This window comes from Bufo bufo, chromosome 1 (genome assembly GCF_905171765.1).
Source record: "Bufo bufo chromosome 1, aBufBuf1.1, whole genome shotgun sequence".
Classification (NCBI taxonomy): Eukaryota; Metazoa; Chordata; class Amphibia; order Anura; family Bufonidae; genus Bufo; species Bufo bufo.
In genome coordinates, this window is record NC_053389.1 from 110,002,795 (window position 1) to 110,074,883 (window position 72,089).

Here is a 72,089-nt window from a genome sequence, read left to right on the forward strand (position 1 = left end):
TGGTCTGGAACCAAAAAACACATATGCGGTTTCCATGCGTTTTTTTGGGGGACGATTCGTTTTTTGCAGTATATTGTGCCCCATGGTCTAATTAGTCTAGTCTATAAAGGAAATAGTCCAGAAAGGTTGCTAAATGGTCAATTCATAACAAAATATATCAATATGCGGATATCCTGTAACGACAATCAATTCTAAGTGCTATACTGTGGATATTAATTTCTTAAATAACATTACATAAGTGATGGATGCGCAGTACAGGAGGAGCAGGCAAAGGATAGTCAGGGAACAGGATCAGGTAAGTACACAGATATCCAATAACTGCCAGGAACCTAAATAACAGGCAACCTGTGGCCAGCAGGCTGCCTGTATTTATAGTGGGGAGTGAGGGTCATGTGACATGGCCAGCGTCACATGACCGACAGACCAACCAGTCGAGCACCGAGTGATCAGCTCAGCGCTCAAGGCAGACCTAGGAGCAGGGAGCCTCCCAGCTAGAAAAGCCGCCCTGGGAATGAGGTCAAACACAGATCCTCGCTCCCGAAGCTATGCAGCAGGTCTGCGGCTGATGGGAGACAGAGTGCGCCTTCAGCACCCCGTTACAGTACCCCCCCTTTTACGAGGGGCCACCGGACCCAAGACTTCAGGCGATGGCCTTTCAGGGTGTTCTAAATGAAATCTTCGAACAAGTCTAGGAGCATGAACCTCCCTGGCAGGTACCCAAGATCTCTCTTCAGGTCCATACCCCTTCCAGTGAATCAGGTACTGCAAGGAATTACGCACCTTCCTGACATCCACTATTTTAGACACCACATACTCGACAGCATCATTAACAAGAACCGGCAGAGGCGAGGCTTTCGATGGTACTACCGGTTCAAAATATTTTTTAAGTAGAGATTTATGGAACACATTATGAATGTGGAATGACTCGGGCAGCTCCAACCTAAATGATACCGGGTTAATCACCTCCGTGATCTTATATGGTCCAATAAAACGAGGAGCAAACTTTTTAGAATCTACCTTAAGAGAGAGATTCTTGGAGGACAACCATACCTTATCCCCAACCTGAAAATTCACCCCCCTTGAACGTCTCCTATCGGCCTTGAGTTTCTGAGAACTTTAAGCCTTTTCTAAGTTCGATTGAACCCGGGCCCAAACTGTGCACAGTTCAGAGAGCCTAACCGCCTCAGGGTTAGAGGAGGAGACGGATGACCCAGAATGAAAACGGGGATGGAAACCATGGTTACAAAAGAAAGGTGAAACCCCAGCAGAAGAATTGACACGGTTATTCAAAGCAAATTCAGCCAATGGAAGAAATTTCACCCATAATTGCTGGTCATCAATAACATACAACCTCAAGAATTGTTCCACAGACTGATTAAGGCGTTCAGTCTGCCCATTACTCTCAGGGTGGTAGGCAGAGGAAAAAGACAATGAAATTTGAAATTTTTGTCAGAAGGCCCTCCAGAATTTGGACACAAACTGCACACCCCTGTCAGAAACAATATTTTCCGGGATACCATGCAATCGAACAATTTCTTTCACAAAAATAGACGCCAGGGTTTTGGCATTCGGGAGTTTAGACAGGGGAATGAAATGGACCATCTTGCTAAACCTATCGACCACTACCCAAACTACAATCTTACCCTCCGCCGGCGGTGGGTCAGTTATAAAGTCCATCGAGATATGGGACCAGGGTCTACTGGGAATGGGTAGGGGTCGTAGGTTACCAGCAGGGCGAGTCCTAGGTGTCTTGGACCTGGCACAAACCTCACAGGCTGACACGTAGGACTTGACATTCCTAGTTAGAGTGGGCCACCAATAAGATCTAGAAACCAGATCCTTAGTGCCCTCAACACCCGGATGTCCACAAAAGGCAGAATCGTGACACTCACCCAACAGCTGGAGACGAAATTGTACGGGAACAAACAACTTATCTGTTGGGGTGGATACCGGTGCCAGATGTTGTTCAGACCTAATGCGAGCCGAGATATCCTGGGTTAGAGCTGCTATGAAGATTTTTGCTGGTAGGATGGATTCAGGTGGTACCTCAGTAGGTTGAAAAGCATGGAAGCTCCGAGATAATGCGTCCGCCTTAACATTTTTACTTCCTGGCCTGAACGTAATGGAAAAATCAAAACGAGTAAAAAACAGAGCCCATCTGGCTTGACAGGGATTCAACCTCTTAGCAGACTCGAGAAACATAAGGTTTTTATGGTCAGTGACAACAGTTACACAATGCCTTGCCCCCTCCAGAAAATGCCTCCACTCCTCAAATGCCCATTTAATGGCCAGCAGCTCCCTATTCCCTATGTCAGAATTTCCTGGAGAAGAAGGCACATGGTCTCAGGTTAGTGAGGACCTTGTGAAAGGACTGCTCCTGCGCCGTCCTCGGACGCATCCACCTCCACAATAAAAGGTCTCTCCTGATCAGGCTGGATCAGAATGGGAGCGCTACTGAATGCCTTTTTTAATTTTTCAAATGAAGAAATGGCCTCAGTAGACCAATTCTCCAAATCCGCCCCTTTCTTAGTAAGGTCGGTCAACGGTTTAGCAATTACGGAAAAATTCATAATAAATTTATGATAGTAATTGGCGAAACCTAAGAACCGTTGTAAGGCCTTTAAGGATGAAGGTCTTACCCATTCCTTAATTGCTAGTACCTTACCAGGATCCATCTTGAAGGCGTGAGGAGTCAGAACATACCCTAGAAACAGAATCTCCTGTACACCAAAGACACATTTCTCTTGCTTAGCGGATAGCTGATTCTCCCTTAACACCTCTAATACTTGTTTAACATGAGACACATGGAATTCGAAGTCAGGAGAGAATATCAAAATGTCGTCAAGATAGACGATAACAAATTTACCTAAGAACTCCCTAAGAATGTCATTCATGAAGTTTTGGAACACAGCTGGGGCATTGCGGAGTCCAAAAGGCATCACCTGCTATTCAAAGTGTCCTGCCGGAGTATTGAACGCTGTCTTCCATTCGTCTCCCTCCTTGATTCGGATTAGATTGTATGCCCCTTTCAGGTCAATCTTGGAAAACCAGGTTGCCCCAGAACCTGGTTAAATAAATCCGGAATCAATGGGAGGGAGTATCTATTCTGGACAGTGATTTTATTTAATCTCCGGTAATCGATACATGGCCTAAGACCACCATCTTTTTTCTTAACGAAAAAAAACCCCGCCCCCATAGGAGAGACAGAAGGTCTAATATGCCCTTTACCAAGGCTCTCCTTAATATATTCTTCCATGGCCTTGCGTTCGGGCTTAGAAAGATTATAAATTCGCCCCTTAGGAAACTTGGCCCCCTCTACTAGCTCTATAGTACAATCATAAGGTCTATGGGGGGGTAGGACTTCCGGGGTTGGTGATGAGAATACATCAGAATATTCCCTAACAACAGTGGGTAAAGTATCAGACTTTACTGAGACCCCAGCCTGTACCACGGACAAGCACGAGTCACACTTAGGCCCCCATCTCACCAACTCCCCCTTGGACCAATCTATAGTGGGGTTATGTAGTCGGAGCCAAGGCAACCCTAGTACCACCTCAGCCGGTAGGTTCTCCAGGACTAAAAGGGAACATCTCTCTGAGTGGCACCAGTGCAGTTTCTAGGTAAAATTTCTCTCAGGGCGAGTGTCAAAAAACTGCTCTATAAAATCATATCAGAAGAGTACTTGCAACCGTCTCACCATATATATATATATATATATATTTTATTTTTTATGCAAATTGCGGGTCCACAACACACCCGCCCGACACCCCTATAGAAATGCCTATTCTTGTCCGCAGCTGCGGACAAGAATAGGACATGTTCTGTCTTTTGCGGAGCTGCGGACCCGAAGATCGGGGCCGCGCTCCGCAATTGCGGATGCAGACAGCACATTGTGTGCTGTCCACATCGATTTCGTCCCCATAGAGAATGAATGGGTCCGCACCCGTTCCGCAAACTTGCGGAACGGATGCGGACCCATTTTGCGGACGTGTGAATGGAGCCTAACCCCTACACAGTGTAGAGGTATACTGTATATTGTGTGGCACAGTGTATCGGTATACTGTATATTGTATGGCACAGTGTAGGCTATGTGTGTATAACAAACATATTTCACATGAAAACTTACAATTACTTGGCTTGGCCCTTGGGGATCTCAGACACCACTTCCACACTTTGGCTGGGGGGCTCGGCGGAGCTGATGTTGTGTTTTATCCTAATGAGAAAGATTTCATAATAAGGATTTGGAGAAGGGGCAGAGGAATAGCAGAGCAGGGGGAGTAATAAAGCCCACCATAATGCCCCCCCAGTAGAAATAATTCTTCTTTTAATGTGACAGTGCAAAAAATACCCCCTTGTAATGCCCCCAGTTGAGCTAATGTCCCCATAGTGCCCCCATAATGTCCCAGTATAAAATACCCCTATATAGTGCCCCCAGTAAATTCCTCCATACTGCTCCTCTCCCCCCTTCCTGCTAGTGCTCCCCATAATGTACCAGTATAAAATGCCCCATATATAGTGCCCCAGTAGATGCCCTCAGTGTCCGGCCTCTGATAGGCTGCCAGTAAGTGTCCCCATAGTTGCCCCCCCCCCCATCTTGTGCCATTATCAAGTGCCTCTCTCCCCCCCCACATGTCCCAGTATCATAGTGCCATCTCCCCCCCAATGTGCCAGTATCAAGTGCCTCTCTACTTCCCACCCCCCATGTGCCAGTATCATAGTGCCAACTCCACCATGTGGCAGTATCAAGTGCTTCCCCCCATGTCCCAGTATTATAGTGCCATCTCCCCCCCCAAAAAAAATTCCAGTATCAAGTGCCTCTCTCCCACCCATGTGCCAGTATCATAGTGCCATCTCCCCCCCAAAAGTGCCAGTATCAAGTGCCTTTCTCCTCCCCCCCTACATGTCCCAGTATCATAGTGCCATCTCCCCCCCCAATGTGCCAGTATCAAGTCCCTCTCTCCTTCCCACCCCCATGTGCCAATATCATAGTGCCAAACCCCCCCCATGTGCCAGTATCAAATGCTTCTCTCTTCTCCCCCATGCCCCAGTATCATAGTGCCATCTCCCCCCCAAAAAAGTGCCAGTATCAAGTGCCTCTCTCCCCCCCATGTGCCAGTATCCTAGTGCCATCCCCCCCCCCAAAAGTGCCAGTATCAAGTGCTTCTCTCCTCCCCCCATGTGCCAGTATCAAGTGCCTCTCTCCTTCCCCATGTGCCAGTATCATAGTGCCATCTCCCCCCCAATGTGCCAGTATCAAGTGCCTCTCTCCTTCCCAACCCTCATGTGCCAGTATCATAGTGCCAAACCCCCATGTGCCAGTATCAAGTGCCTCTCTCTTCCCCCCATGTCCCAGTATCATAGTGCCATCTCCCCCCCCCCCAAAAAAAGTGCCAATATCAAGTACCTCTCTCCCCCCTATGTGCCAGTATCAAGTACCAACCCCCCCACGTGCCAGTATCAAGTGCCTCTCTCCTCCCCCCCATGTCCCAGTATTATAGTGCCATCTCCCCCCCATGTCCCAGTATCAAGTGCCTCTCTCCTTCCCCCCATGTGCCAGTATCATAGTGCCAACCCCCCCCCATGTGCCAGTATCAGGTGCCAACCCCCCTCCCCCCCGTGCCAGTATCAGGTGCCTCTCTCCCTCCCCCCATGTGCCAGTATCATAGTGCCAACCCCCCTCCTGTGCCAGTTTCAGGTGCCAACCCCCCTCCCCCCATGTGCCAGTATCAAGTGCCTCCCGCTCCCCCCATGGCAGTAACAGTCAGGTCTTAAAAAAAAAAAAACACTTATACTTACCTCCATGTCAGCGATGCGATGCAGCCTCTTCCTGTGTGTACATATATGGAGTCAGTGCTTGTGTATTCTAATTTAGCCTGTATTTCAGAAAAGTTTCTGCTGGGATTCAAACCCATGACCTTCTGTATCAGAGGCAAAGCACCTAACCACACGGCCATAAGAACTGCCTTGCTACTGACTGAAAAAAATATGTGACTTCTACTGTTATAGCTGGCTAAGTGTACATCTATACACATGACAGCTGCCCTAACACACCCAGCACATCTATATCTCTATATGACAGCTGTCCCAGCACACTCAGCTCTGCTATATCTCTATATATGATAGCTGCCCCAGCACACCCAGCTCTGCTACATCTAATACACATGACAGCTGCACCAGCACACTCAGCTCTACTATATCTCTATATATGACAGCTGCCCCAGCAAACCCAGCTCTGCTACATCTATACACATGACAGCTGCCCAAACACACCCAGCACTGCTATATCTCTATATGCCAGCTGTTCCAGCACACTCAGCTCTGCTATATCTCTATATATGATAGCTGCCCCAGCACCCCCAGCTCTGCTGCATCTATATATCTCTAAGTATTGCTATACAGTAGATAGATATATAGAGATATAGCAGAGCTGAGTGTGCTGGGGCAGCTGTCATGTGTATAGATGTAGCAGAGCTGGGTGTGTTTGGGCAGCTGTCATGTGTATAGATGTAGCAGAGCTGGGTTTTCTGGGGCAGCTGTCATATAGAGATATAGTAGAGCTGAGTGTGCTGTGCAGCTGTCATGTGTATTATATGTAGCAGAGCTGGGTGTGCTGGGGCAGCTATCATATATAGAGATATAGCAGAGCTTCATATATAGAGATATAGCAGAGCTGAGTGTGCTGGGACAGCTGTCATATAGAGATATAGCACTGCTGGGTGTGTTGGGGCAGCTATAATATATAGAGATATAGCAGAGCTCAGTGTGCTGGCACAGCTGTCATATAGAGATATAGCAGTGCTGGGTGTGTTGGGGCAGCTGTCATGTGTATAGATGTACACTTAGCCAGCTATAACAGTAGAAGTCTCATATTTTTTTAGTCAGTAGCAAGGCAGCTCTTATGGCTATGTGGGTAAATGCTTTGCCTCTGATACTGGCACAGCTGTCATATAGAGATATAGCAGTGCTGGGTGTGTTGGGGCAGCTGTCATGTGTATAGATGTACACTTAGCCAGCTATAACAGTAGAAGTCTCTTATTTTTTCAGTCAGTAGCAAGGCAGCTCTTATGGCTGAGTGGGTATATGCTTTGCCTCTGATACTGAAGGTCGTGGGTTCAAATCCCAGACACATCTTACCCTCTCCTGAGGTCGGTAATACTATAAGTAAGTATAAGTAAGACTATACCTGGGATTCGTAAATGCTGGCAGCAGCGCTCATCTCTTGCTGTGCCTTGCCGGTGCCCCCCTTCTGACAGCGCCCCAGGTGGCTGCCTGGCCCGCCCGCCCCAAGAAACGGCCCTGAGTGGCACACACCCACGGTTAGAGAAATCTCTGAGGTACATGAGCTCACCGTACCACCAATAAGAGGAGTAGCATCAATAGCCATGACATGGATAGGAGTTGGTAAAGCATTGGAATACCCAATCTTACAGCGTACTCAGAGTCAATAAAGCTGGCCGCTGAGCCAGAATCAATAAAGGCCTTACCCGGCCATTTATCTACCCCCAGAGAAATCGTAATGGGTACCAAAAGCTTACATTTAGAAAAATCAGGGTGTACCTGGTCTTTAGGTTGCCTTGCCTTAGGAGACTTGACAGAGAGGACCTTCTTAGGACACTGGTTGATCCAATGGTCAGGATCTCCACAGTAAAAGCATTCTCTGCGTCTGCCAACCTGCATGGGTTCCTCGGTGGAGACCTCAGCATTGTCTCTGGGATAGGCCTCTGGCTGGACCACCATCTGGGAAGAGAACTGTTGTTCCTGTCGTCTCTCTCTAACCCGTCGGTCAAGTCGGACAACAAGGGTCATCATCTCCTCTAAGGTCTCTGGAAGTTGATAACTGACCAGAAGATCCTTTAAATTATCAGACAGACCTGACCTGAACTGACTCTTCAGGGCTGGTTTGTTCCATCCTGAGGGGACACACCACCTTCTGAATTGGGTGCAATAATCCTCGGCAGGTAGATTGCCCTGAACCAGTGCCTTTAGAGCCGTCTCGGCTACTAGAGCCCTCTCTGGTTCATCATAGAGGGTACCCAGGGCCTAAAAGAACCCCTCCACAGAAGTTAAACAACTGGCGCTAGCAGGTAAAGAGAACGCCCAGTCCTGGGGATCACCCTGTAGTCGGGAAATGATAATGCCCACGCGTTGACTTTCGGGGCCAGAGGACACGGGGCGCAAACGGAAGTAAAGTCTGCAACTCTCCTTAAAAGAGAGAAACTTCTTCCGGTCTCCAGAAAAGGGTTCTGGGAGCTTAATCTGGGGCTCAAAATGCGGACTGGAGGCCTGAGGAGTGGAAGAACCTTGCCCTTACTCAAAAGAACTGTGTTTTTCCCCTAGCTCCTGCACCATCTGCGTCAGATTAGAGACATGGTCAGTCAGGGTCACCAGAGGATTCATTATACAGTGGTTATTGGGCCTGTTAATCTGTAACGGTCACGTACACACACACACAGGGGGGAGGATAGTGACCACAGCGCTCCACCCTCACCCCTGGCCCTGCCTACTTGCCTCACGAGTCCTGATGACAGGGGACAACTGGACGGCAGTCCCTAACTTAGGATACGTGCGGGAAGGACAGACAAGACAAATAACGGATAGTGAACGGACCGGGTCAAAACCAAGAGGACAACGCAGCACAGAGGGATAAGCAAAGAAAGGTCAGGAGAAGCCGGGGTCATAAATACCAGGAGAGTGGAGAAGTACCAAAGGAGTCCGCAAAGAATAGTCAGGTGGAAGCCGAGGTCAATATACTAGGAAGGATGCGCAGTACAGCAGGAGCAGGCAAAGGATCGTCAGGGAACAGGATCAGGTAAGTACACAGGTATCCAATAACTGCCAGGAACCTAAATAACAGGCAACCTGTGGCCAGCAGGCTGCCTGTATTTATAGTGGGGAGTGAGGATCATGTGACGTGGCCAGCGTCACATGACTGACAGACCAACCAGTCGAGCACCGAGTGATCAGCTCGGCGCTCAAGGCAGACCTAGGAGCAGGGAGCCTGCCAGCTAGCAAAGCCGCCCTGGGAACGAGGTCAAACACAGATCCTCGCTCCCGAAGCTAAGCAGCAGGTCTGCGGCTGATGGGAGACCGAGTGCGCCTTCGGCACCCCGTTACAGTCACACTGCTGGTAGCAAGACACTGCACTGGTAAAATCTGTATCATAAATTGACATGCTGGGAATTATTAATTTTCACTGCAGGTTAACTCCATCACAGTTACATATCAATGAGGAGAATGATTGTAGAAAGTTTGCTCAGTCAAATCTGCAGATTTTAAATTGCATTACCAGGTTGTGGTTTTCTGCCACAGATTTCACCTACTTCAAGGCAACGGGATGCACCATCCAAACTGATCTTTTTGCCTCAGGTGGCGCTAGGAGAGCAGGGGGTGGCAATTTAGCCTCCAGCCATGCACTCCTGCATACTGCACAGCCTTGCATACATGGTATGTTGTGGGGGATAATTGTACATAGCGTATTTGCTGCCATAAAACCGTGAGATACAATATTTCCTAGACATACAGTACAGACCAAAAGTTTGGACACACCTTCTCATTCAAAGAGTTTTCTTTATTTTCATGACTATGAAAATTGTAGATTCACACTGAAGGCATCAAAACTATGAATTAACACATGTGGAATAATATACATAACAAACAACTGTGAAACAACTGAAAATATGTCATATTCTAGGTTCTTCAAAGTAGCCACCTTTTGCTTTGATTATTGCTTTGCACACTCTTGGCATTCTCTTGATGAGCTTCAAGAGGTAGTCCCCTGAAATGGTTTTCACTTCACAGGTGTGCCCTGTCAGGTTTAATAAGTGGGATTTCTTGCCTTATAAATGGGGTTGGGACCATCAGTTGCGTTGAGGAGAAGTCAGGTGGATACACAGCTGATAGTCCTACTGAATAGACTGTTAGAATTTGTATTATGGCAAGAAAAAAGCAGCTAAGTAAAGAGAAACGAGTGGCCATCATTACTTTAAGAAATGAAGGTCAGTCAGTCAGCCGAAAAATTGGGAAAACTTTGAAAGTAAGGGGTATTTGACCATGAAGGAGAGTGATGGGGTGCTGCGCCAGATGACCTGGCCTCCACAGTCACTGGATCTGAACCCAATCGAGATGGTTTGGGGTGAGCTGGACCGCAGAGTGAAGGCAAAAGGGCCAACAAGGGCTAAGCATCTCTGGGAACTCCTTCAAGACTGTTGGAAGACCATTTCAGGGGACTATCTCTTGAAGCTCATCAAGAGAATGCCAAGAGTGTGTAAAGCAGTAATCAAAGCAAACGGTGGCTACTTTGAAGAACCTAGAATATGACATATTATCAGTTGTTTCACACTTGTTTGTTATGTATATAATTCCACATGTGTTAATTCATAGTTTTGATGCCTTCATAGTCATGAAAATAAAGAAAACTCTTTGAATGAGAAGGTGTGTCCAAACTTTTGGTCTGTACTGTATATGTGCAGCGAGTCCTTTAAGTGTCGTAGCATAGGATGAGAGTAGTAGTGGCCCTGATGATGATGAGTCACGGTGTACTCCCTCAGGCCGTTTCTTCCTACAGTTGGTGCAGTGAAGGAAGGACAGCCTGTGTTCCTTTGGGGTAGTCCCTATAGCTGTGAGCCCCCTGCCTGATGATAGTTCAGGGGTGCCCATGGTGTTAATGTCCATATGGGTGCTAGGCAGGGCACATGTTGGAAATGCAATGGCCTGTTAGTGATGTTAAGAGAGTCAGAGACCAGGCCAGATTAGGCAAGAGTCTATCTTTATTGTGTGCAGTATTAAAGTTCTACTACATCCAGCAGTAGTTTCTATATACTGCAAAGTCCTCCAAGATGTCCTAACATGAGCTAAGCAGATAAATCTGTCAATGACCCTTGGATTACTTTGGCTAAAATATCTACTATAGGGATCTCTGGCTGATAGCTGTGCTTTAGCAACTGTGGCTGTAGTGTCCACTATTCTGGGGTGCATAGGGTGCCTTAACTTGTTAACTATCTGCAGCAGCAGAATCTGGATTTCCTTAAGCTGGGTTACTTTGATGTCTCTCTATCACTGTAGCAATGCATCCAATCATTCTCCTTTAGCTCTTACTTGCCTGCATCTCCTGGAGCTCCTGCCGGTGACTGAGGCTCCAGGCTTGGAGCTGGAGTATATGGAAAAGGAACACATGGAAACTGCTCCTTCGTGCTCCCTCTCTACACTACTCTCACTCTCCACCGACTGACTGAGGAGAGCATGAAGAGGCAGCAGCAACTTGTGCAATTTGCCAGACCGACAGGGGAATTATGTGTGAGGTCACGGTGTGAGCAATAGGTGGGCCGAGGTAAATACAGTTCTGGTTACTCACGATTACGTTGTCCATGGGCAGGCCTGCATAAGTGAAGAGGAGAACGGCACAAGGATTCTCTTGTGCACACTCTGGTGTAAGGGACACAGGCCAGATGGTGGTTTGAGGTACCCTTGATGGTCTGTATTAATGTGCCTATGGCAAGGTCCCTTGTAGTCGTGACGCCAATACCTTTTGTGGTGGTACAACCATTTACTGTAGTGTTAATAGAGGAACTGACGACTGAGACAAGGATGGTGTAATTCAACTTCTAACTTTATAACTGAACGTTGCTCCTGGTAACATTACATCCCATCCAAGTAATAAACAGTCCATTGGTACATCCAAGTATGAAATACAGTCTCATGCATACAGGGGTAGGGAAATGTAAGTCCTCAGAAGAAACAGGCTCTTAGTCCTATATATATATATATATATATATATATATATATACACTGCTCAAAAAAATAAAGGGAACACAAAAATTACACATCCTAGATCTGAATTAATTAAATATTCTTCTGAAATACTTTGTTCTTTACATAGTTGAATGTGCTGACAACAAAATCACACACAAATTAAAAAATGGAAATCAAATTTTTCAACCCATGGAGGTCTGGATTTGGAGTCACACTCAAAATTAAAGTGGAAAAACACACTACAGGCTGATCCAACTTTGATGTAATGTCCTTAAAACAAGTCAAAATGAGGCTCAGTAGTGTGTGTGGCCTCCACGTGCCTGTATGACCTCCCTAAAACGCCTGTGCATGCTCCTGATGAGGTGGCGGACGGTCTCCTGAGGGATCTCCTCCCAGACCTGGACTAAAGCATGTGCCAACTCCTGGACAGTCTGTGGTGCAACGTGACGTTGGTGGATAGAGCGAGACATGATGTCCCAGATGTGCTCAATTAGATTCAGGTCTGGGGAACGGGCGGGCCAGTCCATAGCATCAATGCCTTCGTCTTGCGGGAACTGCTGACACACTTCAGCCACATGAGATCTAGCATTGTCTTGCATTAGGAGGAACCCAGGGCCAACCGCACCAGCATATGGTCTCACAAGGGGTCTGAGGATCTCATCTCGGTACCTAATGGCAGTCAGGCTACCTTTGGCGAGCACATGGAGGGCTGTGCGGCCTCCAAAGAAATGCCACCCCACACCATTACTGACCCAATGCCAAACCGGTCATGCTGGAGGATGGTGCAGGCAGCAGAACGTTCTCCACGGCGTCTCCAGACTCTGTCACGTCTGTCACATGTGCTCAGTGTGAACCTGCTTTCATCTGTGAAGAGCACAGGGCGCCAGTGGCGAATTTGCCAATCTTGGTGTTCTCTGGCAAATGCCAAACATCCTGCACGGTGTTGGGCTGTAAGCATAACCCCCACCTGTGGACGTCGGGCACTCATATCACCCTCATGGAGTCTGTTTCTGACCGTTTGAGCAGACACATGCACATTTTTGGCCTGCTGGAGGTCATTTTGCAGGGCTCTGGCAGTACTCCTCCTGTTCCTCTTTGCACAAAGGCGGAGGTAGCGGTCCTGCTGCTGGGTTGTTGCCCTCCTACGGCCTCCTCCACGTCTCCTGATGTACTGGCCTGTCTCCTGGTAGCGCCTCCATGCTCTGGACACTACGCTGACAGACACAGAAAACCTTCTTGCCAGAGCTCGCATTGATGTGCCATCCTGGATAAGCTGCACTACCTGAGCCACTTGTGTGGGTTGTAGACTCAGTCTCATGCTACCACTAGAGTGAAAGCACCGCCAGCATTCAAAAGTGACCAAAACATCAGCCAGGAAGCATAGGAACTGAGAAGTTGTCTGTGGTCACCACCTGCAGAACCACTCCTTTTTTGGGGGTGTCTTGCTAATTGCCTATAATTTCCACCTGTTGTCTATCCCATTTGCACAACAGCATGTGAAAATTGATTGTCACTCAGTATTGCTTCCTAAGTTGACAGTTTGATTTCACAGAAGTGTGATTGACTTGGAGTTACATTGTGTTGTTTAAGTGTTCCCTTTTTTTTTTTGAGCAGTGTATATATATATATATATATATATATATATATATATATATGACTATTATATATGTAAGAAAGCTACAGCTTCAGACTAGGCTTTGAAGTAATAAAAGTCTCTGGCTGGAAAAAACTCTTGCCTGATTCTAACCTGACTTGAAGGTGGTCTTCTGAATCCTTGAACTTCTATTTTCCAGTGTTTTCTGACAGATGGCTTATCTGTCCTCAGAGTTTAAACTGGAGATGTGGATTCTGGAAGCTTTATCCTACACCTGCTTGCAAATGTGCCTGGGAAGCCCTTAAGTATGGCCATGTGCTATCCTTTGACTTTAAGACAATATAAAAATCCCCTTGAATACTTGCTTTAGTAGCTGGACACTGGTCACCTCAGAAGAGTGAGCTGTAGAAGTGGACTTCTCACCTCTGGGTGGAATCTTGTGGCTTTAACCCTGGGATGTGGAGCCAACAGGGAGAGAGCAGAGAGGCAGGAGGCCTCCCTCCAGCAAGCAGCTACTTCATGGCTGCTCTCTGACTAGAAACTAACTCTACTCTGCCTAATTTGGGCCTGAGCTAAGCTATATATACACTGTAACACTGCCCCATCTTGTGGAGAAACTAGTGTAGTGCACCCTAACTAGGCCTCTGTAAAGGATCTTACATGAAGAATCACGTTGTGACATGGGAGAATATGACATGAGATGAAATACAGCATGCAAGCATAATATATGATAATAAAACACAATAAAACAAGTTTGCGCTGCCCACAATCACGTAGTGGGACACTGCACTTGTAAGTATTTAAACGTGTGTCGTCTCTGTGAATGTATATCTGTCTGTGTGTCTGTCTGTGTCACTGCACAGTACCACTTCTCTAGTCCTGTATACTGGATGTAATTCTCAGTATTTGCTCTTATTCTGTATATATGGACACTGCACAGTACCACTTCTCTAGTCCTGTATACTGGGTGTAATTCTCAGTATTTGCTCTTATCCTGTATATATGGACACTGCACAGTACCACTTCTCTAGTCCTGTATACTGGGTGTAATCCTCAGTGTGCAGGAGCCAGTGGACGGGTGTGGTCGTGTGTGCAGGAGTCAGTGGACGGGTGTGGTCGTGTTTGGAGGAGCTCCTGCTGATTGTCCAGCCGCTTCCAGGGATTTTTCCATCTATCCCAGCCCAGGCCCTGCCTCTCTCCCCAGGGAGGTGGTGGGGTCCTGGGCAATGAAGCGACTGAAGACCCAGGATCCTACTTCCCGGGGTAGGCCGGCGGGAGGTAGGGGAGGTGAGCTACCGGCCTCAGTTCCATCTCCCGCCTCGGGGGTCAGAAGATCCAGCAGGAGTCGTGGTGCAGCGGCCCCTGCAGCCCCCGGAGGTGAAGCCGTGTCCATCGCCGGCAGTTCCAGGAGGGCGGACAGTAGCCCTCCAAGAGGTACGCGGAGTGCTCCTGGGGATGGGACGGTTCCGGTTCAGGCTGACTGGGGCAACATGAAGCCCCGGGAACTAATCGCTGTTTACAGCTCCCGGATCACAGCCTATCTCCGGGAGTACGAGGAAGCGAATAGGACCCTCAAGAAGGTGAGGGAGAACCTGAAGCTTGAGAGGGGGAAGGTGGACAAAGCGGAAAGAAAAAACAGGCCAGAAATATCAAGAAAAATAAAAATCTTAAAAGAAGTCATTAAAGAGCTGCAGGAAAGAATGGGGGCCATTCTGGATAACAGTGGTCCCTTCAAGGAAAAACTCATGAACGATGAAAGGTTCAATGAAATGGCTGGAAACCAAAAGCAGCAGGAAGATGACTCCTCTAGTGAGGAGGAAGAGTCGGACATGGGGGGGCAGCCTGCGGAAACTGGCATCACCGCAGAGCAGGTATGCCTGCCCCCCACTAGCTCTGACGAAGAAGGCGGGTACAGTGAGAACAGCGGAGTTGGGGGGCAGCTTATGGCCGAAATACGCCACCTGGAGTCCCCCAAAATTAGTGAGGACATTTGTTTCGGTGACGAATTGCCTGAAGATGAGCCGATGGGAAAAAAGAGAAAGGCAAAGACATTAAAGCCAGAGGTGAGGTATGTCTATGTGACCCACCCTGCGTGCCCTGGGCCAGCTGCAAAGCCAGCTCAGGGCACGAACCCCACCATCCTCCCTGGCCCGGTCTCTGCTGTGGGATCGGTGCATAGGAGTGGGGAGACAGATGTGGCAAAGATGGCGCAGGACGCCGTCCCTGTTTGCGGTAACAGGGGCGGTGAGGAAAAGCTGGAGGGGCCAGACAGGAAGGCTCCCGGGGCGGGCGGCGAGGGGGACATGGTTGGTGGTCGGATGGCTCCGCCCGCCTCTGCTGGGGCACTGGACAAGTGCCGGGTGGAGGTGCGGCGGGGCGGTGTGGCTGCCACTGCCCCCCTTGCAGAGGTCGTTGCCGGGATCCCTGTCTGGGGTCTGCCTCCTCTGCCCCGGTCTGCTTCGCCGCTCCCGTGCGCCCTGCAGCCCCCCCTGCCGGTTTTGGCATGGCGGTGGGGGACGGGGGGGTGGGGGCGGCTGTGGGTGGAGGGGGTGGTTCCGCGGGTACAGCGGTGTCCCGATCCGGAGTTGCAGGGGGAGGGTGCGAGGTGGCTGCCTCCGCCCCTCCCAGTTTGGATGCCCAAGTCCCTGCCGGGGTTCCGTCTCCTCTGCCCCGGTCTGCTCCGCTTCAGTCCCTTCCGCTGGTATTGTCGTGGCGGCGGGGAGTGGAGGCGCAGTGGGAGTGGTCAGGGGTGGAGGGGGTGGGGCTTCGGATGTCCAGAAAAGAGCTCAGAGCAGTGTGTGTGTAGGCAGAGAGGGAGGGGGCGGTCCTGATGAGAGTGTGGTGCGCACCGCCCCTCCCTCCTGCACTGTCCGTCAAGTGGATAAGGCCGGCGTGGCTGGGACCAGTGGTTCTACAGCCCGCCGGCCCGAAAAATCAGGAAAGACTGAAAAATCAGAAAAGACTGTTAAAAATGTGTCCAGCAAGGAGATGCTGGACAAAACAAATAATGTGACCTCGGTCCCCTCTGGCCCAGCAGTGTGTGTGGGGGGAGGGGAGAGTGTGGTAGTGGCCACTGAAGAAGTGGTCACTTGTGTAAATACAGTTTTTGTTAGTGGTGTTGGTGTTGCCCTGGGCCCTGATGGAGGGGTGAATGTTGGAGGTCGGCCGCCCACTGTACAAGTGGCCGGTGCGCCTCATGTAGCCCCTTCAGAGGGGTCTGGAGTGGCACCTGCTGTAGATAGGTCTGGGGGGGATGGGGGTGGGCCCGGTCCGGCTGCCCCTCCTGCGTTGGTTGCGCCTGGCAGAAGTTATGCTGGTGTGGTTGCCGGCGCAGGGGGGGAGGGGCGGTCCCCATTGTCCTCCCCATTACCAATGTCTGGTGACGGTAACTTGCAGCGGCAACTTCTAGAGGCTCTTAGGAGAGGGGAGAATTCCATTACAGTAGGGGGGCAGCAGGTGGATCTATCCTTCTGGATAGACAGGCATGGCCTGCGTGCCTTCCGAGAGCAAGGCGGGGGCGAGACCACCTGGTCCTCACCCACAACCGGCCCCGGGTCAACCAGGCGGAATGTTGTCTGTCTGAAGTGGAGAGGCAATGAAGCGTGCCCTACCAGAAAGAGGGTGGCAGAGCTTCTCTTTCGGATGGGCATCAGGGCATGTGACATCTTTGCCCTGATACATCCGTATGGCACCCGGGAGTTTGATGTCAGTTTTGCCCGGCCAGAGGGTCTTGAACTTTTCTGGTCTGGGTATGAACTGGCAAAAGACCAGCCGGACTGGCAGGGGTTTTTTGTGCAAGCGATAACCCGCCAGAATGAGGTCAAGAAGGTGACCGTTCTCACCCGTAACGAGTCACTTTCTTGTGTTGACATCTTGACCTGGTTGAGCAGGTACGGGGACGTCCAGGGTCTTCCTAGCAAGAACCTGGATGAGTTTGGCATCTGGTCGGGTGCCTGGACGTTTCAGATTAAGTTGAAACATTCAGGGGGGTCGGTTTCCCACATACCATCATCTGCTTTCCTTGGTCGGGATAGGATCATGGTGTTCTACAGGGGGCAGCCTAAGCTGTGTTACAAGTGCGGCAGCCCTTCGCACTTCAGCGCCAGCTGCCAAGTGCAGAGGTGCGCGTTGTGCGGGGGTGAAGGCCATCTAGCTGCATCTTGTGGGCAGATTAGATGCAACCTGTGTGGTGAGCTAGGGCACCCGTTCAGTCGTTGCCCTCGCTCTGTCGCCAACGTGGCTCGTGCACGCGCGGAGGCGAGCCGGGAGGCCCCCACCGCCGAGGCGAGTGCTGGCGAAGGCGACAGGGCAGTGGGGTCGATGAAGAGAAAAGACGGCCCGTCCCAGCAGAGACGGAGGGAGAGGCGTCAGATGGAGAGGGGGCAGGTGGAACCCCGTCCTGGGGTGATGCCTGTGCCCTCCCAAGAGAATGCCTCTCCTAGAGCTGAGACCCTGGGGGATATCGAGGGGAATGAGGAACTCAGGAGACTAGACCGTTCCGAGGTGACTCTGTCCTCTTGCTACGAGAGTGCAACAGAGGGGAGTGAGACAGAGTCTAAAAGAATAAGAAGGAAACGTCTGACCAAAAAAAGATCTAGCCCGACTAGAGTGCCTGTGGAAGGCAAAGCCAGCTCCCCCCTGGACCTCTCTAATCCTGACTCTCTTCCCCTGGATCTTTCCAACCGGTACCTCACCTTGGATGAGATCTCCGCCTCCTCTTCTTCCGGGGAGGAGGTTCAAGGTGGGGAGCCGGAGGGGCAAGAGAAGGAGCCTCTGGAAGGGCCCGCGCCTCCCTCCGGTGAGGATGCAAGGTCCTCAGGAGGTGGGGCGGGTCCAGACACTGGGAATGGGAATGACAAGGGTGGTGCGAAGGGGGAGGCGGTGGTGACTAATGAGATGGACACCACTGTCTCTCTCAAAAGAGATCGTGCCACCTTAGGGGGTAGCCCCAAGAGGGGTAAGAAGAAGAACAAGAAGGGGAAGGGAAGGAAGAAGGCCGTCTAACTTAATCACTCTGTATGGCGGCACTCACTCCGTTGACGCTGGCGACCATTAATGTCGCCAGTATTAAATCGGATGCGGCTAGGTTTGCAGCCTTTGATTTTCTCAGCCGGGTTGAAGCTGACATTTTATTTTTGCAAGAGACCAGGCTGCCAGATTTGGCGGCTGTGTATAAAGCAAAAAAGGAGTGGAGGTGTGGTCCATCATATTGGTCTCTTGCGGCTGAGCCGTATAGCGGAGTGGCGGTTCTTTTTACCGCACCAGTAGAAAGCCGACGAGTGATTGAGTTAGAAATGGGGAGGTGTTTGATTTTAGATGTCCTCATGAAGGGTCAAGAGCTTCGCCTGATAAACATCTATGGTCCCCAAACCAGGTGGGATCGGAAGCGTCTCTTTATGAGGATCAAACCTTTCCTTTTTACGAGTCGGCAGGTGGTCTTTGGCGGGGACTTTAATACAGTCACAAGGTCCCAAGACCGGGGAGGCGCCAGAAACCGGCTGGCTTATGATAGTGTATCCCTGAATAGCATAGCTAGCGAGGCTCGCCTGGTGGATGTCCACATTAGGCACACCCCAGGCCACGGTGGTTTCACTTATTATAGAGGTAGTCAGATTAGGTCTAGAATAGACAGGTTTTATTTAAAGGAGGAGACTACTTTTTCACCTTTAGAGGTGGTAGAGGTGGAATTCTCCGATCACTGTCTAATTATGTTCTCTTTGAATGTTGCAGAATCCCCCCAAATGGGAAGAGGCTATTGGAAGCTAAATTCGGCCCTCCTGGAGGAAGCAGAGGTGAGACAATCCTTTAAGGACTTCCTTCAGAGTCAGGTAGAGTTGCTGGATCTTTGTGACACTAAGTCTGAGTGGTGGGAGATATTCAAAGATCGGGTGGCAAAATTCTTCCGCCAGCTCTCGAGCCTCAGGTCCCTGGACAGGTACCGCTTGTATCAGGGTCTGAGGAGGAAACTCGAACAACTGGTCTCGACTGGAGGTAGCCGAGAGGATATCTCCAGGGTGAAATCTTTGCTTAAGAGGTGCCAGTATGATAGGCACACATCTTTGGTTTTTGAGAGGGATTTCGGGAAGTACCGCTCGCCCGACCCTTACAGAAACTGTAAGATGTCAGTGAAAAGTAAGTTGGTGACGGGACTGGTCGATGGTACGGGATCTCTGGATAGGTCCAGATCAGGGATCTTGGAAATCGTCAAGTCCTTCTACTCGTGCCTCTTGAGGAAGAAGGATCTGAATCGGGACAGGATTTCGGCTTTCCTGGCTGAAACCATCCCTGAGTCAAGAGTAGACCTCTCTCTTGGCGTTTTGATAGAAGAAATCAGAGAAGAGGAAGTCAGCCTGGCGATCGAAGGGCTTGCCCTAAAGAAGTCGCCAGGCCCGGATGGCTTAACATCCGAGTTTTATAAGACCTTTAAGGACTCCTTGGTTCCCCTCTTGACTAAGGTATTCAATGAGTGCCTTTCCTCAGGTACTCTGCCGAAGTCAATGAGGAGGTCAGCTCTGATCCTTATATCAAAGGGTAAAGATCCGAGCCGTATTGAGAATTGGCGTCCCATAGCGCTTCTCAATACGGACAGAAAGATCCTGGCCAAGATACTGTTTAAACGGTTGGTGCAGTTTGCGCCCCGGCTCCTTTCGGAGACCCAACATTGCTCAGTTCCAGGCCGAAGCACGTTTAGTGCTGTGCTCGGTGTCCGAGAGGCAGTGGAGCAGAGTAGGGCGGGTAACTGGAAGGGGTACATGCTGGCTTTAGATCAGGCAAAGGCTTTTGATCGGGTTAACCACGAGTACCTCTGGGCAGTCCTTCTGAAATATGGCCTGCCGGGAGGGTTTGTCGATTGGTTAAAGATCTTGTATGCAGGGGCAGAGAGTTTCCCGCTGGTGAACGGTTGGTCTGGCAGCCCTTTTGAGGTCGGGTCTGGAGTCCGCCAGGGTTGTCCATTGAGCCCGCTCTTATACGTGTTTGCGATTGATCCTTTTATTAGGAGGATTGATCGGGGACCGTTAGCGGGAGTCAGGATGAGTCTGGAGGAGCCAGAAGCCACTCTGAGGGTGGTGGCGTATGCCGATGACGTCACTGTTTTCGTGTCCTCGGGAGGGGAGGCGGAATACGTGATGTCGGAGGTAGAACGCTACTCGGAAGTCTCCGGGTCCATGATTAACCGGGATAAGTGTGAGAGTCTCTGGCTGGGAGGGGGTGATCCATCTTTCGGTCTCCCGGACACCCTCCCAGAGCCCCAGTCGTCAGCCAAAGTCCTAGGCGTTCAATTCGGCCATGGGGATTATCCCACCCAAAATTGGGACAGCAGGCTCACGATCGCCGCTCAGAAGGTTGACCAGTGGAAGGGTTGGTCTTTGACCCTCAGGGAAAGGGTGAACCTGATCAAGACTTACCTTCTCCCTTTGCTTATCTATTTGGCCAGTGTATGTGTCTTGCCAGAACCTCTCTGGACTCGGGTTTACAGTCTGTTCTTTCAACTGTTATGGGGGAATAGGCTGAACCTAGTCAAGAGAGAGGTGACATACCGTACGAGGAGATTAGGGGGGTTGGGTATGGTCAACCCAGTGGTGTTCCTTGTGAACACCTTTGTTAAGATCAACCTGGCAAACCTCTGGAAAGAGAGGGCTCCTCCGTGGGTAGTCTCTTGCAGGGGTTGGTTTCGGCCTTTCTTCCAGGAGTGGGAGACAGGAGGGCAAGTGAAGGATTTGCGTACACCTCACGGATATCTTCCGGCTTATGTCACCCCGATTCTGAAGGTGATCCGCCAGTGGGGTTTGGGAGTGAGGGAAATCAAGACCCAGTCAAGGAGATCCCTTGACGAGAGGGTCTTGTTGACCCACTTCTGGAAGCCCCTGGCCCTTAAGGATTGCCCAAGCCGGGATCTAGACAAGGGGTTACAGTTGTTAAATTCGGCAAGGATCCCCTTGAAGTTTTGGGACTTGGCTTGGCGCTGCTTTCACGGGAAGCTGTATGTAAGGGACAACTTGAAGTACAGGAACTCTGATGAAAGGGGTTGTCCCCGGGAGGAGTGTGGCGACATACTGGAAAGTATGGAGCACTTCCTGCTTCAGTGTCCCTTTAATACAGAGGTATACAAACGGGTGGGTGCATCCATTGGCTGGCCTAGGCTAGCCAACCTCTCCTATGCGGAATGGGCTTATGGAGCATTCAAAGGTTTGGGAAGAAGGGACCCATGCACAGCTTTTATAGTTAGCATAGTGATCAGGTACTTCACATGGAACGCACGGTGTTTAGTTTCAACCCAGCAGAAAGTCCTCCCTGTGGAAGAGGTGTGTAGGAACATTCTAGGTGACCTGGCGAAGGTTCGCTCTCTTGAGTGCGAGAAGGTGGGTACGGATGGGGTCTCTTACCTCTGGAGAGGCTTCACCTTTGATGTGCCTTAGCCTCAGTAGCACTTTTCCTGGTGTTGGGCTGAGGCTTTCACATTAGGTTTTTGTTTTGTATTTAAGATGAGTTTTTGAAGAAAGGTTTGCAAATGACTGAACTTGGGCCTTCGGGTGGATTTTAATATTGGTTTGTATAGATTGATATGGTTGTTATAAGATGTATATATTGTATGATAGGGTAAGTGGGGTGTAGTTAGGTTGGGTGGGATGGGGTGGGGGGGTTCATATTTTTGTGTGGGGAGACCTGCATCCAGCCCTGGACTATGCGGACATAGGAGGACATGAGGCGAGGGGCTGGGTGTGGGTGGTGGTGGAAGGGCTGGCCTCATGGAGGGACAAGAGGCGGAGGTTGGCCCTGGGTGAAGGTGATGGGATAGATAGATTGGTAGGGTTAGTATAGGTTTGTTTTCTCATATATGTGTGTAAAAAAAAAAAAAAAAAAAATTAAAAAAAAAAATAATAATAATAATAATAATAAAAAATAAAAATAAAAATAAAAATTATTAGAGTTATTTGATATTTCTGTTATGATTATTTTATGTTTATTATTTTTTATTGTAAGAAGTTGTAATTTAGTTTCTGTTCTGATTAATTTGTATAAATTTGTATATAGTCGGGGCTCAGCCGGATCGGATGTTTACGTTAGGCTAAGTTTCATTTTCTCCATTTTCTTTTAGTAGGTATGAATGAGATAGTATGCATGTAGCTGGGCCAGTAGGGTAAGTGTATATACTTTATACCTTGTTTTGAAAATTTTATGGCAACGTTTTTGTATTTTTGTATAAAATTAAAAAAGAGTTCCTCAGTATCTGCTCTTATCCTGTATATATGGACACTGCACAGTACCACTTCTCTAGTCCTGTATACTGGGTGTAATCCTTAGTGTGCAGGAGCCAGTGGACGGGTGTGGTTGTGTGTGGAGGAGCTCCTGCTGATTGCAATCAGACTTCCAGGGATTTTTCCATCTATCCCAGCCCAGGCCCTGCCTCTCCCCAGGGAGCTGGTAGGGTCCTGGGCCATGAAGCGACTGAAGACCCAGGATCCTACTTCCCGGGGTAGGCCGGCGGGAGGTAGGGGAGGTGAGCTACCGGCCTCAGTTCCATCTTCCGCCTCGGGGGTCAGAAGATCCAGCAGGAGTCGTGGTGCAGCGGCCCCTGCAGCCCCCGGAGGTGAAGCAGTGTCCATCGCCGGCAGTTCCAGGAGGGCGGACAGTAGCCCTCCAAGAGGTACGCGGAGTGCTCCTGGGGATGGGCCGGTTCCGGTTGAGGCTGACTGGGGCAACATTAAGCCCCAGGAACTAATCGCCGTTTACAGCTCCCGGATCACGGCCTACCTCCGGGAGTACGAGGAAGCGAATAGGACCCTCAAGAAGGTGAGGGAGAACCTAAAGCTTGAGAGGGGGAAGGTGGACAAAGCAGCCAGAAAAAACAGGCCAGAAATATCAAGAAAAATAAAAGGCTTAAAAGAAGTTATTAAAGAGCTGCAGGAAAGAATGGGGGCCATGAATGATCAAAGGTTTAATGAAATGGCTGGAAACCAAAAACAGCAAGAAGATGACTCCTCTAGTGAGGAGGAAGAGTCAGAGACGGGGGGGCAACCTGTGGAAACTGGCATCACCGCAGAGCAGGTATGCCTGCCCCCCACTAGTTCTGATGAAGAAATAGACTACAGTGAGAGCAGCGGAGTTGGGGGGCAGCTTATGGCCGAAATACGCCACCTGGAGTAATGAATTACCTGAAGATGAGCCGATGGGAAAGAAGAGAAAGGCAAAGACATTAAAGCCAGAGGTGAGGTATGTCTATGTGACCCACCCTGCGTGCCCTTGGCCAGCTGAAAAGCCAGCTCAGGGCACGAACCCCACCATCCTCCCTGGCCCGGTCTCTGCTGTGGGATCGGTGCGTAGGAGTGGGGAGACAGACGTGGCAAAGATGGCACAGGACGCCGTCGCTGTTTGCGGTAACAGGGGCGGTGAGGAGAAGCAGGAGGGGCCAGACAGGAAGGCTCCCGGGGCGGGTGGCGAGGGGGGCATGGTTGGTGGTCGGGTGGCTCCGCCCGCCTCTGCTGGGGCACTGGACAAGTGCCGGGTGGAGGTCCGGCGGGGCGATGTTGCTGCCACTGCCCCCCTTGCAGAGGTCGTTGCCGGGATCCCTGTCCTGGGGTCTGCGTCCTCTGCCCCGGTCTGCTTCGCCGCTCCCATGCGCCCTGCAGTCCCCCCTGTCGGTTTTGGCATGGCGGTGGGGGACGGGGGGCCGGGGGTGGTGGGGATGGCTGTGGGTGGGTGCGACCGTGCGACCGCGGGTACAGCGGTGTCCCGATCCGGAGTTGCAGGGGGAGGGTGTGAGGTGGCTGCCTCCGCCCCAATCCCAAGTTGTATGCACAAATCCTTGCCGGGGTGCCGGTCTCCTCTGCCCCGGTCTGCTCCGCTTCAGTCTCTTCCGCTGGTATTGTTGTGGCGGCGGGGAGTGGAGGCGCAGTGGGAGTGGTCAGGGGTGGAGGGGGTGGGGCTTCGGATATCCACAAAGGAGTTCAGAGCAGTGTGTGTGTAGGCAGAGAGGGAGGGGGCGGTCCTGATGCGAGTGTGGTGCGCACCGCCCCTCCCTCCTGCACTGTCCGTCAAGTGGATAAGGCCGGCGTGGCTGGGACCAGTGGTTCTACAGCCCGCCGGCCCGAAAAATCAGGAAAGACTGTTAAAAATGTGTCCAGCAAGGAAATGCTGGACAAAACGAATAACGTGACCTCTGTCCCCTCTGGCCCAGCAGTGTGTGTGGGGGGAGGGGAGAGTGCGGTAGTGGCCACTGAAGAAGTGGTCACTTGTGTGAATACAGTTTATGTTAGTGGTGTTGCCCAGGGCCCTGATGGAGGGGTGAATGTTGGAGGTCGGCCGGCCACTGTACAAGTGGCCGGTACACCTCATGTAGCCCCTTCAGAGGGGTCAGGAGTGGCACCTGCTGTAGATAGGTGGGGGGGGGGGGGGGGGGGCCCGATCCGGCTGCCCCTCCTGCGTCGGCTACGCCTGGCAGAAGTTATGCTGGTGTGATCGCCGGCGCAGGGGGGGAGGGGCGGTCCCCATTGTCCTCCCCATTACCAATGTCTGGTGACGGTAACTTGCAGCTGCAACTTCTAGAGGCTCTTAGGAGAGGGGAGAATTCCATTACAGTAGGGGGGCAGCGGGTGCATCTATCCTTCTGGATAGACAGGCATGGCCTGCGTGCCTTCCGAGAGCAAGGCGGGGGTGAGACCACCTGGTCCTCACCCACAACCGGCCCCGGGTCAACCAGGCGGAATGTTGTCTGTCTGAAATGGAGAGGCAATGAAGCGTGCCCTACCAGGAAGAGGGTGGCAGAGCTTCTCTTTCGGATGGGCATCAGGGCATGTGACATCTTTGCCCTGATACATCCGTATGGCACCCGGGAGTTTGATGTCAGTTTTGCCCAGCCAGAGGGTCTTGAACTTTTCTGGTCTGGGTATGAACTGGCAAAAGACCAGCCGGACTGGCAGGGGTTTTTTGTGCAAGCGATAACCCGCCAGAATGAGGTCAAGAAGGTGACCGTTCTCACCCGTAACGAGTCACTTTCTTGTGTTGACATCTTGACCTGGCTGAGCAGGTACGGGGACGTCCAGGGTCTTCCTAGCAAGAACCTGGATGAGTTTGGCATCTGGTCGGGTGCCTGGACGTTTCAGATTAAGTTGAAACATTCAGGGGGGGTCGGTTTCCCACATACCATCATCTGCTTTCCTTGGTCGGGATAGGATCATGGTGTTCTACAGGGGGCAGCCTAAGCTGTGTTACAAGTGCGGCAGCCCTTCGCACTTCAGCGCCAGCTGCCAAGTGCAGAGGTGCGCGTTGTGCGGGGGTGAAGGCCATCTAGCTGCATCTTGTGGGCAGATTAGATGCAACCTGTGTGGTGAGCTAGGGCACCCGTTCAGTCGTTGCCCTCGCTCGGTCGCCAACGTGGCACGTGCACGCGCGGAGGCGAGCCGGGAGGCCCCCACCGCCGAGGCGAGTGCTGGCGAAGGCGACAGGGCAGTGGGGTCGATGAAGAGAAAAGACGGCCCGTCCCAGCAGAGACGGAGGGAGAGGCGTCAAATGGAGAGGGGGCAGGTGGAACCCCGTCCTGGGGTGATGCCTGAGCCCTCCCAAGAGAATGCCTCTCCTAGAGCTGAGACCCTGGGGGATATCGAGGTGAATGAGGAACTCAGGAGACTAGACCGTTCCGAGGTGACTCTGTCCTCTTGCTACGAGAGTGCAACAGAGGGGAGTGAGACAGAGTCTAAAAGAATAAGAAGGAAACGTCTGACCAAAAAAAGATCTAGCCCGACTAGAGTGCCTGTGGAAGGCAAAGCCAGCTCCCCCCTGGACCTCTCTAATCCTGACTCTCTTCCCCTGGATCTTTCCAACCGGTACCTCACCTTGGATGAGATCTCCGCCTCCTCTTCTTCCGGGGAGGAGGTTGAAGGTGGGGGGCCGGAGGGTCAAGAGAAGGAGCCTCTGGAAGGGCCCGCGCCTCCCTCCGGTGAGGATGCAAGGTCCTCGGGAGGTGGGGCGGGTCCAGACACTGGGAATGGGAATGACAAGGGTGGTGCGAAGGGGGAGGCGGTGGTGACTAATGAGATGGACACCACTGTCTCTCTCAAAAGAAATCGTGCCACCTTAGGGGAAAGCCCCAAGAGGGGTAAGAAGAAGAAGAAGAAGGGGAAGGGAAGGAAGAAGGCCGTCTAACTTAATCACTCTGTATGGCGGCACTCACTCCGTTGACGCTGGCGACCATTAATGTCGCCAGTATTAAATCGGATGCGGCTAGGTTTGCAGCCTTTGATTTTCTCAGCCAGGTTGAAGCTGACATTTTATTTTTGCAAGAGACCAGGCTGCCAGATTTGGCCGCTGTATATAAAGCAAAAAAGGAGTGGAGGTGCGGTCCATCATATTGGTCTCTTGCGGCTGAGCCGTATAGCGGAGTGGCGGTTCTTTTTACCGCACCAGTAGAAAGCCGACGAGTGATTGAGTTAGAAATGGGGAGGTATTTGATTTTAGATGTCCTCATGAAGGGTCAAGAGCTTCGCCTGATAAACATCTATGGTCCCCAAACCAGGTGGGATCGGAAGCGTCTCTTTATGAGGATCAAACCTTTCCTTTTTACGAGTCGGCAGGTGGTCTTTGGCGGGGACTTTAATACAGTCACAAGGTCCCAAGACCGGGGAGGCGCCAGAGACCGGCTGGCTTATGATAGTGTATCCCTGAATAGCATAGCTAGCGAGGCTCGCCTGGTGGATGTCCACATTAGGCACACCCCAGGCCACGGTGGTTTCACTTATTATAGAGGTAGTCAGATTAGGTCTAGAATAGACAGGTTTTATTTAAAGGAGGAGACTACCTGTTCACCTTTAGAGGTGGTAGAGGTGGAATTCTCTGATCACTGTATGATTATGTTCTCTTTGAATGTTGCAGAATCCCCCCAAATGGGAAGAGGCTATTGGAAGCTAAATTCGGCCCTCCTGGAGGAGGCAGAGGTGAGACAATCCTTTGAGAACTTCCTTCAGAGTCAGGTAGAGTTGCTGGATCTTTGTGACACTAAGCCGGAGTGGTGGGAGATATTCAAAGATCGGGTGGCAAAATTCTTCCGCCAGCTCTCGAGCCTGAGGTCCCTGGACAAGTACCGCTTGTATCAGGGTCTGAGGAGGAAACTCGAACAACTGGTCTCGACTGGAGGTAGCCGAGAGGATATCTCCAGGGTGAAATCTTTGCTTAAGAGGTGCCAGTATGATAGGCACACATCTTTGTTTTTTGAGAGGGATTTCGGGAAGTACCGCTCGCCCCCCCCCCCTAACAGAAACTGTAAGATGTCAGTGAAAAGTAAGTTGGTGATGGGACTAGTCGATGGTACGGGATCTCTGGATAGGTCCAGATCAGGTATCTTGGAAATCGTCAAGTCCTTCTACTCGTGCCTCTTGAGGAAGAAGGATCTGAATCGGGACAGGATTTCGGCTTTCCTGGCTGAAACCATCCCTGAGTCAAGAGTAGACCGCTCTTTTGACGTTTTGATAGAAGAAATCAGAGAAGAGGAAGTCAGCCTGGCGATCGAAGGGCTTGCCCTAAAGAAGTCGCCAGGCCCGGATGGCTTAACATCCGAGTTTTATAAGACCTTTAAGGACTCTTTGGTTCCCCTCTTGACTAAGGTAGTCAATGAGTGCCTTTCCTCGGGTGCTCTGCCAATGAGGAGGTCAGCTCTGATCCTTATATCAAAGGGTAAAGATCCGAGCCATATTGAGAATTGGCGTCCCATAGCGCTTCTCAGCACGGACAGAAAGATCCTGGCCAAGATACTGTTTAATCGGTTGGTGCAGTTTGCGCCCCGGCTCCTTTCGGAGACCCAGGCCGAAGCACGTTTAGTGCTGTGCTCGGTGTCCGAGAGGCAGTGGAGCAGAGTAGGGCGGGTAACTGGAAGGGGTACATGCTGGCCTTAGATCAGGTAAAGGCTTTTGATCGGGTTAACCACGAGTACCTCTGGGCAGTCCTTCTGAAATATGGCCTGCCGGGAGGGTTTGTCGATTGGTTAAAGATCTTGTATGCGGGGGCAGAGAGTTTCCCGCTGGTGAACGGTTGGTCTGGCAGCCCTTTTGAGGTTGGGTCTGGAGTCCGCCAGGGTTGTCCATTGAGCCCGCTTTTGTACGTGTTTGCGATTGATCCTTTTATTAGGAGGATTGATCGAGGACCGTTAGCGGGAGTCAGGATGAGTCTGGAGGAGCCAGAAGCCACTCTGAGGGTGGTGGTGTATGCCGATGACGTCACTGTTTTCGTGTCCTCGGGAGGGGAGGCGGAATACGTGATGTCGGAGGTAGAACGCTACTCGGAAGTCTCCGGGTCCGTGATTAACCGGGATAAGTGTGAGAGTCTCTGGCTGGGAGGGGGTGATCCATCTTTCGGTCTCCCGGACACCCTCCCAGCGCCCCAGTCGTCAGCCAAAGTCCTAGGCGTTTAATTCGGCCATGGGGATTATCCCACCCAAAATTGGGACAGCAGGCTCACGATCGCCGCTCAGAAGGTTGACCAGTGGAAGGGTTGGTCTTTGACCCTCAGGGAAAGGGTGAACCTGATCAAGACTTACCTTCTCCCTTTGCTTATCTATTTGGCCAGTGTATGTGTCTTGCCAGAACCTCTCTGGACTCGGGTTTACAGTCTGTTCTTCCAACTGTTATGGGGGAATAGGCTGAACCTAGTCAAGAGAGAGGTGACATACCGTAGGAGGAGATTAGGGGGGTTGGGTATGGTCAACCCCGTGGTGTTCCTTGTGAACACCTTTGTTAAGATCAACCTGGCAAACCTCTGGAAAGAGAGGGCTCCTCCGTGGGTAGTCTCTTGCAGGGGTTGGTTTCGGCCTTTCTTCCAGGAGTGGGAGACAGGAGGGCAAGTGAAGGATTTGCGTACACCTCACGGATATGTTCCGGCTTATGTCACCCCGATTCTGAAGGTGATCCGCCAGTGGGGTTTGGGAGTGAGGGAAATCAAGACTCAGTCAAGGAGATCCCTTGACGAGAGGGTCTTGTTGACCCACTTCCAGAAGCTCCTGGCCCTTAAGGATTGCCCAAGCCGGGATCTAGACAAGGGGTTACAGTTGTTAAATTCGGCAAGGATCCCCTTGAAGTTTTGGGACTTGGCTTGGCGCTGCTTTCACGGGAAGCTGTATGTAAGGGACAACTTGAAGTACAGGAACTCTGATGAAAGGGGTTGTCCCCGGGAGGAGTGTGGCGACATACTGGAAAGTATGGAGCACTTCCTACTTCATTGTCCCTTTAATACAGAGGTATACAAACGGGTGGGTGCATCCATTGGCTGGCCTAGGCTAGCCAACCTCTCCTATGCGGAATGGGCTTATGGAGCATTCAAAAGTTTGGGAAGAAGGGACCCATGCACAGCTTTTATAGTTAGCATAGTGATCAGGTACTTCACATGGAACGCACAGTGTTTAATTTCAACCCAGCAGAAAGTCCTCCCTGTGGAAGAGGTGTGTAGGAACATTCTAGGTGACCTGGCGAAGGTTCGCTCTCTTGAGTGCGAGAAGGTGGGTACGGATGGGGGTCTCTTACCTCTGGAGAGGCTTCACCTTTGATGTGCCTTAGCCTCAGTAGCACATTTCCTGGTGTTGGGCTGAGGCTTTCACATTAGGTTTTTGTTTTGTATTTAAGATGAGTTTTTGAAGAAAGGTTTGCAAATGACTGAACTTGGGCCTTCGGGTGGATTTTAATAAAATTGGTTTGTATAGATTGATATGGTTGTTATAAGATGTATATATTGTATGATAGGGTAAGTGGGGTGTAGTTAGGTTGGGTGGGATGGGGTGGGGGGGTTCATATTTTTGTGTGGGGAGGCCTGCATCCAGCCCTGGACTATGCGGACATAAGAGGACATGAGGCGAGGGGCTGGGTGTGGGTGGTGGAGGAAGGGCTGGCCTCATGGAGGGACAAGAGGCGGAGGTTGGCCCTGGGTGAAGGTGATGGGATAGATAGATTGGTAGGGTTAGTATAGGTTTGTGTTTTCTCATATATGTGTGTAATATAAAAAAATAAAAAAAAATAAAAAATAATGTATAAAAAAAAATATATATATATATATATATATATATAAAAAAAAAATAATAATTATTATAGTTATTTGATATTTCTATTATGATTATTTTATGTTTTATTATTTTTTATTGTAAGAAGTTGTAATTTATTTTCTGTTCTGAGCAATTTGTATAAATTTGTATATATTCGGGGCTCAGCCGGATCGGATGTTTACGTTAGGCTAGGTTTCATTTTCTCCATTTTTTTTAGTAGGTATGAATGAGATAGTATGCATGTAGTTGGGCCAGTAGGGTAAGTGTATATACTTTATACCTTGTTTGTAATATTTTATGGCAACGTTTTTGTATTTTTGTATAAAATTAAAAAAGAGTTCCTCAGTATCTGCTCTTATCCTGTATATATGGACACTGATTATATGGACACTGCACAGTACTACTTCTCTTGTCCTGTATACTGGATGTAATCCTCAGTATCTGCTCTTATCCTGTATATATGGACACTGCACAGTACCACTTCCATTGTTCTTATACTGTGTGTAATCCTCAGTATTTGCTCTTATTGTATATTTGGACACTGCTCAGCATGGTTGTAAATTGTCAGTACATTTACAGACAGTTCACAACCAGGTTTATTTTTCTGCTCTCTGTGTCCCTATCTCAATTATGAGGATGTTTTTGTATAAATGTGAAAACAGATGAATATTGGATATTAATTGTCTTTACTATGAATTAACTTACAGAAAGTAAAGAGCAGAAGCTTAAAATGGGATCATATGATAAGACCAGCCATATCCAGCCCTGAGCACGTGGTAGTCAGTGGAAATAAAACCAGGCACACAACGATATAGGGGGGAATAGAGAATTTTATTTCATTTATAATTTTATTAATAATGGGACAGATGTTTTGGTGTAAATTCTAAATTAAAGTCAAGGATATGTTAAATCTGTTGACTTTTATTGATTCAGGGGAAGGCGAAAAAACCCCCTGTAGGGGGAAAAACTCCTTCCCGACTCCGCTTAGGGCAGTCAGACTATTTCCCTGGATCAGATATTATTAATCCAGAGGAAGGCGAAAAAACCTCATTGAGCCTCAGCCATCAGCTTCTAATGAGGAAAAATTCCTTCCCGACTCCACGCATGGCAGTCAGATAAGTCCCTGAATCAATTACTAAATAATATGTCCGCAAAGGGTTGGCCAAATTGTACTTTGAATTAGGTGAATGGCTGAACTGAGGGGAGGGCAACTGAGTTGATCCAGAGGAAGGAGAGAAAAAACCCCTTTATGACATCTGCCAATTTGTCCTAATCTAAGGGGAAAAACACTCCTTCCTGACTGCAAATCAGGCAGTGGGAAAATAGTCCCTGGATCAAATGCCCGTACATATACTCACATCGTCCAGTGGGAATAGCTTCAGGATCAGTGTCCGTCTTCAAGATGTTTTCCTTTAGTCCAATTGCAGGGGATTTCCAGGGTCCAGATCTTCTCCAGGAGCTCAGGAGGACATTTTGCTCTGGTGACATTAGAGCTGGTGGAGGGTTTACCGGGTGACAAATGAAAACCCTCTGAAAATGGCCTGATGTTTTAATGGTAAAGGTCCCTTCTTGGCCGCTGCTGCCTCTATTCCGTCCAGGTTGAATGGTGTGGAACGGCGTTGAGGTATAGATGGCTACAAGAAAAAGAAATAGATAAAAAATGAGGATACGATCATCACAATTGGTCATTGACCTGATATGAAGCTTATGCTGGTTGTATTTTCAACATGTAATATGATCACCTTATGTACTCATCCTCCACCGTAATAAGATATACTTTTTCTAGAGAAGTATAAAGCATATTAAATGCCAAATTAGGGTAGTCGTCTACACTCATTACAGGAGTCTGCCTCCAACCAGCTTCATTCAAGAATTATTTGTTACAAATATAATTATTACTTTGGAAAGAGAAATAACAGGAATAGCTCACTCCTATGCGACAGGGACCAGGTGCTCTAGGCCAGATGGCTGTATCACCCGTACAGAGAAAAGTATTGAAAATAAATAGATATATTGGACTGGCACTCTGTATGTGTGGTATAATATGGATAAAATGAATAAAATATAATGTAAAGTGATCACACAATTTAATTCACAAAACTCAAATTACAATAAAATCACCAAAATACATGATTAAAAACTTGAATGTAGTTTAAAACACACTGGAAAACTGCAACAACAATGTTATACAATATTTCATGGGGATAGTACAATAGTGATATTCAGTTCTTTGTATCAAATGAATCCAATAGAAGTTCCTTTATGTAGGGTTTCTCTTATATGAAAGGAAAAAACCAGTTTGAATATCGTTCATCTCAAGAAGTATACATGTGAGATTGCCGCTTGTATGTGCGGTTGTCAGTGATATCCGCAATTTGAAGAGGGCTTTATAGGAAAACGGGTTCCCAAGATAGCTATTTGCAGTCTGTCCAAGCCCGATAAAGTTGGTAAATAAAGTGCTGTGTGTACTAAGGTAGAAAAGCTGGACCTTACCTTAACCCAAATGGCAGTTCAAAGTATGGGCTGGTACAGCATACCTGACTTTCGTTCCGCTGTTGAATGCGTAGTCCCGCGTTATTCAAGGCGACGCCAATGGATCACGTGGTCTATGGCGCGCCTCTAACTTGGTTTGTAGCGAGGTATCGTGAGAGCTAGTGTCCGGACTATTCGTATCTCAGAACGCCGACACGTCACGTGATCTATGACGTACCTCTAGCTCGTGATTGTAGCGAGGTATCGCGGGAACTGTGGTCAGAAGTTTCTGTATAAGAGAATTCTTTTCGCTGGAGCGCTCCAATTTTTCCCAAAAGTGTTCACAGACTTTATGTCATCTGTGAAGAGGCCTCGATCAAAGTGGGAGCTATCAGCTGGTTACGCCAGACGCGTTTCGGGGACCTCTTACCCCTTCCTCAGTGGCAGCTGATCTCCCAATTCTGGGCTGGCTTTATATAGGTCGCCCAGAAAACTCCAAAAAGTGGTCTGGATTCAATGTTCTAGGATTTCGCTCTATTTTCCATATGCGGTTTCACATGCGGTTTCATTGCGTTATTTCGTGTACTTCTGTGTTTTTTGGGTATAGGATATCCGATATTTAGTACTATCTACTCAATGAAGAATAAATGCTGCAGCTATTTGCTTTGATAAATTTCTTTTGTAAAATAGCGACTAAAAATAGTGCATTAGATGTATGCAATAAAATTTATAAATAACAATAAAAAGATATAGATGATTGAAACATATTGATTAGTATATCTAGAGAATGTGATTTTTACAAAATACATAGAATAAATTATAACATTCTTCTGCAACATTCTCCATAGCAGAAGAATGTTATAATTTATTCTATGTATTTTGTAAAAATCACATTCTCTAGATATACTAATCAATATGTTTCAATCATCTATATCTTTTTATTGTTATTTATAAATTTTATTGCATACATCTAATGCACTATTTTTAGTCGCTATTTTACAAAAAATTTATTTACCAACTTTATCGGGCTTGGACAGACTGCAAATAGCTATCTTGGGAACCCGTTTTCCTATAAAGCCCTCTTCAAATTGCGGATATCACTGACAACCGCACATACAAGCGGCAATCTCACATGTATACTTCTTGAGATGAACGATATTCAAACTGTTTTTTTCCTTTCATATAAGAGAAACCCTACATAAAGGAACTTCTATTGGATTTATTTGATACAAAGAACTGAATATCACTATTGTACTATCCCCATGAAATATTGTATAACATTGTTGTTGCAGTTTTCCAGTGTGTTTTAAACTACATTCACGTTTTTAATCATGTATTTTGGTGATTTTATTGTAATTTGAGTTTTGTGAATTAAATTGTGTGATCACTTTACATTATATTTTATTCATTTTATCCATATTATACCACACATACAGAGAGCCAGTCCAATATATCTATTTATTTTCAATAATTATTACTTTACCTACAAAAATACATTCAAGGTGTGAACTAGTGAAAGCACATAAAAGATCTGTATGCTGACATGGATTCCTGGATCTGGAGTTCAGTAGCCCAATCCCTAAGCCTCCATGTTCTGTGACAATTGCTACTGCTTGGTGGCTCTGCCCCCCTTCTTATCACCTGCCAACATGTCCCCCTATCAAGCCCCTGACATTGAGAATCATATACAGTGTATGAAGTGTGTAGACATTCTGTTCATGTACTTACTACAGGGATGTGTGGTGGGGCCGTCCGAAGGGCTTCCACAGAGACCCAGTCAATATGCTGGAAGAAATGATGGCCTCTGATGTTACCGTGGACTCCTAAGCGCTTGGCAGGATCTCTCTGGAGGAGCTGAAAATGAGAAAGGTAATTATAACTTAGTGACTCTAACGATCTTTGAGCACAATGACCAATCACATTCCAGATCTTGCATTTTTAGGGAATAGCTGGGAAATAAAATCTGCAATCTGATTGATTTCTATGGGCAACTTCTCCACTTTTCTCTTGGGCTAGTTTATATAAATCTGCCCCAGTGTTTATTCTGTCTAAATGCTGGTCTCAGGCTGTAGTGTCCGCAATGGGAGATTTTAGAAATCTGTGGCTGCTTGTTACATAAGCTCTGAGGGGTGGACTAAGTTATTCTAAAAAATGTTATCATGGGAGACAGACTATAATGTCTGCCTCAATGCTAACTCTTGTCAGACATTGTGCTATTGCCGATGCCGAGTCTGTGTTGGCTCCGGTCAGGTTGTGGGTCCAGGGGTGACTACTCGGCATCCCCTCTTGTGGAGACCAGTATTTTCACCATGTATACTACAGAAATGATGGTTGTTGTATTGTTATCCTTCTAGCAGCACCTCTGAGGGGCGACCCCCTCCTAAACACTACAGTAGTGAGTATTAGTGAAGGAGATCATGGTGCACTATGGAGTATTATAGGTGGAGATGTCTTCTATCACAGGTTGTCATGTAACATTGTATAAAATACAGTAGTATTATGCAGTAACATACTGACCTTTTTAATGATGACTTTAGCGCCGGAGCGTGTTGTGTCAAATAGTGTAGGATCGTAAGTACACTGACTGGTAATCATTTCATTTAAGATGACCCCAAATGAATACCAGTCCACTCCGACACCATACTCCTCCTCAGCCAGCATCTGCCAGGAAGGAGAGAAGAGTGACTACACAGATTATACTTAGACTACTATTGTAGGGGCTCAGGCTTCGGCGATTGCCAGCATAGTGTAGAATGGAGTCACACAATGTGTTTAACTGGATGAGGCCAAGATGTTCTGCCTCCATCCAGCAGCAGATAAACTGCAACCACAAAGTCATCTGAAGGAACCTCACTCATTCATTCGAATGGGCCTATTGCAATATTAGGTTTCTCCACCAGAATCCACTGCAGTGGAAATGAATGGCCACCCTGAGCTTCCCCTGGCAATAACAGCTGATCCCTGAGATCAGTAGATGGTGTGAAGGTAATAAAGCCCTCACACAATCAATGTGGCCCCATCAAACAGGTAAAGTGCAGGGGTGCCAAAAATCAGACTTCCACCGATCTGATGTTGAAGACCTATCCTAAGGATGTGCGATCAGTATTCTGAACCCCTTCAATACAAATATATCAGTGAAAATGATGAAAACTCCCTTTTCCTCACCTCAGGAGCCACATAGCCTTCTGTCCCAGCATATTCGGTGGCTGTGCGGTCTCCAAGCATGTTCTCAAGTGCGAGACCGAAATCCGTGACCTTAATATGTCCCGTCTCAGCCACCAGGATGTTCTCAGGCTTGAGGTCTCTGTGGACGATGCCCTTAGAATGGAGATATTGGATGGCACACACAAGCTCAGCGGCATAGAATCTGTCAGAAAAGTAAATAAATGAATATATTGCGAGGATAACACATAAGACTCTTTCCTAACAGTCACTAGAATAAGAGACACAAAATGTTTCTTATCACTGTCAAATGTGTCTTATGGCCAGGGCTACAGGGTGGCTTAAAATCACATGAACTTCTATTCCAGGGTTTTAAAGAGCAACCAGTCCTAGTCATGTTCTAGAATGGGTTGCTGATGGTCATTAATAACCATTCCCGGAGAACTCCTTTAATACCTGGGAATGTGATTAAGGCTCCTTCACATCAGACTGGGGAGATCTGTTCTCTTCTTTGTCTTTTACTATCAGAAGAAGGATCACAGCACAAGGAAGAGGAGAAACATTCCCTGACATTTCTGGAGGAACGTTTCCCCTCTCAGTCTTCCATTCTTCTTTTGAAGAGAGCAGACAAACAGGGGAGCAGATCTCATCAGCGTGATGTGCATGAGGCCGGACACTGGATCTAATATTTTATGTCATTTTCTAACCGTTTAGCTGAGGTTTTTATTCAGCCTTACCTTGCACTGGGGATGTCAAGCCGCCCCTTCATCCGTAGGAACTGATCAAAGTCCCCGCAGCTCATGTATTCCAGCCCAAGTAGAACAAGCATCTGTGACATAGAAGACGCCATTACTGAACCATCAGATCACATTTACACATTTACTGGACAGAATATAGCCGTGGCTTCTGTAATCCTTCAAGGGATATTCCGCTTTCAGCATGAAAAGGTTATTCTTTATATATAGTGAAAGAGTCTATAATTTTACAATCTTGCTATATCAAGATCTCAGTTATTAGGATCTCTGCTTGCAGTTATTGAATAGGAACCTTCATTGCTTTCCTGCAGCTGCTATAAATCTGCCCTAGACACAATAAACAATGAAGGATCTTGTTACATAACTTCAATACAGTGTTTATGGATAAGCGGTGCAACCAGCAGAGGTGTGTGGATGAGCTGTGTGTGTAGCAGAACTGAGTGTGTATCAGCTGTGCATGCAGCAGTGCTGTGTATGTATAATTGGTTTGCTGCATAGTCAGGGCCGGTGCAAGGATTTTTACCCCCTTAGCCAAGATAAAAATTGCCGTCTTCCCCCTTATCAGATGATCTGCCCAATATCATGACATCACATATGTTCCACCCCTTTCTCAGCATTTAAATTAAAAGAACTGCTATGTTTCCCTTAGGGTTAATCAAGCTTCTTGTAGCTGTCTCCCTGACAGCCGCTAGAGGTGCTTCCGCGATTCTCACTGTGAAATCTACAGTGGGAAGACGCGGAACATAGTTTTGAATGTGTGCACATGCGCATTCGCAGCTGAGAGGAGGATCGGGGAGAAGAGTTCCCAGTGCCGGAGCTGGAGAAAGGTAAGTGTCACTCTCATTCCCCCCCTCCCTTGTCACTCTCATTCTCCCCCCCCTCCCTTGTCACTCTCATCCCCCCCTCCCTTGTCACTCTCATTCCCCCTCCCTCCCTCCCTCCCTTGTCACTCTCCCCCCCCTCCCTTGTCACTCTCCCCCTCCCTCCCTTGTCACTCTCATTTCCCCCTCCCTCCCTCCCTTGTCACTCTCCCCCTCCCTCCCTTGTCACTCTCTTCTCCCCCTCTCCCTCCCTTGTCACTCTTATCCCCCCTCCCTTGTTACTCTTATCCCCCCTCCCTTGTCACTCTCTTTCTCACCCCCCCCCCCCCGCCCCTTGTCACTCTCTTTCTCACCCCCCCGCCCCTTGTCACGCTCTCCTCCTTCTTGTCACTCTCATCCCCCCTCTCTTGTCACTCTCATTTCCCCTGCCCCCCTCCCTTGTCACTCTCATTTCCCCCTCCCTCCCTCCCTCCCTTGTCACCCCCCCCCCCTCCCTTGTCACTCTCCCCCTCCCTCCCTTGTCACTCTCATTTCCCCCTCCCTCCCTCCCTTGTCACTCTCCCCCTCCCTCCCTTGTCACTCTCTTCTCCCCCCCTCCCTCCCTTGTCACTCTTATCCCCCCTCCCTTGTTACTCTTATCCCCCCTCCCTTGTCACTCTCTTTCTCACCCCCCCCGCCCCTTGTCACTCTCTTTCTCACCCCCCCGCCCCTTGTCACGCTCTCCTCCTTCTTGTCACTCTCATCCCCCCTCTCTTGTCACTCTCATTTTCCCCCTCCCTTGTCACTCTCATTTCCCCCTCCCTTGTCATTCTCCCCCTCCCTCCCTTGTCACTCTCTTCTCCCCCCCTCCCTCCCTTGTCACTCTTATCCCCCCTCCCTTGTCACTCTCTTTCTCACCCCCCCGCCCCTTGTCACTCTCTTTCTCACCCCCCCCCCGCGCCCCTTGTCACGCTCTCCTCCTTCTTGTCACTCTCATTCCCCCCCTCCCTTGTCACTCTCATTTCCCCCCTCCCTTGTCACTCTCATTCCCCCCTCCCTTGTCACTCTCATTCCCCCCCTCCCTTGTCACTCTCATTCCCCCCCTCCCTTGTCACTCTCATTCCCCCCCTCCCTTGTCACTCTCATTCCCCCCCTCCCTTGTCACTCTCATTCCCCCCCTCCCTTGTCACTCTCATTTCCCCCCCACCTCTAGTGTAGCGTGGCCGAGCTCTGTTCGGTCCGCGGTACAGGAGCTTTTGTTTCCTGTACCCGGCCAGACTGACAGGAAGTGCACACTAAGTGAGCACTTCCTGTCAGTCTGGCCGGGTACAGGAAACAAAAGCTCCTGTACCGCGGACCGAACAGAGCTCGGCCACGCTACATTAGAGGCGTTAGGCCTCTTTCACGCTTGCGTTGTTGGGATCCGGCATGCACTTCCGTTGCCGGAGGTGCCCGCCGGATCCGGAAAAACGCAAGTGTACTGAAAGCATTTGAAGACGGAGCCGTCTTCAAAATGCTTTCAGTGTTACTATGGCAGCCAGGACGCTATTAAAGTCCTGGTTGCCATAGTAGGAGCGGGGAGCGGGGGAGCGGTATACTTACAGTCCGCGCGGCGCTCCAGAATGACGTCAGAGCGCCCCATGCGCATGGATGACGTGATCCATGTGATCACGTGATCCATGCGCTTGGGGCGCCCTGACGTCACTCTGGAGCGCCCGGGGAGCCGCACGGACGGTAAGTATACCGCTCCCCCGCTCCCCGCTACACTTTACCATGGCTGCCAGGACTTTAGCGTCCTGGCAGCCATGGTAACCACTCTGAAAAAGCTAAATGTCGGGTCCGGCAATGCGCCGAAACGACGTTTAGCTTAAGGCCGGATCCGGATCAATGCCTTTCAATGGGCATTAATCCCGGATCCGGCCTTGCGGCAAGTCTTCAGGATTTTTGGCCGGAGCAAAAAGCGCAGCATGCTGCGGTATTTTCTCCAGCCAAAAAACGTTCCGTTCCGGAACTGAAGACATCCTGATGCATCCTGAACGGATTTCTCTCCATTCAGAATGCATTAGGATAAAACTGATCAGGATTCTTCCGGCATAGAGCCCCGACGACGGAACTCTATGCCGGAAGAAAAGAACGCAAGTGTGAAAGAGCCCTTACCCTCCCGTCAGTCCTTCTCTTCAGGCTGTGCCCGGGCGGTGCACAATCATAGACGCGCCAGCCCGGGCAGTGCGTCAGCCGCCCGGTGCGGGGGAGGGCCCGCCGCCGTACTTTTGAAAAAAACCTGCGGCAGGACCGGCCGGCCGCCACTTAACCAACGCTTTTTTTTTTTAAACCGCACGGTTCCGGCGGCCCCTGCTAAATTGTGCCCTAGGCGGCTGCCTAGGTCGCCTTACAGGTGGCGCCGGCCCTGTGCATAGTTCATTGTGTATATACTGTGTATGTAGAAGAGCTGTGTATATGTGTCTACTGTGTATGTAACAATTCTGTGTGTGTGTGTATATATATATATATATATATATATAATGTGTATGTATGTATAATGTATGTACTGCAGAGCTGTGTGTGTGTGTAATATGCACCTTGAAGAGTTGGGCATGTGTACTGTATTTCTACAATGTGAAGATCACAGAGGGTAACAAAAAATAAATAAATGAAATAATACAGCAGAAGAAGCATGGCAGGACACTGCAGAGCAATGACAGGAGACACTTGGGTAGGTATATTTAATAAGGTGATCACATGCACCATTGCTGTTTGTTACTATGGTCAGCAGATGACACACTGACCAAATCTATTAACCCCATCTACACTAGACCCCAAAATAAGTCACCTCAACCAGGGAAGGTTTGATAAGTGCAAAATTTTGTTTTCTAATTTTCTGTAATCTAAACCCGGGGGCGCCTTATATTCCACAAATATAGAAAATTAGAAAATGATATAATTTGTCATCATAGAATAAATAACCTTTATTTGCTCCTTTAAAGAGTTTTCTCTTTAGGGCCACTGGTGGGTGATCAGTGGAGGTCTGAGGGTGAGCAGTGGATTTTGCTGGGGTGCCATAGCCCCTGAAGGCTTATTTTCTCCCACAAGGAACAATTTTCCCTTTTCCACAGGATAGGTGATAAGTGTCTGATCACTGGGTCCAACTGCTAAAACCCCCAGCAATCCTGAGGACAGAGGCAGTGGGCACCTACTGTGGAGGCAAACCACACAACTGCTATGGGGCCTGGGGGAAGGGGGACCTCCATTCTTCTGATTACTGGGGGTCCCTGCAGTCCTACCAGACCCATTTGCTCTCACATGGATGGTCGCTCTGTCGGCTGCTGCCCCCTTTTTCGGTGGACTGGGTTACAAGTGGAGACATTTGAAAAAAGTGAAGTTGTCAGTAGTGTACCTTGGTCTGGAATGCAAAGTCCGCGTGGATGAGGAAGGGGCTCCCAGATGCCAGCTGTAAGACTCGGTGCTCCACCAACACATCCGCCTCATCACAGTCGGCAAGCATGGCTCTCTTGCTGATGATCTTAACAGCATACTTCTGATGGTTAGAAGTGTCCTCAGCCAAGACGACCTTCCCATAACTTCCCTTCCCGAGCACATGATGGAATATTAATCTCTCCCTGATGTTATCGGAGATTATTGTGCTTCTAGAGCAGGTTGGCCGAACACCGCTGTCCTCGACTAGGGGAGAAAGTAATAGAAAAACAAGTGAAAGGATATTCCCATCTTAGGCATTTCTATCATATGGATTGGTCATATTGATTTGTCCTTCTGTTACTCCCGAATTTATATAGCCAAGTATAGAACTTGGCTATCTCCAGCAGTCCCATAGACTCTAAATGGTGATCAATGAGGGTCTATACCAGCGATGGTGAACCTTTTAGAGACCAAGGGGCCAAACTGCAACCCAAAACCCACTTATTTATCCCAAAGTGCCAACATGGCAATTTAACCTGAATATCAATATAGTATATCTTCCATGTACTTTATCATTTAGCTATAATAGCCTGCCTACATTCAATGCACTGGCTGAGCCATTCATATTGCGCCCTGTGCTGATGAATGGCAGGAAAGGTCTAAGGCATATTGGTATACCATAGACTTTTTTCAGGGCGCAGGTGCCCACAGAGAGGGCTCTGAGTGCCGCATATCGCTAGGATATATCCCCATTGTCTGATAGGTGCGGGACCCACCACTGGGACCTACAACTATATCGAGAGTGTGGAAAGTGGTGACTGGAGGGCTCCAGGTTTCCCCATTTTCGGCCACCACCAAGCGCTTTCCCCATAGAAGGGAATGGGAGTTCACCACTCTTGCGCAGCCAATGGTCCCATTCTTTTCGATGGGGCCGAGATATTTGTATGGGGCTTGGCTATTTTTGGCAGCAGCCCCATAAAAATTAATGGAGGCAGCCGCGCATGTGTGGTGCACCCTCCTGGACTTTGCCGGCTACGTTTACGAGATAGGTGCATTTCCCAGAGGTGGGTCTCTCACCTATGAGACAATAAGGGCATATCCCAGTGATATGCCCCCATTGTCTCAGGTGGGAATACCCCTTTAACAGAATCCAGCACTGTAGATAAATACAGACAGACCAGACTCCAAAATAAATGCAGAAATCAGATCCATTAATAAATACAGACCCCAGACCAAGTGCCTTAACCCCTTTAGGACTGGAATTATTTTACTTTTGGGGTTTCTTGTTTGTTTTTTTATTCTACATTGCAAGAGCCTTAACTTTTTAAAATTTCCTTTCACATAGCCATATATATGTAAAAAAAATAATAATAATAAAAAAAAAATTACAAATATTCTTTGTATCATCCTTTTCTGACACCCACATTTTTTTTTCTTCTGCAAAGCCATGTAAGGGCATATTTTCGGGGTGTAGTTTTTTTTTGTACCATAATGTCAAACTTTTTGGCCATTTTAATGTATTTTTGGGCAGCTAGCCATGACAGGCCTGGGACCTTTCACAAGGACACAGGCTGTCATGACAGTCAATAGGAGCCCTGCGATTTTTCCACAGGGGCTCCGATCGGAAGACTTAGGGAACCCCTTCCCTCTGTCCAACTCCATAGATGCTGCAGTCGCGATTGACAGCGGCATCTGAGGGGTTAAAAGACATCCGCATCATAATCAAGGTATCAGTATTATCACTGTTCTCGGTCACTGCTGGCAGGTGTCTCCTGTATTATACAGCCGGCATCCACCACCATATATAGAGAGCGACCTCAACGTGTGAGCTTGATCCATATAACCCTTTAACACATATGACATACATGTAGGTGATTATGCATTAAGGGGAGAGATGATAAAAACTGCAGCCTATGCGCCATTTACTTGCTATTACTCCCATGGAGAGATATGACATTTACTTATACAGTATGGCGCCACCTGGTGTTTAAAGCGTATAACAATGTGCATCTACTGAGCTGAGTGCTGCTGGTCAAAGGTCAGTCGCTCTCCTCATAGCCAGGTCTCTTCACAGTGCTCCTCTCTGGTCACTGCAGAGCAGCTAGAAGAAATAGCTTTCTTCCCTGTGTTCTCTGCAGAGGACCTAATAAAGAAAGGCTTCTTCCATGCAGAAAGTTATTTCTATTGGCTCTTCTGCTGGGAACACAGGATCACTATGCAGAGACCTGGCTCTGGAGGATGAGCATGTGTGATCGGTTCCCTGAGGTCAGTAGATGGACCTGCACATTGCTTCACACTTTGAACACCAGGTGGCGCTATACTATGTAAGTAAGTGTCATAGCTCTTCATTAGATTATTTTTACAGAATCTGAAAGGCAATTGTGCTCTATTTTTATAATCAATAAATGAATATGACATATAATGGTGAACCAACTCATTTCCCCTTCCTGACATATCATATACCTATACACTATGCCAAATGCTGCAGGAGAGTGTATGGAGCAAGCTCCACAGTGGGTGCCAAATGTTTAACCACTTAAGGACCACAGGTTTATACCCCCCTAAAGACCAGGCCCTTTTTTACAAATCGGCACTACACTACTTTCACCGTTTATTGCTCGGTCATGCAACTTACCACCCAAATGAATTTTACCTCCTTTTCTTCTCACTAAGGGCTCTTTCACACTTGCGTTATTGTCTTCCGGCATAGAGTTCCGTCGTCGGGACTCTATGCCGGAAGAATACTGATCAGGATTATCCTAATGCATTCTGAATGGAGAGTAATCCGTTCAGGATGCATCAGGATGTCTTCAGTTCCGGTACGGAACGTTTTTTGGCCGGAGAAAATACCGCAGCATGCTGCGCTTTTTGCTCCGGCCAAAAATCCTGAAGACTTGCCGCAAGGCCGGATCCGGGATCAATGCCCATTGAAAGGCATTGATCCGGATCCGGCCTTAAGCTAAACGTCGTTTCGGCGCATTGCCGGACCCGACGTTTAGCTTTTTCTGAATAGTTACCATGGCTACCGGGACGCTAAAGTCCTGACAGCCATGGTAAGTGTAGTGGGGAGTGGGGGAGCAGCATACTTACCGTCCGTGCGGCTCCCCGGGCGCTCCAGAGTGACGTCAGGGCGCCCCAAGCGCATGGATCACGTGATCACATGGATCACGTCATCCATGCGCATGGGGCGCTCTGACGTCATTCTGGAGCGCCCGGGGAGCCGCACGGACTGTAAGTATACCGCTCCCCCGCTCCCCGCTCCTACTATGGCAACCAGGACTTTAATAGCGTCCTGGGTGCCATAGTAACACTGAAAGCATTTGGAAGACGGATCCGTCTTCAAATGCTTTCAGTACACTTGCGTTGTTACGGATCCGGCAGGCACCTCCGGCAACGGAAGTGCATGCCGGATCCCAACAACGCAAGTGTGAAAGAGGCCTAATAGAGCTTTCATTTGGTGGTATTTCATTGCTGCTGACATTTTTACTTTTTTTGTTATTAATCGAAATTTAACGATTTTTTTGCAAAAAAATGACATTTTTCACTTTCAGTTGTAAAATTTTGCAAAAAAAAACGAGATCCATATAGAAATTTTGCTCTAAATTTATAGTTCTACATGTCTTTGATAAAAAAAAAATGTTTGGGTAAAAAAAAAATGGTTTGGGTAAAAGTTATAGCGTTTACAAACTATGGTACAAAAATGTGAATTTCCGCTTTTTGAAGCAGCTCTGACTTTCTGAGCACCTGTCATGTTTCCTGAGGTTCTACAATGCCCAGACAGTACAAACACCCCACAAATGACCCCATTTCGGAAAGTACACACCCTAAGGTATTCGCTGATGGGCATAGTGAGTTCATAGAACTTTTTATTTTTTGTCACAAGTTAGCGGAAAATGATGATTTTTTTTTATTTATTTTTTTTTCCTACAAAGTCTCATATTCCACTAACTTGTGACAAAAAATAAAAACTTCTATGAACTCACTATGCCCATCACGAAATACCTTGGGGTCTCTTCTTTCCAAAATGGGGTCACTTGTGGGGTAGTTATACTGCCCTGGCATTCTAGGGGCCCAAATGTGTGGTAAGGAGTTTGAAATCAAATTCTGTAAAAAATGACCTGTGAAATCCGAAAGGTGCTCTTTGGAATATGGGCCCCTTTGCCCACCTAGGCTGCAAAAAAGTGTCACACATCTGGTATCTCTGTATTCAGGAGAAGTTGAGGAATGTGTTTTGGGGTGTCTTTTTACATATACCCATGCTGGGTGAGATAAATATCTTGGTCAAATGCCAACTTTGTATAAAAAAATGGGAAAAGTTGTCTTTTGCCAAGATATTTCTCTCACCCAGCATGGGTATATGTAAAATGACACCCCAAAACACATTCCCCACCTTCTCCTGAGTACGGGGATACCAGATGTGTGACACTTTTTTGCAGCCTAGGTGGGCAAAGGGGCCCATATTCCAAAGAGCACCTTTCGGATTTCACTCGTCATTTTTTACAGAATTTGATTTCAAACTCCTTACCACACATTTGGGCCCCTAGAATGCCAGGGCAGTATAACTACCCCACAAGTGACCCCATTTTGGAAAGAAGAGACCCCAAGGTATTCGCTGATGGGCATAGTGAGTTCATGGAAGTTTTTATTTTTTGTCACAAGTTAGTGGAATATGAGACTTTGTATGAAAAAAAAAAAAATCTGCATTTTCCACTAACTTGTGACAAAAAATAAAAGATTCTAGGAACTTGCCATGCCCCTCACGGAATACCTTGGGGTGTCTTCTTTCCAAAATGGGGTCACTTGTGGGGTAGTTATACTGCCCTGGCATTTTCCAGGGGCCCTAATGTGTGGTAAGTAGGTAAATGACCTGTGAAGTCCTAAAGGTGCTCTTTGGAATATGGGCCCCTTTGCCCACCTAGGCTGCAAAAAAGTGTCACACATGTGGTATCGCCGTATTCAGGAGAAATTGGGGAATGTGTTTTGGGGTGTCATTTTACATATACCCTTGCTGGGTGAGAGAAATATCTTGGCAAAAGACAACTTTTCCCATTTTTTTATACAAAGTTGGCATTTGACCAAGATATTTCTCTCACCCAGCATGGGTATATGTAAAATGACACCCCAAAACACATTCCCCAACTTCTCCTGAGTACGGCGATACCAGATGTGTGACACTTTATTGCAGCCTAGATGCGCAAAGGTGCCCAAATTCCTTTTAGGAGGGCATTTTTAGACATTTGGATACCAGACTTCTTCTCACGCTTTGGGGCCCCTAGAATGCCAGGGCAGTATAAATACCCCACATGTGACCCCATTTTGGAAAGAAGACACCCCAAGGTATTCAATGAGGGGCATGGCGAGTTCATAGAATTTTTTTTTTTTTGGCACAAGTTAACGGAAATTGATATTTTTAATTTTTTTCTCACAAAGTCTCCCGTTCCGCTAACTTGGGACAAAAATTTCAATCTTTCATGGACTCAATATGCCCCTCACGGAATACCTGGGGGTGTCTTCTTTCCGAAATGGGGTCACATGTGGGGTATTTATACTGCCCTGGCATTCTAGGGGCCCTAAAGCGTGAGAAGAAGTCTGGAATATAAATGTCTAAAAAATTTTACGCATTTGGTTTCCGTGAGGGGTATGGTGAGTTCATGTGAGATTTTATTTTTTGACACAAGTTAGTGGAATATGAGACTTTGTAAGAAAAAAAAATAATAATTCCGCTAACTTGGGCCAAAAAAATGTCTGAATGGAGCCTTACAGAGGGGTGATCAATGACAGGGGGGGTGATCAATGACAGGGGGGGTGATCAATGACAGGGGGGTGATCAGGGAGTCTATATGGGGTGATAACCACAGTCATTGATCACGCCCCTGTAAGGCTTCATTCAGACGTCCGTATGCGTTTTGCGGATCCGATCCATCTATCAGTGCATCCGTAAAAATCATGCGGACATCTGAATGGAGCTTTACAGGGGGGTAATCAATGACAGGGGGGTGATCAGGGAGTCTATATGGGGTGATCACCACAGTCATTGATCATGCCCCTGTAAGGCTTCATTCAGACGTCCGGATGCGTTTTGCGGATCCGATCCATCTATCAGTGGATCCGTAAAAATCATGCGGACGTCTGAATGGAGCTTTACAGGGGGGTAATCAATGACAGGAGGGTAATCAATGACAGGGGGGTGATCAGGGAGTCTATATGGGGTGATCACCACAGTCATTGATCACGCCCCTGTAAGGCTTCATTCAGACGTCCGAATGCGTTTTGCGGATCCGATCCATCTATCAGTGCATCCGTAAAAATCATGCGGACATCTGAATGGAGCTTTACAGGGGGGTAATCAATGACAGGGGGTGATCACCACAGTCATTGATCATGCCCCTGTAAGGCTTCATTCAGACGTCCGGATGCGTTTTGCGGATCCGATCCATCTATCAGTGCATCCGTAAAAATCATGCGGACATCTGAATGGAGCTTTACAGGGGGGTAATCAATGACAGGGGGGTGATCACCACAGTCATTGATCATGCCCCTGTAAGGCTTCATTCAGACGTCCGTATGCGTTTTGCGGATCCGATCCATCTATCAGTGCATCCGTAAAAATCATGCGGACATCTGAATGGAGCTTTACAGGGGGGTGATCAATGACAGGGGTGTAATCAATGACAGGGGGGTGATCAGGGAGTCTATATGGGGTGATCACCACAATCATTGATCATGCCCCTGTAAGGCTTCATTCAGACGTCCGGATGCGTTTTGCGGATCCGATCCATCTATCAGTGGATCCGTAAAAATCATGCGGACGTCTGAATGGAGCTTTACAGGGGGGTGATCAATGACAGGGGGGTGATCAATGACAGGGGGGTGATCAGGGAGTCTATATGGGGTGATCAGGGATGATCAGGGGCTAATAAGGGGTTAATAAGTGACGGGGGGGGGGGGGGGGTAGTGTAGTGTAGTGGTGCTTGGTGCTACTTTACTGAGCTACCTGTGTCCTCTGGTGGTCGATCCAAACAAAGGGGACCACCAGAGGACCAGGTAGCAGGTATATTAGACGCTGTTATCAAAACAGCGTCTAATATACCTGTTAGGGGTTAAAAAAAACACATCTCCAGCCTGCCAGCGAACGATCGCCGCTGGCAGGCTGGAGATCAACTCTCTTACCTTCCGTTCCTGTGAGCGCGCGCGCCTGTGTGCGCGCGTTCACAGGAAATCTCGGCTCACGCGAGATGACGCCTATTGGCGTTAGCGTAGCCTGGGGGAGCCGCCGCAATGACGCCTTTCGGCGTTACAGTTGCGGGAAGTGGTTAATAAAAAGATCAATAACATCTAAAAAAAATATATAAAGAAGCTAAAAAAGCCTCTTTCCTTTTTATCAAATACAGTAAAAATAAAAGCAATAACAAAATAACCATAATTGGTGTCACCATGTCTGTAAACTTCCAACCTAATAAAACATACCACGTGATAAATGCTATAAAAAACACACACACAACGCGAGAAGTTTTTTATTTTGTACATATAGTAAAACATAAGAAAAACAATGTACATTTATTACCGCCATGACTGTGCTGATCCGCGGGATAAAGATAACGTCATTGTTACTACACACTGAACGCCATGAAAACAAAAAGCTTACAAACCTGCAGAGCAGACCCCTGAATACAAACCCTGGAATAAATACACCCCATAAGAAATACAGACCCCAAATCAACTAAATGAATACAGATTGTGTCAAAGCTGCTGCAGAACAGCATTACACAGCTCAGATGCTGCAGAACATCTTTCAGCTCATTACTGGGGGGCACTTTCCCACTTATATATTCAGGTCAATATTTGGGATCAGTATTTGTAAGTCAAAACCCAGAGGAAGCTACACCGAGAGAAAGGACGATGGAAACCTCTGTATTTCTTATGTGTTCTGTATTCCTGGGTTTGACATACAAATAGTAACCAAAATACCCCAGCGACAGTGGCCTAACTATTGAGGAAGAGGTTCTGCAGCAGCTGAAAGGTGTAACATTATTAAGAATATTAGAAGTCACCTTGGAGGTCAGTGATCTGTAGACATGAGCCCGGCATGTGACCTTCTACATTTATATGGACCTGGAACTCCTGATGACTTCTAATCATTTACAATAGGGGCACATTGTCGCATCACTTCTATGCATGCAGGGTTGTTACAATGTTGTACTATACACAATATAGGCTGCTGTTTATGACAGCCTGTATTCTCCCCATGCACAGGCTCTGCTGACAACTCATATAAGGACACTATTGGGGGATTAGAAATAATTCTTATAATAACATTAAGGGGGTCATTTATCAAACTGGTGTAAAGCAGAACTGCCTTAGTTGCCCATAGCAACCAATAAGAGTCCACCTTTCATTACTCACAGCTCCTTTGAAAAATGAAAGGAGGAATCTGATTGGTTGCTATGGGCAACTAAGCCAGTTCTACTTTACACCAGTTTGATAAATGACCCTCTAAATACTTAAAATGGAACTGTGTACAGCCTAATTCACACTTCACTGCCCTAGCCCAGTATCTATAAAGACAGAATGGCTTGTTGCTGCCCCCAAGGAACTGAGCACCCAGGGTATATGCCCGCTAGCACCCCTCCCCCACCCTTAGTAACACCCCAGCTATAAATGTGGACTCCCCTTCCTTCTGCTTGTCTCAGGTCTCAGCTCTACAGAACAGATTAATGTAAAGTTTTAACAATGTGTCCAGGATGTATAGCTTCTGTATTACTGTATGTGTGGATATACCTGAGACTCCCTGGTCCTCCTGCTGGTCTTCTTTCTTCAGGATGTCATCTTCTCTCTTGATCCGTGACTTCTTTCCATCTTTTGAAGAGATGAGGATGAGTTTTCTCTTCTTCCCGCACTTTGGCTGTTTAGTCACTTCTTCTTCCACTGGACTGATGGGTTGATTAGGAGACATCTTCTCAGAGGAGCTGGATGTTATCCTCTTCTTCCTCTTCTTGCTCCTCTTGGGTGTCTCCGTGTCTTCATCAGGTGTGGTCAGGATGGTCCGACGCTTCTTCCCTCCTTTCCTCCTGATGATAATCTTCTTTTCTTCCTCCATCTTCTTCTGCTCATCAGCCGATGAGTCAGAAATGTGTCTCCTTTTCTTCGCTCCTCTCGTCCTCGCAGCAATCTTCTCAGAATCCATCGTAGCGCTTTCCATCAGGTAAGCAGATATGTCCACCGTCGCCAGTCAACTCCAACTGCCACTTCCAACTGCCACCTGCCATTCAGACCCGGGCACCACGGTTGCCTTGGCTACATGGATTGTGATGTGCCCAGTAACTGGCCAATAGCGTTCAGCCATTTGTGCCAGGCTTTTAGTTTACTGTGAGCTTTGAGGAACACATTGGAAACTTTTATGAAATGTGAAATTTGCTGTATAAAAATGGCAGGAGACACATGTGCCATATTGATGAAAAAATTATGTCTTTATGATAAATCTCTGTATTATGCCATTCCTCTGGAAATTTATGAACAAATTGACAACCTATATAGTTCCTACATAGTCTGATTGTAGGGACAAGAGGAATAGTACCAGCTAGTGGCGTAACTACCGGGGAAGCAGGGGAAGCAGCTGCTTCGGGGCCCGGGCTGCCAAGGGGGCCCGGCGTCGGCGTGTGTGACAGTTTATTTTCAAGTTCTATCGATGTCTTAACTGTTCAGGGCCCCTTCACAGCAGCTGACCAGGCTCCCCTCACTAATATGATCTAATCTTTCTGTCTCCTAAAGTCTTCTGATGTGTCTGGGATTCGAACCCACAACCTCCAAAGTCTGAGTGTGTATCAGAGGCAAAGCATTAACCCTCACAACCATAAAGGCTGCATTACAACTGACTGAAAAAAAATTAGACTTCTACTGTTATAGCTGGCTAAGTGTACAGCTATACACATGACAGCTGCCCCAACACACCCAGCACTGCTATATCTCTATATGACAGCTGTCCCAGCACACTCAGCTCTGCTATATCTCTATAAATGAGCAGCTGTCATGTGTATAGATGTACACTTAGCCAGCTATAACAGTAGAAGTCTCAAATTTTTTCAGTCAGCAGCAAGGTGTCTCCTATGGTCTAGTGGTTAGATGCTTTGCCTCTGATACAGAAGGTCGTGGGTTCGAATCCCAGCAGAAACCTTTTCTGAAATATAAGCACTGACTCCATATATGGACATACAGGGCGGGACACAGGAAGAGGCTGCATCGCATCGCTGACATGGAGGTAAGTAGAAGTGTTTATATATATTTTTTTTTAATACCCGACTGTTACTGCCATGGGGGGAGCGGGGGGGGGGGGGGGGCGTTGGCACCTGATACTGGCACATGGGGGGAGGCACCTGATACTGGCACCTGGGGGGAGGGGGTTGGCATCTGATACTGGCACATTGGGGGGGGGGGGAGAGAGGCACCTGATATTGGCACATGGGGGGGGGGGAGAGAGGGGTTGGCACCTGATACTGGCACCTGGGGGGAGGGAGAGGCACCTGATACTGGCACCTGGGGGGGGGGGAGAGGGGTTGGCACCTGATACTGGCACCTGGGGGGGGGGGGTTGGCATCTGATACTGGCACATGGGGGGGGGAGAGAGGCACCTGATACTGGCACATGGGGGGGGGGAGGGGTTGGCACCTGATACTGGCACCTGGGGGGGGGGAGGGGGGGTTGGCACCTGATACTGGCACATGGGGGGGGGAGAGAGGCACCTGATACTGGCACCTGGGGGGGGGGGGAAGAGAGGCGCCTGATACTGGCACATGGGGGGGGGGAGAGAGGGGTTGGCACCTGATACTGGCACCTGGGGGGAGGGAGAGGCACCTGATACTGGCACCTGGGGGGGGGGGAGAGGGGTTGGCACCTGATACTGGCACCTGGGGGGGGGGGTTGGCATCTGATACTGGCACATGGGGGGGGAGAGAGGCACCTGATACTGGCACATGGGGGGGGGGAGGGGTTGGCACCTGATACTGGCACCTGGGGGGGGGAGGGGGGGTTGGCACCTGATACTGGCACATGGGGGGGGGAGAGAGGCACCTGATACTGGCACCTGGGGGGGGGGGAAGAGAGGCGCCTGATACTGGCACATGGGGGGGGGGGAGAGGGGTTGGCACCTGATACTGGCACCTGGGGGGGAAGGGGGGGTTGGCACCTGATACTGGCACCTGGGGGGGGTTGGCACCTGATACTGGCACATGGGGGGGGGAGAGGCACCTGATACTGGCACATGGGGGGAGGCACCTGATACTGGCACCTGGGGGGGAGAGAGGCACCTGATACTGGCACATGGGGGGGGAGAGAGGGGTTGGCACCTGATACTGGCACCTGGGGGGGGAGGGGGGGTTGGCACCTGATACTGGCATATGGGGGGGATGCACCTGATGCTGGCACATAGGGGGAGGCACCTGATACTGGCACCTGGGGGGGGGAGGGGGGGTTGGCACCTGATACTGGCACATGGGGGGGGGGAGAGAGGCACCTGATACTGGCACATGGGGGGGGGGGGAGAAGCACTTGATACTGGCACTTTTTTTGTGGGGGGGGGGAGATGGCACTATGATACTGGGACATGTGGAGGGGGGAGGAGAGAGGCACTTGATACTGGCACATGATGGGGGGCATTATGGGGGACACTAGGCCGGCAGCCTATCAGAGGCCGGACACTGAGGGGCATCTACTGGGGCCCTATATATGGGGCATTTTATACTGGTACATTATGGGGGGCACTAGCAGGAAGGGGGGAGAGGAGCACTAAGGGGCATTTACTGGGGGAACTATATAGGGGTATTTTATACTGGGACATTATGGGGGCACTATGGGGACATTAGCTCAACTGGGGGCATTACAAGGGGGTATTTTTTGCACTGTCACATTATAAGGAGAATTATTACTAGTGGGGGGGGGGGCATTATGGTGGGCTTTATTACTCCCCCATGGTATGACCCCCTAGTAGCAGCACCAGCCTCTCCCTGCTCTGCGACCCCACTGCCCCTTCTCCAAATCCTTATTATAAAAATCTTTCTCATTAGGATAAAGCACAACATCAGCTCCGCCGAGCCCCCGGCCAAGTGTTGAAGTGGTGTCCGAGATCCCCAAGGGCCAAGCCAAGTAACTGTAAGTTTTCATGTGAAATATGTTTGTTATACACATATAGCCTACACTGTGCCACACAATATACAGTATACCGCTACACTGTGCCACACAATATACAGTATACCTCTACACTGTGCCCCACAATATACAGTATACCGCTACACTGTACCAAAGGAGTGGGGTTTACACAGGAGGAGGAAGGTGCGAAGCGCGCTGGGGGGGGGGGGGCCCTTACAAATATTTGCTGTGGGGCCCAGTCACTTCTAGTTACGCCCCTGGTACCAGCAGTTGTCAGGCTGGGGCTACACAGAAACATTTTGTAGCTCTACTGATTGATTTTTTATTCTGTCACATGGATTATCACTAATAAAGTAAAACTATTCCCATGTAGAACATAACACCTCCTTCCCTGATGTACCTTCCATTCAGCATTTCTCATATTCTACCTTGCGAAAATCATCTTTGTATTATATGCAAATTAGGCAGTAAGGTGCCCAGATTTTCTTTCAACGGTGCCCAGGAACTCGCCCATCCAGTGCCCAGGCCCTCCAGCAGAGCCCAAACATGCCTCTCCTGGGCTGAGACTCCACACCCCCATCAGCGCCGTTGCTGGCCCCCCTCCCCCGCTACATCACTGACAAAAGGTAATGCCGCCCACACTTGCTTTCAGCTTCACAGAGGGCATCAGCCTAGGCGAGATTTCTCAGCGAAGCTGAAGACAAGTGTGGGTGGCGTTACCTCGCATCAGTGATGTAGGGGGTGGGGCGGAGGCAACGGCGCTGATGGGGGCATGGAGTCTCAGCCCAGGAGAGGCATGCTTGGGCTCTGCTGGAGGGTGGGCCTGGGCACTGGAAAATAACGCCCCTCTGGGCAACTTACTGACTAATTTGCATATCATACAAAGATGATTTGCACAAGATAGAAAACAAAAAACACAGAATGGAAGGTGCATCAGGGAAGGAGGTGTTATGTTCTACATGGGAATAGTTTTACTTTATTAGTGAATCCTTTAAATCTTATTTACTTAAAAGGACATTTCCATCTGCCACATTGATAGCATATCGCTAGGACCCACTCCTTTCTCCAAAATGGGATCCCTCGTGAACAGAAAGCAGCCCCACATGCAAAGCCACCCTCCATTCACCACTATGGGAGTTCTGTAAATAGCCAAGCACTGACGCAGCTACTTCTGCCACTGCCATATAGATGAGGGCACTTGACTGTTTGTGGAGCTCCCATAGTGATGAATGGAGAGCACATATGTGTCAGGCTCTGCTTCTTTTTTGGATCTCTAGATAGGAGCGGTTGTCAGAGGTGGGACCCACATCAATCAGACATTGGTGGCACACCCTAGCCATATACCATCAGTGTCCCAGATGGGACAACCCCTTTACTTTAACCACTTCAGCCCCCCTAGCTTAAACACCCTTAATGACCAGGCCACTTTTTACACTTCTGACCTACACTACTTTCACCGTTTATTGCTCAGTCATGCAACTTACCACCCAAATGAATTTTACCTCCTTTTCTTCTCACTAATAGAGCTTTCATTTGGTGGTATTTCATTGCTGCTGACATTTTTACTTTTTTTGTCATTAATCGAAATTTAACGATTTTTTTGCAAACAAATGACATTTTTCACTTTCAGGTGTAAAATTTTGCAAAAAAAACGACATCCATATATAAATTTTTCTCTAAATTTATTGTTCTACATGTCTTTGATAAAAAAAAATGTTTGGGTAAAAAAAATGGTTTGGGTAAAAGTTATAGCGTTTACAAACTATGGTACAAAAATGTGAATTTCCGCTTTTTGAAGCAGCTCTGACTTTCTGAGCACCTGTCATGTTTCCTGAGGTTCTACAATGCCCAGACAGTACAAACACCCCACAAATGACCCCATTTCGGAAAGTAGACACCCTAAGGTATTCGCAGATGGGCATAGTGAGTTCATAGAACTTTTTATTTTTTGTCACAAGTTAGTGGAAAATGATGATTTTTTATATATTTTTTTTTTCTTACAAAGTCTCATATTCCACTAACTTGTGACAAAAAAGAAAAACTTCCATGAACTCACTATGCCCATCAGCGAATACCTTGGGGTGTCTTCTTTCCAAAATGGGGTCACTTGTGGGGTAGTTATACTGCCCTGGCATTCTAGGGGCGCAAATGTGTGGTAAGTAGTTTGAAATCAAAATGTGTAAAAAATGGAGGTGAAATCCGAAAGGTGCTCTTTGGAATGTGGGCCCCTTTGCCCACCTAGGCTGCAAAAAAGTGTCACACATGTGGTATCTCCGTACTCAAGAGAAGTTGGGCAATGTGTTTTGGGGTGTCATTTTACATATACCCATGCTGGGTGAGATAAATATCTTGGTCAAATGCCAACTTTGTATAAAAAAAATGGGAAAAGTTGTCTTTTGCCAAGATATTTCTCTCACCCAGCATGGGTATATGTAAAATGACACCCCAAAACACATTGCCCAACTTCTCCTGAGTACGGAGATACCAGATGTGTGACACTTTTTTGCAGCCTAGGTGGGCAAAGGGGCCCACATTCCAAAGAGCACCTTTCGGATTTCACAGGCCATTTTTTACAGATTTTGATTTCAAACTACTTACCACACATTTGGGCCCCTAGCATGCCAGGGCAGTATAACTACCCCACAAGTGACCCCATTTTGGAAAGAAGACACCCCAAGGTATTTCGTGATGGGCATAGTGAGTTCATGGAAGTTTTTATTTTTTGTCACAAGTTAGTGGAATATGAGACTTTGTAAGGAAAAAAAAAAAAAATAATCATCATTTTCCGCTAACTTGTGACAAAAAATATAAAATTCTAGGAACTCGCCATGCCCCTCACGGAATACCTTGGGGTGTCTTCTTTCCAAAATGGGGTCACTTGTGGGGTAGTTATACTGCCCTGGCAATCTAGGGGCCCTAATGTGTGGTAAGTAGGTAAATGACCTGTGAAATCCGAAAGGTGTTCTTTGGAATGTGGGCCCCTTAGCTCACCTAGGCTGCAAAAAAGTGTCACACATGTGGTATCGCCGTATTCAGGAGAAGTTGGGCAATGTGTTTTGGGGTGTCTTTTTACATATACTCATGCTGGGTGAGAGAAATATCTCGGCAAAAGACAACTTTTCCCATTTTTTTATACAAAGTTGGCATTCGACCAAGATATTTATCTCACCCAGCATGGGTATATGTAAAATGACACCCCAAAACACATTGCCCAACTTCTCCTGAGTACGGCGATACCAGATGTGTGACACTTTTTTGCAGCCTAGATGCGCAAAGGGGCCCACATTCCTTTTATGAGGGCATTTTTAGACAATTGGATCCCAGACTTCTTCTCACGCTTTAGGGCCCCTAGAATGCCAGGGCAGTATAAATACCCCACATGTGACCCCATTTTGGAAAGAAGACACCCTAAGGTATTCAATGAGGGGCATCGCGAGTTCGTAGAAATTATTTTTTTTTTGGCACAAGTTAGCGGAAATTTTCATTTATTTTTTTTCTCACAAAGTCTCCCTTTCCGCTAACTTGGGACAAAAATTTAAATCTTTCATGGGCTCAATATGCCCCTCACGGAATACCTTGGGGTGTCTTCTTTCCAAAATGGGGTCACATGTGGGGTATTTATACTGCCCTGGCATTCTAGGGGCCCTAAAGCGTGAGAAGAAGTCTGGAATATAAATGTCTAAAAATTTTTACGCATTTGGATTCCGTGAGGGGTATGGTGAGTTCATGTGAGATTTTATTTTTTGACACAAGTTAGTGGAATATGAGACTTTTTAAGAAAAAAATAATAATTTCCGCTAACTTGGGCCAAAAAAATGTCTGAATGGAGCCTTACAGGGGGGTGATCAATGACAGGGGGGTGATCAGGGAGTCTATATGGGGTGATCACTCCCCTGTCATTGATCACCCCCCTGTAAGGCTCCATTCAGACGTCCGTATGTGTTTTGCGGATCCGATCCATGTATCAGTGGATCTGTAAAAATCATACGGACATCTGAATGCAGCCTTACAGGGGGGTGATCAATGACAGGGGGGTGATCAATGACAGGGGGGTGATCAGGTATTCTATATGGGGTGATCACCCCCCTGTCATTGATCACCCCCCTATAAGGCTCCATTCAGATGTCCGTATGTGTTTTGCGGATCCGATCCATGTATCAGTGGATCCGTAAAAATCATACGGACATCTGAATGCAGCCTTACAGGGGGGTGATCAATGACAGGGGGGTGATCAATGACAGGGGGGTGATCAGGGAGTCTATATGGGGTGATCACCCCCCTGTAAGGCTCCATTCAGATGTCCGTATGTGTTTTGCGGATCCGATCCATGTATCAGTGGATCCGTAAAAATCATACGGACATCTGAATGCAGCCTTACAGGGAGGTGATCAATGACAGGGGGGTGATCAATGACAGGGGGGTGATCAGGGAGTCTATATGGGGAGATCACCCCCCTGTAAGGCTCCATTCAGATGTCCGTATGTGTTTTGTGGATCCGATCCATGTATCAGTGGATCCGTAAAAATCATACGGACATCTGAATGCAGCCTTACAGGGGGGTGATCAATGACAGGGGGGTGATCAATGACAGGGGGGTGATCAGGGAGTCTAATATGGGGTGATCACCCCCCTGTCATTGATCACCCCCCTATAAGGCTCCATTCAGATGTCCGTATGTGTTTTGCGGATCCGATCCATGTATCAGTGGATCCGTAAAAATCATACGGACATCTGAATGGAGCCTTACAAGGGGGTGATCAATGACAGGGGGGTGATCAGGGAGTCTATATGGGGTGATCACCCCCCTGTAAGGCTCCATTCAGACGCCTGTATGTGTTTTGCGGATCCGATCCATGTATCCGTGGATCTGTAAAAATCATACGGACATCTGAATGCAGCCTTACAGGGGGGTGATCAATGACAGGGGGGTGATCAATGACAGGGGGGTGATCAGGGAGTCTAATATGGGGTGATCACCCCCCTGTCATTGATCACCCCCCTATAAGGCTCCATTCAGATGTCCGTATGTGTTTTGCGGATCCGATCCATGTATCAGTGGATCCGTAAAAATCATACGGACATCTGAATGCAGCCTTACAGGGGGGTGATCAATGACAGGGGGGTGATCAATGACAGGGGGGTGATCAAGGAGTCTATATGGGGTGATCACCCCCCTGTAAGGCTCCATTCAGATGTCCGTATGTGTTTTGCGGATCCGATCCATGTATCAGTGGATCCGTAAAAATCATACGGACATCTGAATGCAGCCTTACAGGGAGGTGATCAATAACAGGGGGGTGATCAATGACAGGGGGGTGATCAGGGAGTCTATATGGGGTGATCACCCCCCTGTAAGGCTCCATTCAGATGTCCGTATGTGTTTTGCGGATCCGATCCATGTATCAGTGGATCCGTAAAAATCATACGGACATCTGAATGCAGCCTTACAGGGGGGTGATCAATGACAGGGGGGTGATCAATGACAGGGGGGTGATCAGGGAGTCTAATATGGGGTGATCACCCCCCTGTCATTGATCACCCCCCTATAAGGCTCCATTCAGATGTCCGTATGTGTTTTGCGGATCCGATCCATGTATCAGTGGATCTGTAAAAATCATACGGACATCTGAATGGAGCCTTACAAGGGGGTGATCAATGACAGGGGGGTGATCAGGGAGTCTATATGGGGTGATCACCCCCCTGTAAGGCTCCATTCAGACGCCTGTATGTGTTTTGCGGATCCGATCCATGTATCCGTGGATCTGTAAAAAACATACGGACATCTGAATGGAGCCTTACAGGGGGGTGATCAATGACAGGGGGGTGATCAGGGAGTCTATATGGGGTGATCAGGGGTTCATAAGGGGTTAATAAGTGACAGGGGGGGGGTGTAGTGTAGTGTAGTGGTGTTTGGTGCTACTTTACTGAGCTACCTATGTCCTCTGGTGGTCGATCCAAACAAAAGGGACCACCAGAGGACCAGGTAGCAGGTATATTAGACGCTGTTATCAAAACAGCGTCTAATATACCTGTTAGGGGTTAAAAAAATCACATCTTCAGCCTGCCAGCGAACGATCGCAGCTGGCAGGCTGGAGATCCACTCGCTTACCTTCCGATCCTGTGAACGCGCGCGCCTGTGTGTGCGCGTTCACAGGAAATCTTGCGTCTCGCGAGATGACGTGTATATGCGTGACTCTGCGCAGCGCTGCCACCTCCGGAACGCGAATCTGCGTTAGGCGGTCCGGAGGTGGTTAAATTACCAAGTGACAGCTGCAGTCCACATGATTAAAGGGGTTATTCAGACCTGGAAAAATCACCCACAATGCTTGGGTCCCTCATACAGAGAGTATTTAGCGTGATCCGACACATGACTCAGGGTCGTGGCCTGCTACTGGCTGCAATCCTCCTCCACGACATCGTTATGATCTGCGCGCCGGGAGATGCATCGACAGCCATGGAGTGATCCAGGAGGACATCCGCATCGGGGACCAGGTAAGTATTCTCTGTAGGAGGAGCACGGGCATTGTGGGTGGGATTTTCAGGTTTGGATAACCCCTTTAAAGTGGACCTCTAACCTCTCGTAACATATCATGCTCCATGTAATAACAATTCTGCAGCATCTATTCCTATGACTCTATTTTGTGTCATTCCTGACCAGCAGTAAAACTCGTTTGACCTGCACATCAGAAGTGCTATGTCCCCACAGATGTTTTGGATAATCACTCTCAGCATGTCCTGGCCAGTACTAGTTGTTTGACATCATCTGCAGAATTAAGTGACCTATGAGGAGAAGCAGTGTGTAGAGGATCACCTGGGGATTACCACAGCAGCAGCAAGAGGATGAGGCCGGAGTGGTCGCTGATTGGGATGGAGGAGCAGTAAGTGAGTGCCACATAGAAGTCTGCCCAACCCTTCACAACACCCCCTCCTACCCGGCTCTGCTGATCCTCACACCTCCACTGCCAGCACAACCAGCATAGTTCCGCTATACCTCACTCCTAGGGCACCTCACTGTTTTAGACAAATCGTGGCCCTGGACAAAATCAAAAGTGGGGCCCCAAATCTTGTAATAATGTGGTAACAACACAGTCACATTCCGTCGATTCCGTAAATGAAAACAAATATGTGAACATGTGTTTATTTAACTATATTGAATGCGCCAAATCGAATTGAAATACATAACTACAACATTCAATTTTGCATTCTAAGTTTATTGTATACATAATACTAGCAAGCAGTATCTTGTCATTGTAGTCATTTCATTTAGTTGATTACTTGGAAGAATAATATGTGTAAGATCTAGAGATGAGCGAATTTCCGCTTATGAAATTAGTTTGCGATTCGTTTAATGGTAAAAGCAGAATTGCGTTATGGATTCCATTACCACGGACCATAACGCAATTCCATGATGGAATGCATAACGGAAACGGGACGGATACAGTGAACTCCGGCAGTCTCTTCCTCTGCTGGACAGATTGCCACAGTTCAAAACGCAGATGTGAACGCGGCTTTAAGGCTACTATGGGCCCTGGGCTGTGCGAAAAATGTGGACTCCACCTGTTTAACATATAGACATGGTAACAGAACCATGCTCACTACAGAGATACGATATATGTACAGTGTATGAGTACAGGCCGGACTGGGGAGCGGAGCATTTAGGGGAGGCCAGCATGACGGGGGGTTGGTTCAGGGAGACCCCGGGGGGTGGGGGGATTGGTTGATACAGGCAGTGAAGGGAGAAGAGGAGGCCATTTTCTAGTTAAACCAGCTCCCACCCACCCACTATGTCGATCTTTAGCAGTATGAAAATGGGGGTTTTAAGTGGTAAGGGTTGTTTTTTTTAAATCAGGCACAGAGATGGTGGTAGCGGCAATATGTCATGGCGGCTGTGGCGGTGGGAGGTCCTTGAAGTTGGAAAATTCTCAAGTGGGGATGATGGGAGGGCTCCACTGTTGGGGCTGGACTCCCATGGTTGGCGGTTGGTTGTGGCAGAGTGTGGGGGCCATCAGTGGTGCCTCCGGGCTGGCGCTCATCGGCTGGAGGCAAGATGGCTCACCCCGAACGGGGTAACTCTTTATTTGGGGCTGCAAGGACCTCCCCGTAATCAATGATATGTTATACATATGGAAAATTTGGTATTATGTATATGCTGTTGCTTATGGGTTTTTGGTTATGTTATGATAATTAAATAAAGGTTAAATTTCATGGTAATAAAACGGCTGCTGTGGCCGATAAAATCCAACCTTTTTGTCAGTGTTTGACTGGGGGGTCTTAATTAATTATTGGAGGGTTTTGGTTTGATGGTTTTTATGAGGAACGGCATCTAATAAAATCAGGTAACTATTAGAGGGGTCGAGCGGAAGGTAACCAATACCTCCGTCATGCGAGTATATAGATATATATACAGTGTATGTGTAAGTATATAGATATATATACAGTGTGTATATAGATATTTGTACAGTGTACGTATATAGATCTATATATACAATGTATGTGTAAGTTGTGGGGATTTGCTCTGGTAGACAGGCTAGCAGACAGTGTGTGTGGGTATATAGATATATGTACAGTGTTTGTGAATATATAGATATATGCACAGTGTGTGAGTATATAGATATATGAACAGCGTATCTGTGAGTATATAGAATTATGTACACTGGACGTGTAAGTATATAGATATATGTACAATTGAGTATATAGATATATGTACAGTGTACGTGTGAGTACATAGATATATGTAAAGTGTGTGAGTATATAGATATATGTTCAGTGTACATGTGAGTATGTAGATACATGTAAAGTGGACATATGAGTATATAGATATATGTACAGTGTACGTGTGAGTATATAGATATATATACAGTGTATGTGTGAGTATATAGATATATATACAGTGTGTGTTGACTGTTGTTTGCCTATGTGATGGGGGGCGGAAGAGACTCGGACTCGTCAGTGGGGGGTAGGAAAGGATGTTGTTTGCTATGGAATGAAGGGTTCTGCAAGTTCCTTTCTGATTGCCGATTTAAACACGAATGCTCTGGATGTGGGGGGGCGCATAGTTTGTCACATTGTTTCAAGCCAGGTAGGGTAGGGGATTTAAAGATTTGCAGAAGAGGAATGACACCGGTGAAAGTGGACACGATGTTGCCATTCTTAAAGAGTTACCCAAATAGGGAAACGGCTGAATTGTTGCATTCGGGTTTTACAGAGGGGTTTCGGATTCCATGCAAGTTGGTTGGATCTAAGGCAGTTGTTAGGAACTTGATTTCAGCATTGACCAGGCCAGAGGTGGTGAAGCAAAAGATAGAGAAAGAATTGAAAGCGGGTCGCATAGCGGGGCCTTTTTCTGTGCCTCCTTTGCCAGGGTTTAGAGTGTCTCCCCTTGGTTTGTTTCTTAAAAAGGATCTGTAACAGTCGCGTACACACACACACAGGGGGAAGGGAAGCTCCACCCTTACCCCTGACCCTGCCTACTTGCCTCGCGAGTCCTAATGACAGGGGACAACTGGACGGCAATCCCTAACTTGGAATAAGTGCAGGGAGGACAGACAAACAACAGGACGTGAACGGACCGAGTCAATACCAGGAAAGCTACAAAGTACAAATGGAGCAAGCAGAGAATTGTCAGGAGAAGCCGGGGTCATAAATACCAGGAGAGACGTGAAGTACCAAAGGAGTCAGCAGAGGATCGTCAGGAGGAGGCCAGGGTCAGAATACCAGGAGAGCAGCAAAGTACACAAGGAGCAGGCAGAGGATCGTCAGGAATTCAGCAGGAGGTAAGTACGCCAGGAAAGACCAAATCACAGGTGGTACCTAAATTAACAGGCAACTTGTGGCCAGCAGGCTGCCTGTATTTATAGTGGGGAGTGAGGGTCATGTGACGTGGCCAGCGTCACATGACCGACAGACCAACCAGTCAGTCGAGCACCGAGTGATCAGCTAGGCACTCAAGGCAGACTTAGGAGCAGGGAGCCACCGAAGCTAAGCAGCAGGTCTGCGGCTAATGGGGGACCGAGTGCACCTTCGGAACCCCGTTACAGGAGCCAAACAAATTCTGGCTCATTCACCACCTCTCTTACCCAGCTGGGAGTTCGGCCAATGATGGGATTGAGCGAGAGTTATGTTCAGTTTCGTATACGTTTTTTGACGCGGCGGTGAGTTGGGTTCGGCGTTTTGGTTGTGGGAGCTCTTTTAGCAAAAATGGATATAGAAGCGGCGTTCCGTTTGCTGCCGATTCATCCGAGTAGTTTTCATGTGTTGGGTTTTCATTGGGAGGGTCAATTTTATGTTGACTGTTGTTTGCCTGTGGGATGTGCAATCTCTTGTTCATTGTTTGAGACATTCAGCTTGTTTTTGGAGTGGGTAGTAAAACAGGAGTCAGGATGGAATTCCGCATTGCATTATCTGGATGATTTCCTGTTCTTAGGCCCGGCAGGGTCGCGGGTATGTTCCACTTTGCTGCATACAATGGAGCGGATGGCCGCATCATTCGGAATTCCGCTTGACCAGGGAAAAACGGAGGGACCATCCACGTCGGTCAAGTTTCTAGGTATAGTTATTTACACTGTTGAGATGGAATGTAGGTTACCAGAGGACAAGGTATCAGATTTGCAGGCGGGGGTGGCTTCGTTGCAACGGGCTAAGAAGGTCCAGATTAGAAGGGTTCAGTCAGTTTTGGGGAAGTTAAATTTTGCTTGCCGAATCTTGCTGATGGGTCGGGTTTTTTGTAGACTTCTAGCTTTGGCGACATTATGTGAGATTGTCAGCGGAAGTACAGGATGACTTGGAGATGTGGGATCGTTTTTTGGGCGAGTTTAATGGGCGTTCAATTTGGATGGAGGAGCCGGTGTCAAGTTTTGATTTGGAAATGTATACTGATGCGTCCGGAGCGTTCGGTTACGGGCCCTTTTGCCAAGGGCAGTGGAGTGCGGGTCATTGGCCGGGGGAATGGCGTACGGCCGGTTTCTTAACAAATTTGGCGCTGCTGGAGTGCCGCTGCCTTCTCAAACAGCTGATCGGCAGGGGTCCCGGGTGTCGGAACCCTGCCGGTCAGATGCTGATGATCTATCCAGAGGATAGATCATCAGTTAAAACAAACTGTAGAACCCATTTAATGTATGATTTCCACCTATCATACATCCGGGCAAACTTTTTCTCTTTTAATGCTGCTTCTTGCTCTAAATTTTCCAGCATCTTTGAGGTCGGTTTTCTGGCATGTGATGAACGTCTTAGGGCTCTTTCACACTTGCGTTGTCCGGATCCAGCGTGTACTCCATTTGCCGGAGGTGCCCGCCGGATCCGGAAAAACGCAAGTGAACTGAAAGCATTTGAAGACGGATCCGTCTTCAAAATGCGTTCAGTGTTACTATGGCACCCAGGACGCTATTAAAGTCCTGGCTGCCATAGTAGTAGTGGGGAGAGGGGAAGCAGTATACTTACAGTCCGTGCGGCTCCCCGGGCACTCCAGAGTGACGTCAGAGCGCCCCATGCGCATGGATGACGTGGTCCATGTGATCACGTCATCCATGCGCGTGGGGCGCCCTGACGTCACTCTGGAGCGCCCGGGGAGCCGCACGGACGGTAAGTATACTGCTCCCCCCGCTCCCCACTACACTTTACCATGGCTGCCAGGACTTTAGCGTCCTGGGAGCCATGGTAACCATTCAGAAAAAGCTAAACGTTGGATCCAGCAATGTGCCGAAACGACGTTTAGCTTAAGGCCGGATCCGGATTAATGCCTTTCAATGGGCATTAATTCCGGATCCGGCCTTGCGGCAAGTGTTCAGGATTTTTGGCCGGAGCAAAAAGCGCAGCATGCTGCAGTATTTTCTCCGGCCAAAAAACGTTCCGGTCCGGAACTGAAGACATCCTGATGCATCCTGAACGGATTTCTCTCCATTCAGAATGCATTAGGATAAAACTGATCAGGATTCTTCCGGCATAGAGCCCCGACGACGGAACTCTATGCCCGGATGGCACTGTTATGGGGGGATCTGTGGATGGCACTGTTATGGGGGGATCTGTGGATGGCACTGTTATAGAGGGGGATCTGTGGATGACACATACCGTATATAGCATCTTATGCTATGTGTCATCCACAGATACCCCTCCATAACAGTGCCATTCACAGATACCCTCCATAACAGTGCCATCCACAGATCCCCCCCATAACAGTCATCCACAGATCCCCCCATAACAGTGTCATCCACAGATCCCCCCCATAACAGTGTCATCCACAGATCCCCCTCCATAATGGTGCCATCCACAGATCCCCCCCATAAGTGTCATCCACAGACCCCCCGGCCCCCCCCCATAAGTGTCATCCACATGACAGACCCCCCCCCCCATAACAGTGCCATCCACGGATCCCCCGCCCTCCCTATAACAGTGCCGTCATGACGTCATCCATATAGATCCCCCCCCGCCACTCACAGTAGTATACATTAATAAATCGGTGCAGCCGTGCAGGCTGCAGACAGTAACTTTAATTTTAGCACAGGCACAGCGCTCATCTCTTTACTAAAATACTACCTTACATTCAGCTCCTGCCTCCTCCCTCCACCCTCCAGCCTCCAGTAACAAGTGCGGGCGGCAGCGCTCACTCACTGACGTCACGCGCCTGCGCCGCCTAGTGGGAGGAGCAGGCGTGTGACGTCAGTGAGTGAGCGCCGCCCCCACACTGCCTGCTGTTACTGGAGCCAGCCCACTGACAGCAAAAAAATTAAAATGGCTCGGGAGTCGGCAGCCCGGGCCCCCCTGCCAGCCGGGCCCGGTACAACTGGGCCAGCTGTACTGGCCTATCAGCGGCCCTGATGGTAATACTAGGCTCAGACATTTTACTTTCAATGCTATCACAATCTTCTGTGCCTGATTTGCCACAGTCAGTGACAGATCAGTCCTGTCCAGTCCTGTCATCATCACCTCATCAAGACACCTGTCCTTCAAGACACCTGTCACTCCTGCCTGTCCGTCCGTCAAGACACTTGTCACTCCAACCTGTCTGTCCGTCAAGACACCTGTCACTCCAGCCTGTCCATCCATCAAGACACCTTTCATTCCAGTCTGTCCGTCCATCAAGACACCTGTCAGTCCAATCTGTCCATCTATCAAGACACCTGTGACTCCAGTTTGTCCGTCCGTCAAGACACCTGTCAGTCCAGCCTGTCCGTCCGTCAAGACACCTGTCAGTCCGTCAAGACACTTGTCACTCCAGTCTGTCCATCCATCAAGACACCTGTCACTCCAGCCTGTCCGTCCATCAAGACATCTGTCATTCCAGCCTGTCTGTCCGTCAAGACACCTGTCACTCCAGCCTGTGCGTCCGTCAAGACACCTGTCCATCTGTCAAGACACCTGTAGCTCCAGCTTGTCCGTCCGTCAAGACACCTGTCACTCCAGCCTGTCCGTCTATCAAGACACCTGTCCGTACATCAAGACGCTTGTCACTCCATTCTGTCCGTCCATCAAGACACCTGTCACACCAGCCTGTCCGTCCGTCAAGACACCCGTCACACTCCCAGGTTACATACAAAATAAAAAAAAATAACCCTGTCACTAAGTGTACCATCCTCCTGTGTGTACATACTCGTGCCCTGTGCTTGAGTGGCACCATCCTATAAAATATAAGTCTCTTATGCCCCATGTAGTTTTGTGCCACCTATAACTGTAAAATAATACATTAATTAACCCCTTTTGTGCCCCAGTAAGGATATTGGCACTACTCTGTGCCAATACTAGGATATTGGGCACAGGGCCGGTTCTAGGTGAAATGGGGCCCTGGGGCGGAAAACAATAAGGACCCCCCCCCCATGACACTTGCTGACTTTAACGTCCCGTATTGTAGTATTGTAAACAAAAGTGGGCTAGTACACTGGTATGGGTGAGATGGTGCCTTGGATGGATCTGATCCAGTTTAATCAACCAACCTACCAGTAACTGCCCCCCCCCCCCCCAAATGCACATTTCTCCAGTCCAACTGGTCAAACAGAACCAGAGTGGGCTAGTACACTGGCACGGGTGAGATGGTGCCTGGGATGGATCCCGATCCAGTTTAATCAACCAACCAGTTACTGGTAGGTTGGTTGATTAAACTGGATCGGATCCATCCCAGGCACCATCTCACCCATGCCAGTGTACTAGCCCGTCCTGGTTCTGTTTGGACAGTTGGACTGGAGAAATGTACATTTGGGGGGTGTGAGGGGGCCAGTTACTGGTAGGTTGGTTGATTAAACTGGATCGGATCCATCCCAGGCACCATCTCACCCATGCCAGTGTACTAGCCCGCCCTGGTTCTGTTTGGACAGTTGGACTGGAGAAATGTGCATTTGGGAAGGGGGGGCAGTTACTGGTAGTACCAGTAACTGCCCCCCCCCCCCCCCCCCCCCCAATGCACATTTCTCCAGTCCAACTGACTCCAAACAGAACCAGGGCCGCAGCCCGCAGCCTGGGACGGCCCGTACGGGTGAGATGGTGCCGGACTAAGTAAGTCATTGAGTGGGAAACACTGGGAATGGTATGGATGGATGGATCATGGATCCGATCCAGTTTAATTAACAACAAATCAATATAACCAATGAATTACGACCCTACCAGACATTCAGTGGAAGTTTGGAACTTGGCTGTGGGCTGGCTGCCTTCTGTCTGTGGGCGGCGGGCCTTCCCTGGCGCTGCTGGCAGAGTCAAACTGGGCTCTGGGCTGTGGCTGGCTGGCTGCCAAATGCCAATGGCGCTTGCTTGCTTGTTGCTTAATTGCTACTTGCTCCTTGCCTCCTTAAGTTCAATCCAGGGCGGGGGGGGGGGGGGGGGGGCAGAGACTGTGGCAACGTACGTCAGCCAGACGCTAGACGTGCCTGCCTGTGCCGTGCATGCCGCTGCTCCAGTCTCGAATCTCTTAAAGAGGCTATAGGGTGGCAGTTTTGTTTGTACTATTTTAGGGTACATATGATTTTTGGTTGCTCTATATTACACTTTTTGTGAGGCAAGGTAACAAGAAATAGCTGTTTTGGCAACGTTTTTTGTTATTTACAACATTCATCTGACAGGTTAGATCATGTGGTATTTTTATAGAGCAGGTTGTCATGGACGCGACAATACCAAATATGACTACTTTTTTTGGTTATTTGTTTCAGTTTTACATAACAAAGCATTTAAAAAAAAAAAGATTCTTTAGTGTCTCCACATTCTGAAAGCCACAGTTTTTTCATTTTTTTTATGGTATTCACCTGAGGGGTTAGGTCATGTGATATTTTTATAGGGCAGGTTCTTACAGACCCGGCGATACCTAATATTTCTTCTTTTTTTATATTTATGTAAGTTTTAGACAATAATTTCATTTTTGAAACAAAAAAAATCATGTTTTAGTGTCTCCATAGTCTGAGAGACATAGTTTTTTCAGTTTTTGGGGCGATTATCTTGGGTAGGGGCTCATTTTTTGCTGTGCTGGATGAGGTGACGTTTAGATTGGTACTTTTTTGGGGGGCATACGCCTTTTTGATCACTTGGTGTTGCACTTTTTGTGATGTAAGGTGACAAAAATGGCTTTTTTTTTTTTTTACACTGTTTTTATTTAATTTTTTTAATGGTATTTATCGGAGAGGGTAGATCATGTAAAATATATATAGAGCCGGTAATTTCGGATGCGGCGATACCTAATATGATTTTTTTTTTCTTTTTTCGTTTTTTTATTATAAAATAAGGGGAAAGGGGTGTTTTTTTTCATTTTTTTTACATTATTAATTTTATTACTTTATAAAAAAAAATAAAAACATTTTTTTTAAACTTTTTTTTTCTTTACTTTATTTCTGATGTTCACTTTTGGGGGTCTGTAGTACACGAACAGGTTGCCTGAGGCTGGATCTCCTCGGCTCCCGTAGAAGGCAGGTCCCGATGCCGTGCAAGGCATTGGGCAGCCTCTGCACGGCATCGGGCTGCCTTCTGAGACATCGAGTCCCCGCCACAGCAGCGTGGGGACTCGATGGGCTCCCTCAAACACAAACCCCTTCTATGACGCGGTAGCGGCATAGAAGGGGTTAATCCGCCACGATCGCCGATACGGGGGGGGGTCACAGGACCCCCCTCGGCATTGACCCAAGGTGCCTGCTCAATGATTTGAGAAGGCACCTTCTTCCGATCACCGCCCGCCGGTGCTCGGAAACACACAGGGCGTACAGGTACTGTGTCCTTAAGTACCAGGACATTAGGGCTTACCTGTACTCCCTGTGTCCGTAACAGGTTAAGGGTACTACCACACGGCATGGTTGTGTCACAGTACTCAAAAACAGCATGGCTGCATCCCAACCGTGACACGACCGCACCGTGTGGTCGTACCTTTCTTCTTTGTGTCTTTGCTGAATCTCTGATTAAGGCCCCATTCACACGTCCACAATTTTGTTCCGCATTTTGCGGAACGGAATTGCGGACCCATTCATTTCTATGAGGCAGCACGGGTCCGCAATTCCGTTCCCGAAAAAAATAGAACAAGCAATTGCGGAGAAGAATAGGCATATTCTATTAGTACCGGCAATGTGCGGTCCGCAAAATGCGGAACGCGCATTGCCACTGTCCGTGTTTACGGACATCTGAATGGAGCCTAACACATTAAAATTGGAAAAACCCTCCAGAAAATGTGACTTAAATGTAGATTACATTTGTCTGAAGTAAATACAGTTGGCACACAACTCAGGGGACACAAGTGCATTTTTAATCCCTTAGGCCTCTTTCACACGGGCGTTGCGGGAAAAGGTGCAGGTGCGTTGCGGGAACATGCGTGATTTTTCCGCGCGAGTGCAGAACATTGTAATGCGTTTTGCACTCGCGTGAGAAAAATCGGCATGTTTGGTACCCAGACCCGAACTTCTTCACAGAAGTTCAGGTTTGGGTTAGGTGCTGGGTAGATTGTATTATTTTCCCTTATAACATGGTAAACGCTTTTTGTTGCCAACCATGGTGATGGATCATGTGATGGACCATGTGATGAGCGCAGTGACGTCACCACAGGTCCTTTTCCTCCTAGTCATCAAAGAAGAAGACAGAAGAGAAGCCGGGCTGCACGAACAAGTGGATGAAGTGAGTTACTTTTTTTTTTTTTAACCCCTCCATGCCTATTTTACTAGGCATTCTGTATTAAGAATGCTATTATTTTCCCTTATAACCATGTTATAAGGGAAAATAATAATGATCGAGTCCCCATCCCGATCATCACCTAGCAACCATGCGTGAAAATCGCACCGCATCCGCACTTGCTTGCGGATGCTTGCGATTTTCATGCAGCCCCATTCACTTCTATGGGGCCTGCGTTGCGTGAAAAAAGCACAATATAGAGCATGCTGCGATTTTCACGCAACGCACAAGTGATGCATGAAAATCACTGCTCATGTGAACAGCCCCATAGAAATTAATGGGTCCGGATTCAGTGCGGGTGCAATGCGTTCACCTCACGCATTGGACCCGCGCGGAAAACTCGCTCATGTGAAAGAGGCCATAACGTTTTAGGTTTTTCTGCATTTTAGCTGTATAAGACTACATGCACACGACTGTTGTGTGTTTTGCGCAGGGCTGTGGAGTCTGAGTTTGAGGCAATTTTGGGTACCTGGAGTCGGAGTCTGCAAAAAATGAACCGACTTTTTGAGGAGGAAAATAAGAAAAAAAAAATTTAACCAAAAGGTGTGCTTTTGGTGGGTTTTGAACTAATGGTGGTCTGTGGATGACACTATTATGGGGGCATCTGTGGATAGCACTGTTATGGGGGCATCTGTGGATGGCACTGTTATGGGGATCATTGTGGGGGCATCTATGGATTGCACTGTTATGGGGGCATCTGTGGATAACACATATATAGCATCTTATCTTATGTGTCATCCACAGATCCCCCCCATAACAGTGTCCCTGTGTAGTGAATGGGGGCCGGCATCTGTTTCTGTAATGGCAGCGGGGCCCGATGCCTGCTTCATTCATAAATGTCTTTAGTTGGCCGGCGCATGCGCAATATGAAAAGCTGTTCCTCTGCCCATAATGGGCAGAGCACTGCGCAGGTGCGGGCCAGTTCCCAGCCCGCCGTCCTCTGGTGCCGCTTGTGACGTCCGCCGGCTGGAGGTGTGTTTTTCTGGGCACATCGCCCAGTAACACCGCCCCTAGGCACCTTCAGAAGATCATTTGCATAAGTTTAAAAAGTGTTATTTTCATGATCTGGAAGAGAAAGGTACGATTGTAATGAGGGTCAAAGAGTCTATAACCTGATCTGAGCGGTCTAAAACGCTCAGATTAGGTGAAAGACTCCCTTTAACCTCGTCATCTTCACTAGCGGTTAGAGTGCCACTGCTGTCTACAGGTTCATATTCTGAACCACTGGATTCAGCGGGTGAGGCGTCCCCATCGCTTTCATCCATCAGGGCCAGAATCCTGTAGGCCTCTTCAGCGGAATACCCCTTTTTTGACATTTTGGGCTAACTAAATTTAGGGGGTATTCCTCTGAGACTACCCAGGAAAAAGAGCACACCTGCCTAGTAAAAAGGAGTGCTTGCGAAGTAAAGCTGCGATCGCTAATAAAGATCCAAAAAGCTCAAAAGTGATCTTTATAGTGCCGCAGCGATTTTACGGTGTTTTTGCAGTGATCAGAAAAAAATAATTTCTGTCACTGCGGTGGGGCGGACTGAACGCAAGTGTGGGCACAAGATCAGGCCTTGATCACTTACAGATACTATATAGTACTAGTGCTGATTAGCGACAGCGATGACGCTAATCAGCGACTAATCAGTGACTGCGGTTCGGTGGGCTGGGCGCTAACTACCTAACAAGTAGCTAACTAACTGGCGGTGATAAGGGACCCTTACAGGGGGGTGACCAGGGAGTCTATATGGGGTGATCAAGGGTTAATAAGTGACAGGGGAGGTGTAATGTGTGTGTGGTGCTTGGTGCCACTTACAGAGCTGCCTGTGTCCTCTGGTGGTCGATCCAAGCAAAAGGGACCACCAGAGGAGCAGGTGTATCAGACGCTATTT

At 48.3% G+C, this 72,089-nt stretch overlaps 1 protein-coding gene across 1 annotated transcript; it reads right to left on the reverse strand.

Annotated features, from left to right (window-relative positions):
- Positions 1–31,861: 31,861 nt before the first annotated feature.
- LOC120991783 (protein kinase C delta type-like) lies at positions 31,862–50,143 on the reverse strand. The gene is made up of 7 exons (XM_040420576.1): positions 49,738–50,143; positions 40,940–41,223; positions 36,728–36,819; positions 35,994–36,195; positions 35,346–35,489; positions 34,557–34,682; positions 31,862–31,990 (listed from the first exon to the last, which is right to left on the reverse strand). The coding sequence occupies exons 1-7, from the start codon at positions 50,141–50,143 to the stop codon at positions 31,862–31,864; spliced, it is 1,383 nt and encodes a 460-aa protein (XP_040276510.1).
- Positions 50,144–72,089: the final 21,946 nt, after the last annotated feature.

Coding starts and splice junctions, on each gene's coding strand:
- LOC120991783 (XM_040420576.1), bottom strand. CDS start 50,143: ATGGATTCTGAGAAGATTGCTGCGAGGACGAGAGGAGCGAAGAAAAGG. Junction 41,224..49,737: donor GGAGGACCAGGGAGTCTCAG/GTATATCCACAC, acceptor TTTCTCCCCTAG/TCGAGGACAGCGGTGTTCGG. Junction 35,490..35,993: donor AAGGCTATGTGGCTCCTGAG/GTGAGGAAAAGG, acceptor CCTTCCTGGCAG/ATGCTGGCTGAGGAGGAGTA.